Genomic DNA, 72,089 nt, shown 5'->3' with positions numbered 1-72,089 from the left:
GTTTGACAATTTTGTTTACTTAAAGGAATTATCATTAGATTCCTACATATATTTGTTGCTATATGTTTATGATATGCTCATCACAGCCAAAGACATGGCTGAAATAAATGACTTGAAGGCGACCTTGAAGAATGAGTTGGAGATGAAGGATTTGGGAGCAGAAAATAAGATATTGGGGATGGAGATTTAAAAGGACAAAAGATCAGGGTGGTTATGTATTTCGAAACAAAAGTACATTGAGAAAGTTCTGCAGTCCTTAAATTGTGATAAGTCTAAGCTAGTTGGAACTCCTTTGGCGGCTCACTTTAAACTTGGTCCAAGCACTATACCTACTACTAATGAAGAGAGGAAGTACATGAGTAGGGTTCCATACTCAAGTGTTGTTGGAAGTCTAATGTATGCTATTTTCTGTACTAGACCTGATTTGTCTCATGCAGTTAGTGTGGTTAGAGGGTTTATGAGTAATCCATGGAAGACTCATTGGGAAGCTCTAAAGTGGATCCTGAGATACTTGAAGGGAACGAAGGATGTTTTTTTGGTTTATGGAAAAAATAAGAAGATTAAATTGGTGGGAAATGTTGACTCAGATTATGGTGGTGACTTATTGTAGCATAGGTCACGGACATGCTACATATTCACTTTTTTCGGATGTGCCATCAGTTGGAAGTCAATGCTATAAGATATTGTTGCTTTGTCCACAATAGAATCTGAGTACATGTCCATGATGGAAGGAATATAGGAGGAGATATTGTTTCAAGATCATATTTAGAGTCTTGATCTAAAGGTGGATATTCTAGAGACAGTAAAAGTGCTTTGAGTCTTGCAAAGAACACTTTGTATCATGAGAAGATGAAGCAAGTTGATGTTACACTTTCATTCGGGTTATTTTGGATGGAGACAAGTTTTAAATATTGAAGACTAATACCAATGTCAACCCATCACATATGTTCACAAAGTCGTTTCCTACGGACGATTTCAAGCTTTACTTGGACTTGGTTGATGTTCATAGGAGAGTGAATTGGTGGGATATGTTTAGAAAATAAGAATATTCAATGGAAGGAAGGTACTTGGTTGATGTTTAGGAGCGAATGGCAGGAAAGGGAATGAAGTTCTTGTTTGAGGTGGAGTTTAGAGGTTGTTTGAGGTGAAGTTTAGAGGATGTTCAAGCCAAGGTGGAGATTGTGAAATATATGACTCGAGCATTTGGATCATTTTCATGGGGAATTTGGAGCACTTGAGGTTCATGGAGCATGTTACAAAGGAACAGATCTTCTGAAAGAGGAATAAATCATCAGACAAAGGAACTGATCAAGTGCAAAAGGAACAGATGGTGTATAAGTGGGTTTTGAGCACGTAGAAGAAGTTTGGAGCACTTAGAAGAGGTTTGGAGCACTTGGAAGTGATAAGGAGCAACAAGGGGTCCTTGTTGCGCCATTTGATAAATAGGTGGGCAAGAGGGATGCTCTTGTGCCATGGCACTCCCTTTGTCACCATCTTGTTCTCCTCTTGTGCCATGATACTTCTTGTTATGCCATGCATGGCCTTATTGCGCCATGCATGTGCATGTTGCTCCATGGTGATGTTGTTGCTCCAAGATTGATGTTTGTGCACCGTACTTGATGCTCTTGTGCCATTTATATCACTGTTACACCATCTAGGGTTGTTGTTGTGCCATGAAGTTTGTTGCGCCATCATGGACCATCTTGGTACATGATGTGCCATATTGATTCCTTTGTTGTGCCATGTTAATCCAAGTATGTCTAGAAGATGGTAATGCTCAAGAATGTTCTAGAAGATACTGCATGGCAGATTATGATTGGTTGACACCTTTCATGGGCCTATAAGACAATGGGCTTAGCCCATTATGGTTTTAGGATTTATCCCTCAAGTATAAATAGGGATGGATGATTGGTCATTTTGTATCTTGAATTCTAGAATGATAGTCAAATCTCTGTGTAATTGTACTTGTAACCTCTGTTTGAGAGCTTTGGAATAAAAGAATACTCCCCTCCTATCCGTGGACGTAGGTCACCTTGACTGAACCAAGTAAATATTGTGTCTTGTGTGCTTATAGTTTTGTTAGTTATTCGATTTACTTCCTAATAGCCACGTTGTGGGCACTCCAAGACAAAATAGTCATGTAACCTCAGCTGCCATGTCATGGAGGCCAGAATGCCATGTTGTGGGAACTAGGCTCCCACTGCTTAATAGATTCATCTCTCAATCTATTAATCCACCCCTTCCCACTTTCCATAGAGCTTCATAAGCCCTAATACATCACAAAGATGGATGCTTTTTAGGTATACATGTCCAATGGAAGTCAAAAGCACAATCTTAGGTCAAATGGATAAATAGCACCAAAAGCTATTACATGGAGTCTAATACACCACCAAACATCAAATCTGAGACTTATGTTCACCGAAGGACCTCCATGGTCCATAAAGTTGCTAACTTTTTGGATTACATGCATTCAACGCAAAACAATCATAAATAAGAGTGGATAAAACCTAGATCTAGCATGCTTAAATGAGAAATGTAAGAACTTAATGACTCAATAGGGTCTAGAAACAACACAAGATGATGATAAGGAGGCTTACTTAATGAAATAATGCACCAAAGGGATCTTCTTCTTCTACATGGAGCTAAAAACCACCACAAGAGCTCTCAAGATCAACAATGGAGGCTAGGGTTCATTTAGGATTGATAAGGATGTGATGGAGTTTGAGGGTATGCAAACCTAGCTATCACATCGCTTAAGTAGGGCCCAAGAACCCAAAAATTTAGGGTTTTGCAATTAGGCATCCCTATATTGTGGACAACATGATGCCATGTTGTGGGAACTTAAATGAACTCGCGATTTATCCAGCTACGAGTACGGCATGGTGTACCCTTCACCACATCATGAACTTTAAGAAATTACAATTCCAACCCTTTACTTTGCTAAAAATAAAGGAAGTGTACCTGAATTTTGGATATTACACCAACTATCGTGGCATGGTGATGTGTGGGTCTTTGATGATGTGTCACTAAAATGTGACGATGACATGAAATTTTTTTGGTGACCTTAGTTTCTAGTAGTTAAATTGAAAAACAAAATAAAATGTAGTGACTTAATTGAGAAAGAAACATAGTGTCAAAATCAGACTTTTTGGAAAACTTAGTGTCTTTTGTGCATGCCCGTATTTAAACATAATATTCGGGACATATTGGAAGGTTTAAAACCTTTTGTGAGCAAGCTTTTGGAGTAATACAACACAACAAAATTGGCGATTACACATGGAATACCATAATATCGTTGTTATTAGTTTGCATTTCAATCTCCATCTTTTGGATTTTCTCTTGGCCATGATCCATTGATCTTGCATGAAGCATGTAAATACTCATATACCTTATTCCATCCATGTTTTTATGTGCAAGTATCAAGACTCTTGTGAGATTTCTACAGTCACAGAGTCTGACTATGTCATTGCTCATAAGTACTTCGCCTATTTTTATATTTCCATGTCCTCTTTGTTGGGGCTCTATCTTCATGTTAAAGATGGGCCACGTTGGTGCTAATATGGCATTTATTTTTCCAAAATGGTTATGTTTTATTTTGATGGTATTTTATTTCGAATTTCCATCGTTGTGTAATCATGTTGGTGTGAATTTCTCCATGGACGCACTTATAACTATGAATGATTTGGGTATTGTATTTAGTTGCTTTCAACACCAAAGTGTGTTGTCTATCGGTTGTGAGGGTTTGGTAATTGCATTCTTTTTCAAAATAAAAATTTCCAGTTATAGCAACCAATGCCTAGATTTTGTAGCCTTAAATGGTGTTCACTTGAACTTCTTGTGTTAATGTCTAACATGTTACAAAATTCATAGCTTGAAACAACACTTCCTTCCATATAATATTTTGTTTTCTTTTACTAAGTTCAGGGTATCCATAATGCATTGAGTTCTTTAGAGTTTAAAGGATAGACACACTGAATGTAATGCATTGAATTCATTTCATCCACCAACTTTAGGGCATGCCACATTAATACCAAGGAAATGGGAGTTTGGAATGTAAACTAAGTGTGGCACTACATGTGTAGACGCTAAATTTTTTTATGTTTTTTAACTCCAAAAGCTTACCAAAAACAGGTCTTCGATCCTCTAACAAATCTTGATTATTATGTTATAATAAGGAAAAATTTCACAAAAGATACGAAGTTTTCAGAAAAGTTTGATTTTGACATTGTGTTTCTTTTTCAATTAAGTCACTATATTTTATTTAATTTTTCAATTTTGATACCTAGAAAGTGGATACACCAAAAAAATGTCACTTCATCATCAAATATCAGTGCCAATTCATCAAAAACCAACACATCACCATGTCACGTTAGTTGGCAACTTGGTTGATTGGTTAAATGGTCATCATTCAAACAAACTGGAAAATATAGTGTCAAAATTACTCTTTTTTGAAAACTTAATGTATTAATTGTTAAAAAACATAATATAGTGTCAAAATAGAAATTTCATGTAAACTTAATGTCTTTCATACAAATAATCCTTGTTTTTATTAAAGTTCTAACATCACAACACTTAAGGGAAGCTTGTATGGTAGCTCTTTCTTCCATTTCCTTATCATTTGAGATCCCACTAATGGTTCTTATAGCTTCATCAAATATGAATTTAAGATTTAATTTTTGTTATTCAATAAATTTTGAATTAAATTCTAACTTTCTAATGACAAGCTATTTATAGTGTTCAACTCCATGTCCAAAAATGGTCTTATGAAGTTTAATGGTGATTGTGAAACCCTATCTTCATATGTAACATCCTATTTCGGATGTTTCTAATTTCGGGATATCAGGTTGTAGTATGATCACTTAAATCTTTTAGGCTTTATAGAGTTAAAGTTTAGACCTTATTGGACGTAGATATTCTTATCTAAGTGAGTGAACCTCTTGAATTGTGTTTTAGAGCCAAAAGTAAGTAGATAGAAGTGTAGGGCTTATCAATACCTTAATGTTCATATAAAGATCACTTAAAACGGAGTTGAAAAGAAGAAGTTATGGTTATTTGAAGTTGAGGTGGATTTTGGGAAAAAAGGGTTCACCACAGTGTGATGAGAAGCTCTCCATAAAGTGAAGCGTTGTGCAACCCAAGCCCATTAAACTAGGGTTTGGCTCGTATTTAAGGGCTTAAATTCCTTGTTTTAGGTCATTTTCTAGCCTCCAATGCACCAAGAAACCCTTTTTTAGCAAATACTAACCTCTCTTCATGATTTGAGCACTTCTCCTATCATCTCTCCTCTTTTTGCTACTTTTGATGGTGTTTTGATGAAGCTTGAAGATCAGGAAAGTTCTTTTGGTTGCAAGGAATGTTGTTTCAAGTTTGTATCCATCAAAGTCACTCCTTTTATGGACTATTGTAAGTATAAAGTTCGTATCTTGTTCTTTAGTTCCTTAGATCTTGTCATTTGTGGTTTTTGGCACTTTTGGTCCATATTATGGGTGATATTTGAGCTGATCGGACTCAAAGACCGTTTGATTAGTTTATAATGCTTCTTGGATTTCATGGACTAGAAAAGATAGGATCTTTTGCCTTCCATTTAAGCCATGCAAGTTATATTGGTCCTTTAAGTCTTTTTGGTGTATTAAAGTTTGAATCTTGTATGTTTGTGGTATTATTATGGATAATGTTGGAAACTTTATCCATCTAAACATCATGTTGATTCAGATATGAAGGTTGGAGACTTGGACTTAATAGATTAAGTTGAAAATGATGCATTATTGGTCCCTTTGAGACTTAAAGTCTAGATCTTGGTTGTTTGGACCATCCTAATAGATAAAGTTGGAAGCTTTATCAATTATGAAGTTATTAGGTACTAGATTTAATGTTATGAGCATTGGTCTTTAAAAATTATACTCCTAATGAAGAAAAGGGCATTCTGCGAGACACCATGGCATGACCAAGGAACGCTCACGACGTGGTAGTGTTCTGTCTCTTGACTGTTTTATCTTGATTTGGTCACGTCATGGCCACAAGTTCACCAACGCATGGTGGTCCACTGAGTTGAATTTGGTTGTTGACTTTTGACCAGTTTGAATTTTAGTCAAACTAAGGTAGAATTGAATATTTGGATGAGGAATGATTTTAGTTTCGGATTAGGTAGCTTGCAATAGGTGTTATGTTTTTGAGGTAGCTGTTGAGCTGTTGTTGAGTAGCTTAGGTGAGTCTGCTCACTATACTATGTAGGATGCTAGATTATCTTTGTGACTCTTGCATGAAAGATTGTGGTTGGATCACAACACTTTTATAAAAGCATGTGGTTGGATCACATAACTTTTATGAAAGACTGAGATTGGATCACAACACTTTTATGAAAGAACATAGTCGGATCACAACACTTGTTCAAAAGACTGTGGTTGCATCACAACATAAAGACCATGGTTGGATCATAATGGGAAATACTACAACTAGGTTGAAGCAACGAAAGTGATTATAAGAATATTGTTGGATCATAGAATTCACACTGGTTGAAATATACCCTTAGGGTTGGGTCCATTGATATGTATGATATGTGTTATTTTAAGGAAATCACTAAGCTTCATGCTTACGGTTTATGTTTATTGTTTCAGGTGCTTTTGGTCCCAAAGAGAAGGGCTCGGTTTGAATGCATAACATCCCATGAAGTTTTATTCCGCATTATCTGTTTTATGAATTTACCATAATATTTGAGAATACTTTATACTTTGATTATCTTTTGAATAAATGAATGAATGGTTTTGGTTGTTAGAAAAATAAAATTTTTACTTAGTATTTTTGGGACGTTTGAAGTTGGTATCAGAGCCTTGGTTTGAGGGATTCGATCACATTTTCCAATGTGTCTGAACTCAAACTGGGGATTTATAAAATCATTTAAAAAATGATTTATGAAATGGTTTTATTAAGAAAAATGGGTGCGATACATGCAACCAACCGAACTCAAGTAAGTAATTTCCAAAGTACCCATACATGTTGATATATTATATGTGTTCCAATATGATATGCATCCTAGAAGTTAGAATAAGGATTTCCTCAGGCTTGCATGCTAGAAGGCCTGCTTAGGGGAGATGATTTTTTATGCCTGATATGTAAACTGGTAGAGATGTCAGATAACGAGTAGGCTAAGGATCTTCAGGAATTACGTGTGAGGATTTCCTTATCTAAATGATGCCTTATTTTCAGTTGACTTCGCCTCCTAAATGATACTTTCCGTGTACTATATGAGGCCTATATTGATGCTAATAAACTATTAGGCGAATGAGTTAGGTTGCATGACACAAAGATTAAATAATTTTAGATTGCTTAATTTGGCTCGACTGTGCAGCTATTATTTGAATCCAACTGTTGTAGGGCAAGATATTTTAGTCGAAAGATTTTTTAATGTTTTTTGTATGTAAATGTATTCATAAGATAATTAATTGATATCGGTAGAAGTTTCCGTTACAACTGAATGTGAGGTGAGGTGGCTCCCTAGTGGATTAGGAACAGTGTTAGAACACGCTCATATGGTAAGTGGGATCTTAGGAGATCCTAGGAAGTACCTTAGCACGTTGTTTAGTGTGAGGACCTATGAGGGTAGCCACAGGGAAGTGACTTAGAGAATCCATGGTGATTCTTGAGGAATGTACGGATAGGTGTGGAAGTTAGTATTAGGCCCACACTACTGGAAGAACAGGATATATGATCGAATCAAGGAAAATCATAAGGATTCTAAGGAATCGGTTGATGGTAGATAGCATGGTTTCCATCATGATTCATTGCAGTGTGCTCCCATCTTTGTCGGCCTTTCGGTTTTAGTTATTCACAACGAGAATGAGTTTGGTAATTCTTTGGGCCTTAGTGGCCATGGCAGATTTGGTATAAATGGTGTATATACACGTCTGAGTTGATTGATTCTAATGTCTCGAGGGCCTTTTTCAAAGTAGTGAAGGTTTGAGTTTTTGGACTCAAGTGGGAAGCAATTGTGACGATTGACTCAAGGATTGCAGCCTGAGGATGGGTGGTCTGCCGACGGCTTAGGATGTAGAGTCAACATGGGAATCGTGAGTGGGTGCTGGTTCAGACACTACCAAAGTGAGGGCTTAAGGCTTTGGATATTCGTTGGATGGATTAGATAGTTATGATTTCCGCAAAAGTATGGGAAGGTCATGTTCAAGGGTCCGATTTCTTTGAAAACAGTTAGGTCGTGTTCTAGTTAATTATTGCATGTAATCAAGAGAGGTGATTTGAGACCAGCAAATTTTGTTGTCTCTGGAGTGTCTCGACTATGTGAGTGATGCCTCTTGTATTTATGTTGGTTTTTTAAGGAATGGTATGATGAGAATTTTTAAGTGAGGTGTGTGGTTATTCCATGTGTTCTAACTAGATAATAGGTGCTATATTGGGACTATCAGATTTATTTCTTGTATACCTGCATGGGATTCTTAATGTTTGAGGCGATAGTGTTGAGGAAAGTTTTTGACGTCTCCATCTGAGATTCAGAGTTTCCTTGATTTTGTATGGTCTTCATCTGAAGGATCATCTTATGTTGTGTTATGCATTCCAAGAGTTAGCATTGGTATGTATCTGGTTGAGTCGGTTTGAGGCTAGTATGTTTGAAAATGACAGATGGTGGTAGTTCGAACCCGAAGTAGGGGAGAATTGAGTCTTCTAATAGAAAGATCAACAAAATATTTAATTTTATGTTTTCAGTATAATTGGTCAATGGAATCTGTGGTTCAGGAGTCGTTAAAGTCCTTCATGGTCACGGAGAATTCAAGGATTGATCAGATCGTGAGCGCAAAGCAAGTTACCTCCAGGTTTACGTCTTCATGAATGTGCATGTTGTCTCTTATCAAAAATTTGTTGAGCAAGGAACTTGTTGTGGTCAGTAGTTCCTTTCGAAACTTCAACATGTCTTATTAGAGGAGTGTTTTGATCTGCTCAGGTTGTGAATCGAATATAGAGAACGTGGTTAGCTCGCGGTACAGGTCAGTTATCTTTGATCAAGATTGGGCAATGGTTCACATATTGATCAACTTCTAGGTTTGGTATTTGTATTCATGTATGGGCTTTCAGCAGTATATGAGATCATTGGGTTTAGTTTTTCGATCCGTTCTAATCGTTGGTTATTCCATTCATCGTCAACAATTGAGATCGTTCGAAGTTTTCGAGTTATGTTAGTTGAAGGTACATGTGGTGCATTGACCTTTCGTTAGTTTTTGTAAGGTGAATATCTTAGTTTCTTGGTATGTGTAGACTTGATTGTTGGTTGTGGAATTATTGTTCATAGCGGGCTCGAGTTTGGCAGTTGTCCTCGGTTATTGGAAGTTCAGATATCGGAGTGGTGTTATTTAGTTTTTTAGTTGTGACCTTGGATTTACGTAGAGTCTAATTTTGACATGTCGCGTCGGTAGGGTTGTTATTTAGGTTGATCCGGTCAGGGTTCTGACATCATTTCCAGAAAATTTTGGAATCTTCCTCCGAATCTAGAAGTTTTATCAGGTTAGTTGCGTATTAGTGGAATGTGTTCAGTTCCAATTAAGGTGTGAGATCAGGTTTCGGTTGTTTATGTGGATGTTTTTGTTAGTATTTAGGTTCATCTAAAATGGTTATGAGGACTTCAGGTGGATTGAATAAGATAGCCTGAAAAGACATGGTTCAGCAGTATGACATTGTTCTCTTCTAAATTATTGCTTTCAGGTTTGAACGAGCGTTCAATTGTTTATCTTATTTTCTAGTCACGTGCAATCATGTTTTCATCTGGTGTTACGTCAGTAACAATCTAGGCTCTGGTGGGGTTTGCGTACTATTGAATTGTATGGATCATTTTTTGGTTGGCTAATGTTAGAGGAATGCTTACTAGGTTCCTACAAATTGGTGGGATGATGGTATTGTGTCTATAGGCCCACTGAGGAGTTGTTTGTTGGTCTTCATGCACATGTTTGGATGATGTCAAGATCAGTGTTGAGCTGTGAGCTTCTCATGTCAATGTTTGGATGGTGTCATGACATATCGTGAACCATAATAGATATGAATTGACTGGATGCGACCTTGGTTCTTAGTGTTGGATTTGGTGTCAAAGCCCAAAACTATAACTAGTATATACTTGACCCAATAGTAGCATGGTCCTTTTGGGTTGCCTTCATCAGTGAAATTTGATAGAATGGTTTTACGAGAATAAGGTTATTTACGATTTATTAATATATTATAAGTATAATATATTAATATGGTTATTTAATTAGTATTGTCCAAGAATTAATTTGTAATTAATTTTGTGGTCAAAAGAGACTAATTAAACATGGAGGGATTGATTATGCAAATCAATAATACTTATAGTTTGGGCTAAGGGATCCATGATTATGTAAGTCGGCTAAACAAATAATATAACCCATGGATAGTCCATGGAGGTTAAACCCATGGATCATAGGAATGTGGAAAGTCATGGATCATTAGGGTTTACAAAGTGTAACCCTAGCACTTACCACAACTATAAATAGTCCCCTCCATGCACCAAAATCGGTTGCACCTTCAAAAGAGACATGTAGCTTATTCTCTTAGAACCACCTCTTGCATATTGGTGTTTGTGAACCATTAGAGGCATCATACGTCAGGTGCTCAAGTTTCCAAAAGGTCAAGAACTCTACCCTACTTAAGTGGTATATATCCTAGTATGTTTTGATTATATATAGCTTCAGTTGTATGCTAGCTAGGGTGAATGCTTTGGAATAAGAAAATGCATGTATAATTAGAGAAAACATAGATCCAAAGCATTTAGGGTTGCATGTGCACTTTGGAAGTGTTATAGTGCTCAAAACACAATAGTGGTATCAAAGCCTAGGATTGTTTTCTATTATCTTTGATGCTTGCTTGTTTTCAAAGTTGAAAAAATCAAGTTTTCTGCATTCTGACTGATGAACTCGCCGAGTCCACTGGGGGACTCAACGAGTCCATGTAGGAATGAAGCTACTCGATGAGTCCAGTTCGTGGACTCGCCGAGTTGTCTGTACGGAGTGAAAAAATTCAAGTTTTTGGCCAATATTGGATATGATCATTACCCCCAAACTGTTTTGAATCATAAATATATATTTTTTGAGATATGGTAGTAATCATGCACATCTAATTGAAAGGTTATTATCAAACTTGTAAAATAGTAGTTATTTTATATGATAAACTGATTTTTTTAGAATTGTTGATATAGAATTGCCTTGTATATGAGTTTAGTTAGATCAAGAATTATATGATAATTTAGTAGTTAGAAATATGATCTAAGTGATGTTTAATGACCTCCATAACTTGTCCTCAAGTTATGCAAAATAAAAGGTCTCATCATTAAAATCAAATTAAACTCATAGGTTATGAATATGAAGGGGTTTAACAAGTTTCAAAACTTGCCCTCAATTTTTGGAATTTCCAAAGTCTCATTAATTGAAACTTTAATTCCAAACCCTTGAGTTTTAAAAGTTCAAATTCAACCCTTATACATTATAATAATATAGTTTAGTAATATATATATATATATATATATATATATATATATATATATATATATATATATATATATATATATATATATGTGTGTGTGTGTGTGTGTGTGTGTATAAGAACAAGTCGCTCTTACCGTTAGTAGGCCTCATTCACGAAGTCGGTCTATAAGGGGGTATAAGGTTACTTCCTATAAAATGGTGGTTTAATGGGTTTCGACTCTCACCCACTGCTTCCTTGACTGGTGTAGGGTCGTTAGCCGAACGGGTAGGATAGGACACTAATTCTCCCTCATTAAAAGACTAATGATAAATATAAAGTAACTAAACCTTTTATTTAAATCCCAATCTTAGTTACTTTAGAAAAAATGTGAAAATGGTGCTAATCCATGAAATTACACTTTGCACATCGTTAAGTCGTTAGTGGAGTGTGTGTGGTTAACCGGCACACTAATTTGGGACTAACAATGTGTGGAAAAGGGTAGCTTGATGTTAATCATAGATCAATGGAGCGTGTGTGGTTAAACGGCACATTGATTAGGTGATTTATAACATTGGGTGTATCATGTTAATTTGCATGGTTATTCACACCTTGTTTGTGATCCTCGGCATCCCAGTCACGAACTTAAAGGGCACAATCAAGATTTAAACATGCCTTTGAAAATTTAAATGAATCTCAAAGATCTAGGAATTTCAAACCAATTAAAACCTAATAATCTATTTCGTTTTTCATGGTGGAAATTGATGAATCGTCATTTACCTACCTTCAAATATTCTACAACTGGATTACGACATCCCTATTCGAAATTGTAGAGTATTGTGTTGGATCCTAGCCTTCATATTTCATATTGGGTGTAATATTAAGGATTCTCATCTAATCTAAACTTTATTCTTCTTCTTTTCAGATGCTTACCCCAAACAATGCTTCCACACCAATTCCTTCAGGCTCTTTCTCCCTAAAGAACCTTTTTGGGAGGGTCATTTTTGATGGCTCGAATTTCAATGATTGGATTCGAAACATTAGAATGGTTATTCGTTATGTGGACAAAGAATATGTCCTTGATAAATAGATAAAGGAGATTGATGTCACCACTGGTACTCCTAAACAAATCGTTGAACACATAACTCATGAGAGGGATGCAACAAAGGTGTCATGTCTTATGATTGCAACCATGACTGTTGAGCTGCAGAAGTCCTATGAGGACTACTATCCCTATGAAATGTATCATGATTTGATGGAAAGATACCATCAAAGTGCTCGGCAAGAAATGCATGAGATCGTTGCCTCCATGATCACAAAGAAAATGAAGGATGGTGAACCCATCACAGCCCACCTGCAGAAGATGCAAAGATATGTGGACTACTTGCTAAAATTGAATGTCAATTTTGATGAAGAGTTAGCCATAGATATAATTCTACACTTTTTACCTTCTTGTTATGATCAGTTTCATATGACTTATCATATGAACAAGGAGGAGGTCACTCTTAGCAAGCTTCAAGGCCTTTTAAGGACTGCAGAAAGCATCCTTAAAGGCAAATCGGTTGTGTCTACTCCTACTACTACTTCTTCCCCTGTTCTGGTAATAGGACATGGAAAGGGAAAGAAGAGGAAGGCTCCCTCCAAGAGCCGCAAGGGAAAGTCTCTTGATGGATCCTCTTCTAGTGGGACCAAAGCTGGTTTTGTTAATCCCTCTTCCAATCTGAAGGATGCTGACTGCCTCCATTGTCATGAAAAAGGGCACTGGAAACGAAGTTGCCCCAATTACTTATAGGACATAAAGGATGGGAAGATCAAACCCTCCTTTGCAGTTATTTACATTATTCAATCTAATAGCTCATCACATGCTAATTATTGGGTCCTTGATACAGGTTGTGGATTTCACATTTATTCTGATTTGTAGGGACTAAAAAGAAGTAGGGATGTGGAGCACGGGAAGACAAACTTAATCATGGGAAATAGGATGTAACGCCTCGATTCTCAGGTATTGATTTACTATTATTAATGTTCATTATTCAAGTTCTAATCGACGAGTTGGATGCCCAGACTCGTCGAGTAGCAGGGAGTAAATCTACATGTTTAAGTCACCTACCCGCCAAGTCCAAGATAGGACTCGACGAGTAGGAGCTGGAGGATGAAACCCTAATTTTCGGGTATTTGCACCCTATTTAAGGGATCACTAGCATCCTTTGGCCTCCCTACAGTCCCTTGAGTGCTCAGCAAAACCCTAATACGTGTGTGTGTGTGCTCCATTTGTGGGTTTTAAGCTTTGGAAGAGGATTCTTAGTGAGAAGAGTTTGGAGATCAAGATATTAGAAGCAAAGATCAAGTGGGGATCAGAGATCTGCCTCAGTGAGCTTCTATTGAAGGTACCAAGTCCTTATTTTGGCCTCATTTCCTTCTAGATCTCTTTTGGGTGAAGTTTAGGGCATTTTTAGCATAATAGGAAGCCATTCTTGTGCATGAGCTAAGATCTGAAGTTGCAACTTTAGATCTAAACTCTCTTAGGCCTCTAAGTCCATAAAGCTTTCAGCTTTTGCAAGTATGACCCTCCCCTTAGATGTAAAACTCCATTTCAAGCTTGGATTTGTACTTATAAGCCTTTAGAGCATTGCATACATGTAAATTTTGCAACTTTACATGATAAACATGCCTTGGGAAGCTAGATCTGCAACATGGAACCTTAAAACGGATTAAAAAGCTTCTGTATAGATTAAGGACTGAAGGGACCCGGCGAGTTGCATGGTCAACTCAGCGAGTCCGATGAAGATTGTCGTGCAAGGACTTCTGCTTGGACTCAGCGAGTCCGTGGGGTTACTCAGTGAGCCAACTAGGGTTTTCCCGACTTTGGACATGCATGAACTCGGCGAGTTGTTGGGAAACACGACGATTAAGTGGGGGGATTTCACGATTACTCGAGTTCTAGAAGGACTCGACGAGTAGATGACTGCACTCGACGAGTCGGATAAACATGGACTGTTGACCTTGATAGTTGACTTTGACATTGACCAAGGGTTGACTATTTGACTTCTGGGGTATTTTGGGAATTCATGAATATGGTTCCATGGCAAATATAGGTGGTGAATTTTGTGGCGCTGATCCGAGAGTTCGAGCTTATCTTTTGAGTCGACAGTTGCGAGGTGAGTTATCCTCACTATACTCAAGGGTCTAAGGCATCAAGGTCGGCCCTTTAGATTGCTATCGGGTTATGTTATGCTAGTATGATATGTTAGATCGGTATCCTAGAGGGTAGGATAATATTATGTGCTATGCGGTATGATCTATTAGATCGCTATCCTAGAGGGTAGGATAATATTGTATGCTATGTGGTATGATTCGTTAGATCAGTTGTTGTCTTTATACTATTATGTGATTATCTGTTATATGTGCACATGTTTATTTAGCGGTTGAGGCTTATCTGCTTTGTGTGAAAGTCAATAGACCCGGGCATTCCAGCCTGTTGGTTGTGGGCCATGAGTATTCCATCCCGAGGGTGATTGGACCCATAGTATGTTGGCATTCCAACCGGAAGGTTGAGGGCCTGGGGTATTCCAACCCGATGGTTGACTAGACCCATAGTATGTTGATTATACGTGTATTGTTGTGGGTATAGGTATTTTGGGGGGGTGACTCACTAAGCTTTCGGACTTACAGTTTTAGTTTGTTGTTTCAGGTACATCAGGGGATCGCGGCAAGGCAAAGGCGTGATCGTACAACTCCCCCATGTTTTGTTATTGTTTCTGGGAGAACTCTGATATAGACTATTTGGAAAACAATTTTGTAATAAGTATTGTTTTCAAATGTGTTTGAAAACTTTAAAATTGGCTTGAATTTTATGGGTGTTACAAGTTGCTATCAGAGCCTTGGTTTGAGTGAATTGGAGGAACAATCGTGTGAATCCAGTCTCAAATCAAGGAAAGATTTTCAAAATGATTTCTATGTGGTTTTCAAAATAATTAAAGGAGGATGCAGGGTGTACGATCAGCCGAAGCCAGTAAGTCGACCCCAAAATACCCTACAGTTATTTGATTATGTGATATGTTAGAACAACATGCTATTGCTAGGCTAGGGATCTTTATGAATTGCATGATAGAATTGCCTAATTACATGATGCCTACTAGCCTAGGGTTTCCTTTTTATGAAATTGACATCATTACTGTACTTGCTTAGTGCATGCATCACGGTTATAAATAATTAAGATCTTTTAGCCTAAGAATATTTGATTTGGCCTTATGTTATGTTCTTGTTTGATTGGGAGCTTAGGGAAGGATTGGATATTCAAAAGTCTATAGGGTCCAGTGTTATGTATGGCTAGCATACATTAGTGCTGCTGGGTTGATGAAAGTTTCATGGATGGGTGGTTTGTGTGAGACCGGTAGGTCAGTTGAGAGACAGTTAGCCTTCCTCTGGGGGTGAGGATTAGCGGCCACCATGAGTATGTATAGTGTTAAGGTGTTGTGGTTATACTTGAGACAAATATGAGTAAGTGTGGAAGGTAGTATGGGCCCATACTACTAAAAACATAGGACCCATACATGTAGCAAGTAAGTCACAGCCCTTAGGGTTTAGTAGGGAGTTGGTTCCCAATTATTTATGCGGATTGTCTGATATCTTCCTGTTGTATTTTCAGTATGGTGGTTACGAGGCGCTTCGTGACGGGATGCGGATCGGGATCTGGACAGGGTGATCAGGAGGCCCTAGCAACACCTGAGGTTATCGGTCAGGAGGGACCGGTGTTGATAGAAGATCGAGTAAGGGAGATCATCCGTGAAGAGGTGGTGGAGATTGTTTGGGGTTAGATTCCAGAATTATTTGGGACTATTAGGTCTGCCATTATGGAGTACTTTAATGAAAGATACGCAGCCCTTGCTGAGATGCTTGCAGCTATAGCCATTGCGGCTGTAACAGCGGCAGGAGGGGGAGGAGCTAGTCGGGGCTTCCAGCATCAGGACTTCGATAACATAAAGCCCCCGACTTTTGACGGTACTCAGGATCCTATTGTAGCCATGAGGTGGCTGTCAGACATGGAGGGATGTTTCTTCATGTGTTCATGTCCTACTAACCAGAAAATCAGGTGTACCCTGTACTTGTTGCAGACCAGTGCAAAGGACTGGTGGAGGTTGGTTACTGGGTCATATACGGATGACCAGATAGCTGCTGTTACTTGGGAGCAGTTCAGGGATATGTTATGCGCTCGCTACATTCCTCGGGTCGAGGGCGAGCGGTTGTTTCAGGAGTTTTTGGACCTGAAGTAGGGTACGGAGTCGGTAACGGAGATCAGCCGTATGTTTACTGAGAGGGAGATGTTTTCCCGGAGTTTGCGTCGGAGCAGGCTCAGATGACATGTTATCTGAGCATGCTCAAGACTAATATCCGTCAGTTTGTTGCCACTCAGAGATGTGATACACTGTTGGATCTACAGGCGGCCGCTAGGTGGCATGAGTTGGAGATTGAACTGTAGTTGAGGGAGCAGCGGCAGGCACCGACACAGTCACCGCCGGCGCCAAAGCGGTCTAAGACTGTTGATACCAGGACTGGGGGACAGTCATGCCATACTTGTGGGAAGTGCGGGAAGGCTCATTCAGGGACCTGTCGCGCAGGGAATGGATGCCATCGATGTGGCAAACAGGGCCATCTAGCCATGGATTGCAGGCATCATACTCCGACTCCTAGAGTCATATTATGTTATCATTGTGAGTAGGTGGGCTATATGAAGGCCCAATGTCGTCTTCTAGCCGCCAAACCGGTGCAGGCTCCAGCGCTGGCTACATTGAGGATTACGGATAGGAGGCCAGTTACGGCAGAGCCTCAGAAGGCTCAGGGGGCGTGCTTTCTAGCTTATAGCTGAGGAAGCCAAGGCAGCACCGGATGAGGTTGTTGGTATGTTTCTATCCTTTATCTCATTTATTATATCTGTTATATGCTTATATGTTGTACCTATGATTAGGTACATTTTTTGTGAAATCCTTGCCTGCATTGGTTTTGTTTGACTCGGGGGCAACTCAGTCTTTCGTATCTTAGACATTTAGTAGTGAGTTCAATGTGCCGGTATGCGAGCTGGAGTGTCCGTTGCGAGTCTCTATCGCCAACGAACACGGGGATTCTGCTTCTTCGGTCTACTAAGGATGCGAGTTGGAGATCTTTGGGGTGTCTTTTCTGATAGACTTGATTCCTATTCCCGTGGGGGAAGTGTGCATGATTGTGGGGATGGATTCGCTTAGTATATTTGGTTCCATGATAGATTGTGAGGGCCAGCGGGTGGTAGTTCGAACCCCAAGTGGGGGAGAACTCATTGTATATGGCGAGGGCACCAGAGTGGTAGCAGGGTTTTGTTCAGCTGACAGGGCTCGACAGTATATTCATCACGGATGTGCGGGTTATCTAGCGTATGTGATAGATACACGGGTCAGGGATCATACTCTAGTTTCAGAGGTTCCAGTGGTTAGGGAGTTTATTGATGTGTTTCCCGAGGAGTTACCGGGGATACCTCCAGAGAGGCAGGTCGAGCTTCAGATCGACCTGGTGTCGCGTGCGGCTCTTATTGCCCAGGCACCGTACCGATCGACGCCGCCTGAGATGCAAGACCTTTCATCACAATTGCAGGAACTATTAGGCAAGCAGTTCATTTGACCTAGCAGTTCTCCATGGGGAGCACTAATCCTCTTCGTCAGGATGAATGACGGTTCGCACCGGATGTGCATTTATTATAGGGAGTTGAAAAAGTTAACGGTGAAGAATCGTTATCCACTCCCGAGGATAGATTATCTCCTTGATCAGTTCCAAGGTTCATCTTGGTTTTCCAAGATAGATTTGAGGTCGGGATATCATCAGGTCTGGGTCTGAGAGGAGGATGTGGAGAAGACCGTGTTCCGGACTCGTTATGGACATTACGAGTTCCTGGTGATGCCGTTTGGGCTTACCAACGCACCAGCAATATTAATGGATCTAATGAATCGGGTCTACAGACCGATGCTTGATCGCTCACTCCTAGTGTTTATTGATGATATCTTGGTGTATTCCAAGACCCGAGAGCAGCACGAGGAGCACCTCATGGAGTTATTGGGAGTTCTGAGACGAGAATGCTTGTATGCCAAGTTCTCAAAGTGTTAGTTTTGGTTACAAGAGGTCCATTTCCTAGGACACCTTGTTAACTAGGAGGGGATTTTGGTCGACCCGGCCAAAATCGAGGCAGTCATGCAGTGGGAAGTGTCGAGGACTCCTTCAGACATCAGGAGTTTTCTGGCTCTATCAGGGTACTAGCAGAGATTCATACGAGATTTCTCCGATATTACAGTACCCCTCACTCATCTAACGAGGAAGGGGTGGATTTCCGGTTGGGCCCTGAGCAGCAGGAGGCGTTTGAGACCCTCCGACAGTGTTGGTGTGAGGCTCCAGTCTTGACTCTCCCAAAGGGAGTTGAGGATTTTGTGGCGTTCTATGATGCATCTTGTTGGGTTTTGAGCATTCTAACACTCCTAAGTGTACATGCAACCCTAAATACCTTGGATCTATGTTTTCTCTATTATACATGCAATTATGAACATCCAAGGTATTATCCTAATCTAGCATACAAAATAATGAATATAACAAGATAGAATACATACCTCTTTGATGTAGAATGTCTTCATGAAGCTTGAGTGCCTAGTGCCTTAAGTGTGACACCTCAAATGGTTCACACAACACCAAATACACATGGAATGACTTGAGAGAAATCTACACTTCATGAAATCGGCTAGCCCATCTATTACACACACTAGTGCCGATTTTGGTCAAGAATAAGATGCATATATAGTTAGGGTTACACCATGTAAACCCTAATTAACATGGCCTTTCATTTCCATGATCCATGGGTACAAAAACACCATGGAGCATCTATCGAGCATCATATGGGTTTTAGCCTAACTAGATAATCCATGGAGCATTAGCCCACTATATAAGTATGGATGATTTACACAATCAACTCATATATTTAATTAGTCTTCTTTTGATGACTTAATTAATCCTAGATTAATTCTTGATCAATACTAATTAAATAATTTTATTAATATATTATAACTCATAATATATTAACCAACCTTAAGTGTTATTTCTCTCATTAAAGTCTATCTAAATGCATGATGCCATGCAACCCAAATGGACCATGCTGGGTCGGGTCAAGTCTTACCAATTATAGTTATGGACTTAGACATTAATCCAACAGTCTCCCACTTGGATAAGTCTAAAACTATTATTGTGTATGACTTCAAGAACCGATTGGCAATCGTAGCTCTCAAAAGCTTTTGTCGAACTCTGACCTTTGTCAATGACTTGTCCATTAGATAAGGGATCATATATTCCTCCATTCTAGATATCATATAGACTGAGACATGGGTTATAATCATTCTCTCTGTCCATTTGTTGTTTCTCGATTTCCGATTTATGACGACTGACTAATTGAACAAATCAAATCATTCCTGGCCCGGCCGAGCACTTCCATTTGTCATCATCAAATCATCGAGGGTCCCACAAATATCGCTTTTATCCCGAAGGTAAAAGGAATGGATAAACTTCGACTAATATGGCTTGTTCTACTACTTGTTGAATCAAACACAAAGGCACATTTATAACATCGAGTTACCAATGCGTTTTCGTGCAATCAATGTACTATCAACTCATAGTAACAACTCATATCTCTAGGTTTGAAGAATATAAGATATTATCGTCTCATGATCACTCGTGATAAAATCCATGAAGTGATTCCAATGAGCACGGGTTGAATCCAATACTCAGAACTTATGAGTACTCATGAGTGTTGTAGCCCTTTGTCCAACATCTTAGACCTCTACAAGCCAACCCATGACAGTCTTAATTCATATCTACTTCCAACATATGACCGACTGTGGATGGTTTGAATAACTTAGTCAATCAGGAAGAACGACCTAGTTATTCTGGAAGTCAAAACATGCAAAGTGAAACACAATAATAATCGAATCCAATATGGTCTCAGAACTTATGAATATAAATAAAACACCTTTTATTTATCACCATATGATTACACATTATTCATTGTATACTGTTTCAGCTATCAACTTTATTCTTGAATTTAAAACAATAGTTGTCACATGCTCCAAGCATGTACTCTATGTTTTCTAAACACTACTCATGCCATACACCAAGTATGCATACTATGTTTGTCTATGATCTTTATTTTGTTAATTAGATCAATCGAACACAACTCCAATTATCCTCTTTTCACAGTCCCAAATCCTTACTGCAAATGCAAGAATTCCAAATTCATGTCGTTTACTGAAATCTGTTAGATTCTAAACTTATATGCATTGATCCTCTTGTAATGATTATGCACAAAGTCGGAAAGACTTAACAATAATCATTACAGAGCATTCCAAAGGAGATAGCTCCTGGAAACATCCTTCTTGCATTAAGCTTCCTAATCTTACACAAATTGAATAATTTCTAACTTTGAAACATTTCCGGATTCCATTTTGACTATCGCTTTTGAATAAGAGTTGCCTCCGTATAGATTATATCAATATGGTCCTTCTAGAACTATCACTATACTTCTAACTGTCCTTGAGCAACCAATCTTTGGTAAGCCTTAGATTGTCCTCGACAATTGTTTAATCCTTTTACTCATATCCAATTCTAGACCTTTTCCCTTCTTACTGCCCCAGGCATTTGGAAAATTTTAGAAATGATGAATATAGCACATGTAATCGATCCTATATTCGAAGCATATGGGACACGATTCATGATGTCTCACATAAAGACTAAACCAGTCTTTTGCTATAACAATTCCATTTCTATTTGCCAAGTTCTCATAATTCAGATTATGAAAAGGGATGCCGTAACCATAATCGAATTTTAGAACGCAAATAATGGACCCATATACAGAATTTCCTTATGTTGAGCCATTCCAACATGAAATTCATATATATATATATATATATATATATATATATATATATATATATATATATATATATATATGTATATCCTTTATCCTTGACTAAATGATTAAAACCTCACGATCTAAGCTTATAGATTTGAGATGAAGTATAATTTCCTCTCCCTTAATTATATCAAAACAACTTTTTCAACCCCTGCAGCCTTACGAATTGAAACTTTTGTTTTTCTATAATTAACATTGCTAACTTGCAACCTGTATCATAATTATCATGCTCCCACTAACATGATGATTATTAGCATAACACTTATGCTCCCACTAGCTTTGACATGTACTCAGGAATCAGCTGACTTTCTTACCAAAGTTCAGATTTCTGATACTAGATTGCTTTGATAAAACTTTATTAAAAAATCATACACCTTATCTTAGATAGCTCACAGGTGTGTCTAAACAGTTTCAAAACTATGAAAAGGGATGTCGTAATCATAGTCTCAATTGTTTAGACCTTTGCTATTTCTCATAAGTCCATGTTAGTGTATTCTACTAACAACTTTGAGAATGCAAAGATTGCTATCTACTTAAAATCTACTTGGTGGAAGTGTTTCCTCACCATCATTTTCATGAATCGGAGAGAAACCTTATGACCCTTAGATTTAATGGTGAATGTGTTCTTATCCATGTGAATTGTCAAAACCATAGTCACAAGACAAGGATAATGACAAATCCAAACTCATATGGACTGAACTCAATCTTAATTTCTTGCCACCTGACAGCCCAAGGGCCTGCCATTGCTTCCAAGTTGTTGTGCACCCATTTGAGAACTCTAAGAACTCATATGCAAACCATCTTTAATTGGAATGGGCACAGAATATGTCAACACGTTAGGTTATAAACCTCAAGTCGTGTGTTAGTGAAGAACTTCAGGTTTTATTCTTGATTAGTTCTTGAGACTTTCAAGACCTTTAAGACTCCCACTGTCCTCTTGACATATAAGACTCCCTTGTCAAATATTCAAGAGATAGTGTGGATTCTAATCAAGACAAACACTTCACACAATTGGCCTTAGTTGGTCTTTGTTTTATCACAAACATCACAACTTACCAATTTCAAATGTACAAGAGTAGAAAACTTTTACTCTTACATTTGACAAGTGTTTTTTTAAACCTTCTTTAAGACATGTCACTCAAATTACAATCTTGGAGTATGACTCTAAGACGAAGTATGACTCATCTTCTTGATTTAACCATTTCAACAATTCAAGTTCCTCTCCTTAGTCATAGGAATGCACTAAGATTTCCTTAGAGAACTAATTTTGATATGGTTTCTTAATCATTAAGATGATCACAAAAACTGATACTAAAGTACTCTCCCATCTTTTCAGATTTGAGAAACTTTTATCCTTCTTCCTAAGTTGATTCTTCTGATTCGCTCTGTCATACATTGGAACCTTTTCCAATATCTCAGAATTACACTTAAGCTTGTAAGTATAACCATATTTACTGAACTTAAGTAAATTATGACGAATAATCTTATAGATATTTTGTGGTGGACTTAATCAGTGCACAAGAATGTGTACTCAATCCCTTAGTCCTTCACTTGACTCACACATCCACGTAAACAAGTAATTAGTCTTAATTTTCCAATACTAGAAGGTTCTCATTCATCATGCTATACAACTTGCATGATTCCAAGTTCCAGTCCAATTGAAACTTGGGTGGTGAGAATCTTTCCTTATTTGGTAAATTTAGACATTACCACAAATGAAAGAATCAAATTCATATTTCCACTCTTGCTCTTAATGGAATCTTATAAGCAACAAAAATTTTCCACAACTGCTTTTGTAAGGATATTTTTAAAATAAATAAAATCAAAATTTTCCTTTTATTTTAAAACTTTGCGAAAAAACTATCCTTACAATGAAAAAGCACATGAAAACTTTGTTGTTATCTATTCCTAAGCAATATATCATAACTCCTAAGAAGTAGCTCAAGAATCCGTTTTTCAAACTATGCGATAGAAATCCATCTACGCGATCCGATTCAGCATATTCTATCTTTAAGTTTCTTCATTTTCTTTGATTCTTAAAACATCAACATGTGACCCAGTCACATCATGTATCAAGAATCTTAGAATAGAAACTTAGCAGAGTTAGATAGTGGACTTTACCTGAAGTAGAGTCAAACTTATTGACTTTAACACCCTTAGGTAAATTGGCAGCTTCATAACCAATGCCCCTTCCTTTGGCAATATAAACATATGGACCCTTTGGTAATGGTACACGGGAATATCACAGACTTAGCTTTTCTCTTTACCATTTGGTCAACCGAGTTGACTATGGCTGATCCCTTTCCATTGGGAAGAGAGAGCTTTATTGGATATTCAATGTCATCATTGTCAATGTCCATAAAGTTTTAGGAAGTTGATCTTAGCAAATAGATAAGATCATAGGAGTCCCAAAGGAGCTCACTATGTGACTTAGAAAGTGATTGAACCACCAACTTTCTCAAGACTTTGACACCCAACTCTCCCGGCTTGTCAATATGTGACTCCATCTCCAAGATATGATCACACATAGACCTTTGCTTGCCAATAGGGCTTGAGTGATTTTGAACTTGTGGGTTAGGGAGAATAATTGGAGGAGGTAAAAGAAGTATGATTTCCATGGGACATCACCTTCATTTAAGAAAGCTTGTTTCAAGAGATTTGGGAAGATCATAAATGTCTAAACCAGACATCTTTTGGGAGATATTCAAGATAGTTGATTTAAAGTCCTTAATATGACACCCAATATGAAATATTAAGGCTAGGACCCAACAAACTATTTTATAACTTAGAAGAGGGATTCTGTAATCCAATCTATAAAATGTTTGAAGGTAGGTGAATGACAATTCACCAATTTCCACCAAGATAAACGAAATGTATTATTAGGTTTTAATTGGATTTGAAACTCCTAGATCTTTTGAGATTCATTGAACTGTTCAACGGCATGTTTCAATCTCGAGTGTGCCCTTCAGGTTTTGTGACTGGGATGCTGAGGATCATAAAACAAGGTGTGAAGTAATCATGCAAATTACTTGGTACCCTTAAGTGTTTACCCCTCAATCGATGTGCCAGTTAACCACACACGCTCCATCGATACTATGATAAACAATAAGTTACCCTTTGCCTACCTAGTTAAATACGAGTTAGTGTGTCGGTTAACCACACACGCTCCACTAACCGACTTAAACAAAGTGCAAAGTGTAAGTTCATGGATTAGCACCTTATTCACATTTTCCTAAGTAACTAAGATTAGGTATTATTAAGAGTTTAGTTACTTAGTATTTATCATTAATACTTTTAATGAAGGGAGAATTATAGTCTTGTCAAACCCGTTCGGCTAACGACCCTCCACCGGTCAAGGAAGCGGTGGGTGAGAGTGGACACCCATTAAACTGCCATTTTATAGGCAGTAACCTTATACCCCCCTTATAGACCGGCTTCGTGAATGAGGCCTACTAACGGTAAGACTGACTTTACTCTTATACATATATATAAATATTATTAACTTATAATATTATAAAGTATAAGGGTTGAATTTTAACTTTTAAAATTCTAAGGGCTAACTTGGAATTAAAGTATTCATAAAAGAAAACTTTACAAATTCAAAAACTTGAGGGCAAGTTTTGAAACTAATCAAAATTAATTAATTCCATAACTTATGTGTTTAAAGTAGTTATAATCCAAAAACTCTTCAAGTTCCATAACTCAAGGACAAGTTATGGAAGACTTTAAACTAATAAAAGAATGTAACTTATCTTTATTTTATAACTTATGGAATTAATTAAGGTTACACTTTTTTTTATTTATTATTTAATGAAGAGACTCTTGAACCTCCATAACTTGAGGACAAATTATGGAGTCATAAAAGCATTTAATTAGAACTAGACTCTTCATTTTTGTAACCTTTGCCAACATTTATGAGTTTTATGATTCTTAAATGTGACTTTTCATATAACTTGAGGACAAGTTACAAAAACACATTTTAGAATCAACGATTAGATTAATTTGGATTGAAAACAACAATTTCACATAACTTTCTATTAATCTAAGCAACTCATGAGAACAAGATAACTCAAATCAAACTTTTTCATGTAATTAGTCTAAACTTTAAACTAATACAAAACATGAATCTATTGACAATTATCTTTGAAATTGGATTAGTATGAACATTACCACATCAACAACAAGTTTATAAGTCCAAAAACATCTTACAGTAATGTTTCTAGTCCAATTCTAGCCAAAAAAAAAAGTCGAATATATGTTGTCTGGGGGTCCAACTCGTCGAGTGCACGAACAAACTTGGCGAGTTGGATGCATTTTGCCTTGGACTCGGCGAGTCCATTCATGGACTCGGCAAGTCTGCTAAACAGACAGCATCAAAACTCGATTTTTCAGCTACTTTTGCAAGTATAACAAGAAAACAAACCTGGCTCTGATACCACTGTTGGGTTTTGAGCATTCTAACACTCCTAAGTGTACATGCAACCCTAAATACCTTAGATCTATGTTTTCTCTATTATACATGAAATTATGAACATCCAAGGTATTATCCTAATCTAGCATACAAAATAATGAATATAACAAGATAGAATACATACCTATTTGATGTAGAAAGTCTTCATGAAGCTTGAGTGCCTATTGCCTCAAGTGTGACACCTCAAATGGTTCACACAACACCAAATACACATGGAATGACTTGAGAGAAATCTACATTTCATGAAATCAACTAGCCCATCTATTACACACACTAGTGCCGATTTTGGTCAAGAATAAGATGCATATATAGTTAGGGTTACACCATGTAAACCCTAATTAACATGGCCTTTCATTTCCATAATCCATGGGTACAAAACACCATGGAGCATCCATGGAGCATCATATGGGTTTTAGCCCAACTAGATAATCCATTGAGCATTAGCCCACTATATAAGTATGGATGATTTACACAATCAACCCATATATTTAATTAGTCTTCTTTTGATCACTTAATTAATCCTAGATTAATTCTTGATCAATACTAATTAAATAATCTTATTAATATATTAGAACTTATAATATATTAACCAACCTTAAGTGTTATTTCTCTCATTAAAGTCTATCCAAATGCATGATGCCATGCAACCCAAATGGACCATGTCGGGTCGGGTCAAGTCTTACCAATTATAGTTATGGACTTAGACATTAATCCAACACATCCATCATAGGTATGGGGGCGGTCCTCATGCAGAGAGGACGGGTGATAGCCTACACATCACGGCAGCTGAAGCCGCATGAGACTAGATACCCTACTCATGACTTGGAGCTGGGAGAGGTAGTATTCACTCTCAAGATTTGGAGACATTACCTCTATAGGGTCTGTTGTACCATATACACGGATCACAAGAGCCTGAGACACATCATGGATCAGCTGAACCTGAACATGAGACAGCGCAAGTGGCTAGATGTAGTCAAGGACTACGACTACAAGATCCTTATCCACCCCGGTAAAGCGAATGTGGTGGCAGATGCTTTAAACTGCAAGTCAGCTGGGTCTTCCACCCCAGCGATATGTATGAGGATAGCGGTGGATTCTCCAATGGTGAGCTCGATCAGAGATGCTCAGGTTGAGGGCATGCGACCAGAGAACAAGAAGTTCGAGAGGATCAGGGGCGAGAATACCTGGTTTGTGCAGGATAGTCGGGGATTGTTGACCCTATGTGGTCGGGTATGGGTCCCGATGTCTGGTGGGGTCAGACAGAAAGTTATGGAGGAGGCCCACAAGTCTCACTTCTCTATTCACCCGGGGCCACCAAGATGTATCGGGATTTGAGTTTGAGTTACTGGTGACCATGCAAGAAGCGAGATCGCTTGGTATGATGAGAGGTGCTTGACCTGTAGGATGGTCAAGGTTGAGCCTCAGAGGTCGCATGGCACGCTGCAGCCCCTGAAGATTCCCATGTGGAAGTGGGAGCATATCACGATGGATTTCATTACCAAGTTGCCGAGGACAGCAAAGGAGTAGATCGATTGACCAATAGTGCCCATTTCTTGGCCATACGAGAGAGTTCATTGGCCGAGAAGTTGGCCGACGTGTATGTCCGCAAGACCATCGCACGCCATGGGGTTCCGGTCTCCATTATTTCTGACCGAGATGTTAGGTTTACCTCCTGCTTTTGGTAGAAGTTTCACGAGGAACTAGGCATGCAGCTTCATTTTAGCACCGCATATCATCCGCAGACCGATGGTCAGAGCGAACGGACCATATAGACCCTTGAAGATATGTTGAGGGTGTGTGTTATTGACTTCGGCGGGAGCTAGGATTCCCACATACCCCTTGTAGAGTTCTCTTGTAACAACAACTATCATTCCATCATTGGCGCCCCACCTTTCGATTTGTTGTACGGGCATAGATGTCGCACCCCGGTTTGTTAGGGTGAGGCTGGTCATAGGGTGATAGGGCGGACGGAGGTAGTCTTGCAGACTAGCGAGAGGACTCAGCAGATTAGACAACGACTGCAGGCCACTCAAAGTCGGCAAAGGAGTTATGTCGACAGACGCCAATCTGAGTTAGATTTCCAGGTTGGGAACATGATACTCCTGAAGTTCTCACCCTGGAAGGGTGTGATCCGCTTCAGGAAGAGGGGGAAATTGGGTCCCCGGTATATTGGGACATTCATGATTATTGCCAGGGTTGGCAAAGTAGCTTACATGCTAGATCTACTGGAGGAGCTCAGTCAGATCAACAACACTTTCCACGTTTCACATTTGTGACAGTGCATTATGGATCAGGAGGTGGTTGTATCATTAGATGACATTCAGGTTGATGAGCGCCTGAATTATATGGATAGGCTCGTGGCCATTTTGGAAAGGAAGGTGAAGGTTCTACAGAACAAGGAGATACCTTTGGTAAAGGTACAGTAGGAGCACCGGAGAGGATTTGAGTGGACGCAAGAGTCAGAGGCTGAGATACGGGAACATTATCCAGAGTTCTTCACCGCAGCAGACTTCAAGGACGAAGTCTAGTTCAAGTGGAGAAGAATTGTAATGCCCTGATTCATAGGTATTGATTTATCGTTATAAATGTTCATGATTCAAGGTCTACTCGATGAGTTAGATGCCCAGACTCGTCGAGTAGCAATGGCTTAATCTACATGTTTAAGTCACCTACCCGCCAAGTCGAAGATAGGACTCGACGAGTAGGAACTCGAGGATGAAACCCTAATTTCCGAGTATTTGCACCCTATTTAAGGGATCATTCGCCTCCTTTGGCCTCCCTACAGTCCCTTGAGTGCTCAGCAATACCCTAATACGTGTGTGTGTGTGTGCTCCATTTGTGGGTTTTAAGCTTTGGAAGAGGATTCTTGGTGATAAGAGTTTGGAGATCAAGATATTAGAAGCAAAGATCAAGTGGCGATCAGAGATCTGCCTCAGTGAGCTTCTATTGAAGGTACCAAGTCATTATTTTGGCCTCATTTCCTTATAGATCTCTTTTGGGTGAAGTTTAGGGCATTTCTAGCATAATAGGAAGCCTTTCTTGTGCATGGGCTAAGATCTGAAGTTGCAACTTTAGATCTAAACTCTCTTAGGCCTCTAAGTCGATAAAGCTTTCAGCTTTTGCAAGTATGACCCTCCCCTTAGATGTAAAACTCCATTTCAAGCTTGGATATGTAATTATAAGCCTTTAGAGCATTGCATACACGTAAATTTTGCAACTTTACGTGATAAACATGCCTTGGGAAGCTAGATCTACAATATGGAACCTTAAAACGGATTAAAAAGCATCTGCATGGATTAAGGACTGAAGGGACCCGGCGAGTTGCATGGTCAACTCGGCGAGTCCGATCAAGATTGTCGTGCAAGGACTTCTGCTTGGACTCGGCGAGTCGGTAGGGTGACTCTGTGAGTCAACTAGGGTTTTGCCGACTTTGGACACACATGAACTCGGCGAGTTGTTGGGAAACTCGACGATTCAGTGTGGGGATTTCACAATTACTCGAGTTCTGGAAGGACTCGACGAGTAGGTGACCACACTCGATGAGTCGGATCAACATGGACTGTTGACCTTGATAATTCACTTTGACTTTGACCAAGGGTTGACTATTTGACTTCTGGGGTATTTTGGGAATTCATGAATATGGTTCCATGACAAATATAGGTGGTTAAGTTTGTGGTGGTGATCTGAGAGTTCGAGCTTATCTTTCGAGTCGACAGTTGCGAGGTGAGTTATCCTCACTATACTCAAGGGTCTAAGGCACAAAGGCTGGCCCTTTAGATTGTTATCAAGTTAATTTATGCTAGTATGATTTGCTAGATCGCTATCCTAGAGGGTAGGATAATATTATGTGGTATGTAATATGATCTATTAGATCGGTATCCTAGAGGGTAGAATAATATTGTGTACTATGTGGTATGGTTCGTTAGATTAGTTATTGTCTATAAACTATTATGTGATTATCTGTTATATGTGCACATGTTTGTTTGGATGTTGAGGCTTATCTGCTTTGTGCAAAAGCCAATAGACCTGGGCATTTCAACCTGTTGGTTGTGGGCCATGAGTATTCAATCCTGTGGATGATTGGACCTATAGTATGTTGGCATTCCAACCGGAAGGTTGAGGGCTTGGGGTATTCCAACCAGATGGTTGACTGGACCTATAGTATGTTGTTTATGATTATACATGTGTTGTTGTGGGTATGGGTATCTTGGGGGGGGGGGGGGAACTCACTACGCTTTTGGGATTATAGTTTCAATTTGTTGTTTCAGGTATATTAGGGGATCGCGGAAAGGCAAAGGTGTGATCGTACAGCTCCTCATGTTTTGTTATTTTTTTGGGAGAACTCTGATATAGACTATTTTGAAAACAAATTTGTAATAACTATTGGTTTTAAATGTTTTTGAAAAGTTCAAAATTGGCTTGAATTTTATAGGTGTTACATAGGAAAGTGCCGCATGTGACCAAGATTGGAGTTTATTATTTATTTCTTAGAAATGGTTTAAATTTAGATTTGAATTATTTTTGTTACTCGGCCAATATGGCGAGAAATATTATTTATTTTCACAGTTTGTACAAACAAGTTTTACCTTTTTGTTTAATAATGAAGTTGGTGCAATTTGTGCTTATTATAATGGTGTATTTTATTTTGAAGCATTACCTTGCAATGGTGTATATGAAACTGTAAATGTTGTAGATAACTTAGGAAATAATGTGTTGAATATTGATTCGTCCAATGCTTTAGACAAGGCATGCTTGTGGCATTGTCATCTTGGACATGTCAACAAGAAGCGCATAGCCCAACTCCAAATTGACCTTGAAGAGTTTCAAGAGTTAAGTGATGAAGGAACCTCAAACACTAGCACTCAACCCGAGGAGGAAACTCCGGTTGAACCAATTGACAAGTTCGTAGCTCCGAGGCATTCCAATAAAGTTGGTGTTCCGCCTGTGTTATATGGTTTTCATATAACAGCTGGAAATTCGGGTGCAAATGGATCTTCAAGAAGAAGACCGACATGGATGGGAATGTACACACATATAAGGCACGACTGGTTGCAAAAAGCTTTACTCAATCTCCAGGAGTTGACTATGATGAGACCTTCTCACCAGTAGAGAATATTAAATCTATTAGGGTTATGCTAGCCATAGTTGCATTTCATGACTATGAAATATGGCAAATGGATGTCAAAACTGCTTTCCTTAATGGAAAGTTGGTTGAAGATGTTTACATGAGTCAGCCAGAGGGTTTTGTCAGTGCAGAGTGCCCTAATAGAGTGTGTAAGCTTCAGAAATCCATATATGGATTGAAAAAAGCATCTCGCAGATGAAGTCTTTGTTTTGATGAGAAAGTCAAAGAGTTCGTATTTTCAAGAAGACAGGATGAGTCATGTGTATATGTCAACGCTAGTGGGAGTATAGTTACCTTTCTGGTGCTATATGTTGATGACATACTACTCATAGGAAATGACATCCCAACCTTGCAGGAGGTCAAGTCTTGGCTTGGGAAGTGTTTCGCTGTGAAGGACCTCGGAGAAGCTGCCTATATCCTAGGAATAAGGATATTGAGAAACAGAAGTAAAAGACTAATAAGACTTAGTCAAAATACCTTCTTGGACAAGGTGCTGAAATGTTTCAGCATGGAGAGCTCCAAGAAATGTGACTTACCTATCCAAGGCAATACCAAACTGAGTAAGACTCAGAGTCCGAGTACAGAGGCTGAGATAGCAAAAATGAGTCATATACCATATGATTCTGCAGTTGGTTCGATCATGAATGCTATGACTTGTACTCGCCCTGATGTGGCCCTTGATTTGAGCATGGTCAGCAGATATCAAGGGAACCCTGGTAAAGCCCATTGGACTGCGATTAATAATATTCTTAAGTACCTGTGGAGCACTAAGGACTGGGTCCTTACCCTTGGTGGGAGTGATGACTTAAGAGTGATAGGGTATAGAGATGCAAGCTTTCAGACCGACATAGATAATTTCCGCTCTTAGTCGGGCTAGGTGTTTACCCTGAATGGAGGAGCAGTGACATGGAAAAGTTCCAAGCAGGAGACTGTAGCTAATTCAGCGTGCGAGTCAAAGTACATATGAGCAAGCGAAGCAGCGAAGGAGGTGATATGGTTGAAAAACTCCATCAGAGACCTTGGAATTATTCCATCCATAAAGGAGCCTATGGAAATTTCCTACAATAATTAAGGGGCGGTTACCTTAACCAAGGAACCGAGAGATCATCGAAGATCCAGACATATCGACAAAAATTACCACTTCATAAGACATCAAGTAGAAGAAGGTTACCTCATGGTGAAGAGGATATCGTCAGAGGACAACCCAACAGATCCCCTTACAAAGGGACTGACTAGGGTTAATCACTTGCAGCATGCTAGGGGCATTGGGCTAAAGGACGATATTTGTTTTAGTGATTAGATAAACCAAAACATGTAATAGCTAAATTGTAATTTACATTTGATGATAAATAAAAAGAGTTTTATTTATAAGTAAAGTTACTGTCTTCTGTCAATTATTTACTATTGTTTCACTTTGCATGTTTTGACTTCCAGAATAAATAACATTTATTCAAACTATCCACAGTCGTTCATACTTTGGAAGTAGGTATACAAGAAGATTATCATGAGTTGGCTTGTAGGATCGTCTAAGGAGTTAGGCATTGCAACAGTTTTGCTGCACCATTCATGAGTGCTTCTGAAATAAGATTTGAGTATTGGATCAACCCGCGCTCACTTGTATCACTTCATGGAATTTATCACGAGTGATCGTGAGACGATAATATCATATATATATATATATATATATATATATATATATATATATATATATATATATAGAGAGAGAGAGAGAGAGAGAAAGAGCTAGGTTCAAATGTTTAAAGTAATTATTGTGTTATTGTATGCATAAATGTGGGCCAATCAAAATTAAATAAATAAATAAGGGTAATTTAGTAATTTGTTTAGTAACTTTCAAAAATTATCCCTATAATCATGGGATAATCGCTGGTCTTCCTCACCTTAAAACCTAAATAAATAAGCTGGTCTTCCTCACCTTCTCATTGTCGCCTCGACCGCCAACGTCGTATCTGCCTCATCGACCTTCCCTAAAAATAAGCAACTTCGCCAAGACCTTTGCTTGATCCAAGCCCAATCCGATTCATGGATAATCGCTGCCCTAATGGGACCATCACTCCTCGCTCTCTTCAACATCCCCACCAGACGATGCATCGCCGGCGATCCCGAACCGAATCCCGATGAGTTCTGCGACGAGGATGAAGAGGAATCAAGCGGACCACTGCCAGCACCGAAACCCTCCTCCATATCTAAATGGTAAGAACCACTTCTATGTCTCTTCATTTCTCTCACAGATCGATTCTTCCTTTGCTGCCATGGCGCCTGAGAAGGTACTCATTTGATATTTCAATTCCCTCTCAGATTATCAATTAAGTTTCATCTGAATTCTGAAGCCATTGTCGTTTTATCTTTTCAATCTATTTTCTCATGACAAAATCTTCCTATTAATTAAGCATTTTAAGAATTGAAATGACCTAATATACTCAAGAACTAATGTCGATTAAATCTGTTTGATATAACGAAATAGGTGACAGAAATGGTGTTGAATGTCGATCTCAAATGCTCCGACTGCTACAAGAAAGTGAAGAAGGTTATCTGTAAAATCCCCCATGAGTTTTTCTTCATAATTACTTGATAAATGATGTTTTATTTATTTATTTAATTTTTTGTATTTTCTTACATCTGAAAATCTTTGATATATATTCCAAAATTGGGCAGGAATATATTACATAGAATATACACTTCAGAATCAGGGGTTTGTTTGAATGTTAGATAGAAATCATTGGGGTGTTTAGGTTTGTTGCATTTGATAGAAAACAAAGGATGTTTGGATTGGGTGTTTGACGGGGAAGGGAAGGAAATGAAAAGCAATTTTTTGGCTAATATACATATCAGAATGACCAATTTTTTGGCTAATATCTATTGGAATGGAATCAAGAATTCCAATTTTGTTGGAAGGGAATGATGAATTCCAATTCTGTTGGAATCACAGAAGTTGATGCTTGTAGAACGGACCACAAAATTGAAACGCACCTCATTCTTCTTTTAGAATGTATTAGTCGTTAGATTTTGATGTAATTATTAACAATTGTTACCTGTATTCTATAAGAAATAATGTATTTGTTATTTTTATTCATCAATTGATTGTTCAAGAATTTGTTATTCTACAGGAAGTTTTTAAATTCATGATAAAGAAATAGGTTCAAGAATATATTTATTATTTATGGTTCAAGAATATTTTTATTTTTGAATATACTCATAAACATATTCTGTCAGAATGTCTGAATTAAAAGAATTATAATTCGTAAAATCGGATTTTTAAAATTAATAGAATCTATGATCCCTTAAAAAATGCAATTTTCCTTTATTAAAAATCTATATTTATTGACTAAATTACCCTTGTAATTAATTAAGATGATTTTTTCAATTATATTTAATTCAATAATATATATTAATCACTTTCTTAAAATAAGTAAATTTGATTGTCCCACATTTATGAATACAATAACACAATAATTACTTTAAACAAAATAAACTAAGCCTATATATATATATATATATATATATATATATATATATATATATATATATATATGTGTGTGTGTGTGTGTGTGTGTGTGTCTTCAAACCTAGATATATGAGTTGTTGACTATGAGTTAGTCATGCATTGATGACACGAAAACACATCAGTAACTTGATGTTATAAAACATGTCGTTGTGCATGATTTAATGAATAGTTAGTACAAGCATATAATGTCGAAGTTTATCTGTTCATTTTATCCTAAGAGGATCAAAAGCGATGTCTTGGGCCCTTCGATGATTTTCTTTTGACCTATGTATCGGGCCCAATCAGAACTAAATTGATGAGTTCAATTAAGTTCTATGTCAAACAAATCGGAAATCGGGAAATAAACTGCTGGACAATAAGTATGACATTGTTCCATGCATTTGTCCAACTGATATCTTGAGAACTAAGGAGTATATGATCCCTTATCTAAAGGATGTGTCACTGACTGGGTCAAAATTGACAGTGGATTTTGGAAGCTTATGATTGCTAAGTTGGATCCTAAAGTCACATAGGCAGCTATAGTTATTAGACTTATCCAAGTGGGAGACTGTTGGATTTGGTGTCTAAGCCCATAACTATAACTGGTATGTACTTGACCTGATAGTAGCATGGTCCTTTTGGGTTGCCTTCACCAGTGCAATTTGATAGGATTGTTTTATGAGAATAAGGTTATTTACAATTTATTAATATATTATAAGTATAATATATTAAAATGGTTATTTAATTAGTATTGTCCAAGAATTAATTTTGAATTAATTTTGTGGTGAAAAGAGACTAATTAAATATGGAGGGGTTGATTATGCAAATCAATAATACTTATAGTTTGGGCTAAGGGATCCATGATTATGTAATTGGGCTAAACCAATAATATAACCCATTGATCATAGGAATGTGGAAAGTCATGGATCATTAGGGTTTACAAAGTGTAACCCTAGCAGTTTCCACAGCTATAAATAGCCCCCTCCATGCACCAAAATTGGTTGCACCTTCAAAAGAGACAAGTAGTTTATTCTCTTAGAACCACCTCTTGCATATTGGTGTTTGTGAACCATTAGAGGCATCATACTTGAGGTGCTCAAGTTTCCAAAGGTCAAGAACTCTACCTTACTCAAGAGTTATGTATCCTAACTATGTTTTGATTATATATAGCTTCAGTTGTATGCTAGCTAGGGTGAATGCTTTAGAAAATGAAAATGCATGTATAATTACAGAAAACATAGATCCAAATCATTTAGGGATGCATGCGCACTTAGGAAGTGTTATAGTGCTCAAAACCCAACACTTAGTTTGTTAGTCTTATTGGCATAGATGGGAGCTAGAGCAGCATGTTGTTGGTATTTGTAGCATTTTGAATTGTTGGAAAAGTCACGGCTGTTTATCAGCGGTTCCTTGATAAGCTTCTTCTTTTTGGATTTTTGTTTGTTTTTGTGGTTTCATGTGAGTTAAGTTACTAGTAATGGAACTGTTGTAAGTATCTTAGATGAATTGTCATATGGTTGTGTGCCTGAGATGTTATGAGAGTTTGGATGCCACACATGATTTTGAAATGGCCATATTTATGCTCGTAGGAGCGGTTGGTTAGTGATGACTTTTCAGGAAGTTAAGTGTATACTTGAGGTCTATTGGGCATAATTTCTGAATATTGATTGGTTGAAATTCATGATTGTAATGTTTTGAGTGTTTGTTCTACATGTTTGGTGGTGTTCCTAATCAGTGACTAAGGGTAGATATAACGGATGGATGATCATTAATATTTATATATGGTTTTTGAAAGTCATATTGAATGGTTCTCGGTCTTGTGTAGTATATTTATGGAGTTGGTTTGTAGTTTTAGCTTTCCTTTTTTAAGTGGTTTTTACTGTGTGTTGGGTCTTATAGTTGGGGAGAGAGAGGGAATTGTTGCAGATGAGTACTTTCAAGTGATTGGGTTGTTTGTTGGAATCAGTTGGGTTCTGACTAGTCTCTCGAGTTTTATTTATGGATGCCTTCATTTTATGAAGTGAGGAAACATAAGGATTGTGTTTTAATCGAGACAAATTTTGAGGACAAAATACAGTTTAAGTGGGGTAGAGTTGTAACATCTAATTTCAAGATGTTTCTAATTTTGGGAGACCGGGCTGTGGTATGTTCATGATAATCTTTTGGGCTTCAGAGGGTTATATTTTAGACCTTATTGGATGTAGATAGTATTTGTTAAGTGAGTTAAACTCTTGAGTTGTGTTATAGAGCCAAATGGTAGAATAGGAAAGCAATATTTTGACTTCCTGATTAAATTCTATATGCACTAAGTCAAATTAAGTAGATAGAAGTGTAGGGCTTATCAATACCTTCACGTTCATATAATGATCACTGAAAACGGAGTTGAAACGAAGAACTTCTGGTTGTTTGAAGCTAATGTGGATTTTAGGGGAAACGGGTTCACCATAGCATGGTGAGGAGTTCTCCACGGCTTGAAGCACTATGCAGCTCAAGCCTATTAAATTAGGGTTTGGCTGGTATTTAAGGTCTTTAACCCCTTGTTTTAGGTTATTTTCTAGCCTTCATTCCACCAAGAAACCCTCCTTTTAGAAAACCCTAATCTTTTTTCATGATTTTAATTCGTCCCCCATTCTCTCTTCTCTTTTGGCTACTTTTGGTGGCATTTTGATGAATCTTGAAGATTAATAAAGTTCTTTTGGTTGCAATTAATGTTGCTTCAAGTTTGGATCCATCAAAGTCACTCCATTTCTGGACTATTGTGACTATAAAGTTCATATCTTGCTCAGTTCCTTAAATTTTTTCATTTGTGGTTTTTGGCACTTCTAGTGCATTTTATGGATGAACTTAGAGTTAAGTGGACTCTAACATCTTTTGATCAGTTTGGAATGCTTCTTGGACCTCATGGACAAGGAAAGTTAGGATTTTTTTTGCCTTCCTTTTAAGCCATGCAAGTTATCTTGGTGCATCAGGTTATTTTGGTGTATTAAAGTTTAAGATCATGCATGTTTGTTGCATTATTATGGATAAAGTTGGAAACTTTATCTATCTAAACATCATGTTGATTTAGATCTACAAGTTGGAGATTTAGACTTAATGGATTAAGTTGAGAAAGATGCATTCTTGGTCCCTTTGAGACTTAAAGTCTAGATCATGGTTTCTTGGACCATCCTAATGGATAAAGTTGGAAACTTTATCTATATGAAGCTATTAAGTAGCAATCTGATGTTATGAGCATTCGTCTTTAAGGATTAAGCTCTTAATGAAGTATATGGAATTCTGCCAGAGACCACGATGTGGCCAAGGAAGGCCTACGACGTGGTGGTTCTTTGTCTCTCGATTGTTTCATCCTAACTTGGTCATAGCGTGGCCAAGAGTTCACCACGGCGTGGTGGTCCACTGAGTTGAGTTTGAACGTTAACTTTTGACCAATTTTACTTTTGGTCAAACTTGGGTATAATTGAATATTTGGCTAAGGAATGATTTTGGTTTGGCATTAGTTAGCTTGCAATAATTGTTATATTGTTGAGGTAGTTGTTGAGCTTATGTTGAGTAGATCATATGAGTCTTCTCACTATAGTATGTAGGGTGCTAGATTATTTTTGTGACTCTTACATGAAAGATGGTGGTTTGATCACAACACTTGTATGAAAGACTGTGGTTGGATCACAACACTTGTATGAAAGAATATGGTTGGATCACAGCACTTATATGAAAGATTGTAGTTGGATCACAACATAAAGATCATGGTTGGATCATGGCAGAAAAGACTGCAGTTGGGTTGTAGCAACGGAAGTGATAGTAAGAGTATGGTTTGATCATAGCATTCACATGGGTTGAAATATACCCCCAGGGCTAGGCCCATGATATGTATTGTATGTGGTATTTTTGGGAACTCACTAAACTTCACGCTACGGTTTATGTTTATCGTTTCAGGTACTTTTGGTTCCAAATGGAAGGACCCGATTTGATCACACCACATCCCCTGGAGTTTTATTCTGCACTATCCGTTTTATGATTTTACTCTGATGTTTGAGAATACTTTACGATCTGATTATCTTTATCTTTTGAACAAATGAATAAATGGTTTTGGTTGTTTAAAAAATGAAATTTTTACTTAGTATTTTTTGGACGTTACATCACGAATCATCCATTTGACTCTTGAATTATGATTTTGCTCATGGAATAATCTTAATTGTATGATTTATACCTAGGTGTTACGATTCAAAGTCCGAACATAATGTTGAATTTTTCAGTTGGGTTTAAAGTGAGTTTATAGAGTTTTAATGAAGTTCTTAACTTAATTATCCAGAAAATCCATGGACTCATTAGGTTTCGGATTTATGCTATTGATGTTTAACTATGTTTTGGAGTAAGGTTCTAAGATCATAAATTCAAATCATAGATAAAAACCAAATCCAATGGTCAATTTTAAAATTTTAATGCTTAAAATTTGGAATTATTAGATGATATCCGTGATACATAATGATGTTGATTGGGATGTAACTTGATGTTTGAACAAAGTATCTGGATACGCATATGAGTATTTGTTCGTACCTTGCTTTATATTGTAATTTAGGTCAGTATGGGTCATTTGGCACAAAATATTTGGATAGGTGACATTACTACAAAGTCGTAATAGTACAAGGAGTTTAATGATAACAGGTAGAGAAAAGTATATTATTATTCAAAGATATAGAAGCCGAAATCGAGCAGGTTTGGATAGCGTGGCTATAGGATAATATTTCCAAAATTTTGTAATACTATTAATATTGAATATTAATTATCAAATAGCGTCACTCTGTTGTCACGCCACCATCAGCAATGATGTCATGGCTGGCGTCTTATTTCTTTTTTTTTCTTTTCTTTTATAATTATATATTAATTGTTGACTCGTATCATTGAATAAGACTTTACATAATAAATACTACTATCATTCCTTTGAAAATAGTTGAAAATCTAAAAGATACTTGACAACATTATAGACTATATATAGTCTTGTTACAAAAATTAAACATTTTAGAAAAAGATAAACCCTAATTTCTTAACAAAATTATAAATTATATAATCTTGTTACCAAAACCTTAATAAGTAATTTTCATTTACTTACTACTAAAGTAAGTATGCAATAAACATTATATGATCATGTCAAATTATGCTTACAAATTTGTCTTAAGAGGATTAATAGGAATAACACATAACATCAAAGTAACCACAATACCCTATTCGTCATCAAAGCTTATTAATAAAATTAATATTACAAATTAATATACAAAAGTAGAGGTTTACTTGATCTCTTACTAATAATGAAATTGTAACAACCCATCATACATCGATAAAAGAGCAAGTATATGTTTAAATGGAAACTTTTATACCAATTTATTTCACACAAATAAAAACTGAGAATGTTGATATTTCTATAAGTGTTATGTTGTTACTCATCGATAACTTTAATCATTGTCTTAGATTTATTCCAAACTCTAAAACGTTTAATTCTAGTATCATAATGGTTCATATCGAAAAATCTCAAGCTCATTCTATCTGACAGGTTAGCAAAGAACTTATATCATAATACGGAAAATCTATAATCTATAAAATATAATGTTTATTTGATACATATTTAATTAAAACTATGTAACTACTTAGAGATCATCTAAAATAACTTCAAGCCATTCAAAGTTAACAAATTTATGTGATATAATCAATCTCGTCGATCTCTTCTAATAATTGTTAATTACAAAATAAATACATTCGCAAATCTATATCTAAAAAAATGTTTGACAAGCCTGAGTAATAAGTATTTTTTTTTCTTTGCGAAGATAAGGAGTTGATGATCCAAATTAACATATGATCTATGTACATCTGTAAGTAAGATAATCAACAAATAGTTACATTACAATTAAACATTTTTTATGTTACATATACTAAGTGATTTTTACCAAATGAATTGAGGTTGACCCATTAAAATGAGCCCGAACATTTCAAATTGGTATATCAAGAAACCCAATTAAACGGGGGCCCAACGCAAAAATGATAAGTCTGTTTCTAAATTTCTCATAGACACACAGATCGCATGTTTTAATACATACACCGACATACAAATTCATATTTATGAGGATTAGGTTTAGACGATACGAAAAAGAAGATTTGAGAACGTAAAACGAAATTTCAGTTTTTTTTTTTAAATATTGGAAATATCAAATGTAATCTATGTTTTTCTAGTTTTTGAATTTTCAAAATGTTATGTTTATAAAAAAATTCTGAATATAGTAAAATTTATAAATTTTATTTTTTGAAAACTGACATCAATATAAAATATATATTACAATTTTTGCAATTTTTTTTTTATATTGACTCTCATCGTGTGTAAAAAGTTGTTATATGATTTTTTTATTATAACTCAATAATTATTTACATAATACTTATATATTACATTTGATCATTCACATGCCAATAACCAATGTCATTCGTGTTGGCGAATTTCACTTAGCCACATAATGCATGTAGGTGTGTTCTGATCTCTAGTCAATTACTTGGAGTGTTGTCCAAGTTGCTTGGTAAATTGTCCAAGAATCCTTGACTAATAAGGAATACATATATGGAGTGTTTTATATGTTTCTTTTAGCAATCCTAGTTTTATTCTAATTAGTTTGTTTAGTATAAAACCAATTTTTAGGATCCTGTAACATCAAAGATTGAAGTTTTCGAGTCATGTTTCTTCAATAAAGTCAGAAGTGAGTTTTGACATTCTTGTTTACGATTTATTTTCACTTTAATTGGTATCAAAGAACTGTGATAAAAGAGAACTTGCGACAACGGGAAGCCAAATCTTAGAAAAAAACTTCTCCTGTGCAGAAGGAGCTCTGTGACAGGAGTTGTGTGATAGAAGTTGCACTTGTTTCTGAAGAAGTTGTTCTCCTGTTCAAATTTCTGGTTTTTCACAGCAACAACTTTTTCTACTTTCCTGTTTTATGCCTGTGTTTAAAGCAGAACCATTTACTATCATTTGTTTATTGTCCCTGCGAAGACCAAAGACTTGCCATATCTTATTTCTTATGCAGCAATCCATATCGAATAGTGGGAAAAATATGAGTCTTATTGCTTTCCAGATTGTGATAAGAACTTGTGTGAAGGTCCTAATCAGAATAAACCAAATCAGAACTCGTAATTTGGATCAATCTACAACAGAAGAGCGAGTTAAGGCTCTGGGATTTTTTTTCTGATCAACAAGCTTGACATATAAGTTAACACAAAAAATCGATTAAAGATAACAGGAGAAGGAGGTTCATCACAACCACATGCTATTAAGCATACCTCGTTAACATTCTAATATCCAGCCTTAACATCAACAAATTACACTATTTGGAGGATGCGAATGGAGGTATTGCTTGTAATCCACGGGGTTTGGGATGTCGTTGATTCAGGCTCAACGACTCCAAGAAGAACCATATCATGAACGAACTATTGTTCCAGTCAAGACCGAAAGACTTGATACTTCAAATTGAAAATCTAAAAACAGCTAAGGAGATGTGGGATACCATTATAACTCACCACCTTGGAGCCGATTGAGTTAAGGAAACGAGACTCCAAACCCTAATCATATATTTTGAAATCTAAAGATTGAATGACACAAGCATCATGGACGACTTTGAAGAAAAATTATCTGGAATTACTTCGAAATCCACTTCACTAGGAGTGGTCATGACTAAACAGAAGCTTGTGAAGAATTTTCTTACGAGCCTCCCTATGCAATTTGTTCACATTGTAGCAGCTCTTGAACAAGTCTTGGATCTTAAGATGATAGGCTTTGAAGACGTGGTTGGTCACTTAAAAGCTTATGAAGAAATAACAAAGGAGAAGACAAAGTAACCGAGACTCAAAACAAATTACACTATTCCAAAGTAGAATAACCGAGAATCAAAACAAATTACACTATTCCAAAGTAGAATTTTTGAATAGAAACAACGAATCATCAAGAGGTAGAGGTCGGAGTTCAAATTATCGAGGAACAGGACGTGGTAGTGGACGTGGTCGAGGTAACACCCAAAATCATAGTTACTCGGAATACACTAAAACTCGTGATGATAAAAAAACAAAAGGGAAAACAACGTGAACAAAGGTATCTCTCAAATATTCAGTGTTACTGGTGTGCCAAATGTGGACACTTCGCTTCAAGATACCCAGATCGAACCAAAATCATGAGGCAAACCTTAATGAGACACACGAAGGAGATACGAATCATGAAGAAGTAACGTTCTTTACGATGAATAAAATTCAAGAAACGATGTTCTTGAATGAAGACAAATATATCCCTCCAAAAGTTGGAGCAAATGCCGATGAAAATGGAATTTGGTACTTAGACGTTGATGCGAGCAACCACATGACCGGCAACTACTCTTAATTTTCTGAATTAAATAAAAACATAACATGAAAGGTGATATTGGGATATGGACCGTGTGTTAGCATTAAAGAAAAATGATCAATTTTGTTCGAAGGTAAAAGCGGTGAATAGAATCTAACGAAGGATATTTATTATATCCCGTCACTTCCTAGCAATGTTATTAGCCTCGGACAATCTATAATAACCGGTTGTGACATTCGGATGAGAGGTGATTTCTTAACCATTCGAGATGGAGACGAAAGATTGCTTATGAAAGTCCCAAGAAGTGCAAAACAACTTTACAAAATAAAGTTAAAAACTGGTAAAACACATTGCTTGCAAGTCAATTTCAATGAAGAAGCTTGGGTATGGTACGCACGACTTAGACACATTAATTTTGGCGTGATAAACTTGATGCACAAGCTAGATAAAGGGGTACCGACAATCCAACATCAAGACCAACTTTGTGAATCTTGCATGGTTAATAAACAAACAAAGCAATCATTTGCAAAGAAAGCTAAATATAGAGCTACAAATATTCTCGAGATGGTGCATGGAGATATTTGTGGACCGGTTGATCCCCCCACCCCGAGTGGGTAATATTTATATTTTAGTTCTTATTGATGATTATTCTAGATACATGTGGTCTTTTCTTTTGAAGCACAAAAGTGATGCATCCAGAATTATTAAGAGCTTCAAGACTTCAAATGAAAAAAGAATCGGTAAAGAGATTAAGACATTTCATACGAATAGAGGTGGAGAATTCACATCACATGAGTTGAATCGATTTTTCAATGAAAAAGGTATAACACGTATGTTAACGACTCCTTATGAACCTAAAAAAACGAAAGTGTTGAACGGAGAAATCGGACTCTACTCGAGATGACACAGTATCTAATGAAAGCAAAAGTGTACCAAACCAAATTTGGGATGAAGCGATTCGTCATGCAACTTACATCATAAATCGAACACCAACTCGAGCATTGATATGTGTTACACCATTCGAGAAATTTATGATGAAAAATCAAACCTTGAAGATTTGAAAGTATTTGGTTGTGTTGCATATGAAAGAATAGTTTCAAAACATTTCAAGAAGCTTGATGATAGGTCTTGTCTGTTGATGTATTTAGGAAAGGAACCCAATTTGGGAGGATTTCGGTTATATAATCCACTGGAAATTAAATCATTATAAGTGCATATGCATCATTTGAAGAAGACCCCTTACTTTTGGCTTTGTCCATATCCATCAGGTGGGCAATTTCTTCTAATTTGTGCTTGTCATTGTCATTCAAGTCTAACTCGACACAAGCATCAGAAGAAGTTGTATAACTACTCGATCATGTTTTTGTTATTTTTTTCAATAGCTTCAACCTCTTTCCTTTGTATATATTTCCATTTCAGAGTAAGTGTTGAAAGTTTCCAAGGCTAAATATAATTGAATGGCTTTCCATTGTTGCACTCACGAAATAATTCATACGCTTCCTTGAGAATGTTAGTATCACTTTGTCTGCTTTTCCTTTGGCTTTTTAGGTTGTTCTACAACCCATTCATCTTTATAATAGTCTTGTTGATTCCTTAAAACTTTATATTTTATTATGGTAGTCACCAATCCCAATTTATTCGAGAAATCGTTCGATAATGTGTAGCAAATAATGATCACCCAATTGTGAGTTTTCATGCTTTGCATCATCATATATGTTGACCCATGCTTTTGTCAACACAAATTCTTTCCTCAAAGTCCATTCTTGAAGGTTTCTTTTTCCTTTGTCGGCGGGAGGGGTTCGGTTCTCAACGATGCCTTTGGGTGAGGTGGGTTAAGTTTCCGGTACGAAGTTGTCATCCGGCTCGTCAGGGGTTTGGGTATATGGCTCGCGCGGGGGGTGGGGGGTGTAGTGCAAGATTAGGTTGGTCTTGTGAACATGATCGGGAAAAGCCACGAAGATGTTGAACATGTTTGATATAATGTTTGGCATAAGCATGAGATAATATTGTTAAACGCTTTGATATTGAAATTGGAGGAGGGAATGAATATGAGCGTCTAATTATGGACAATAAGATGGTATCGACGAATCAAAAGGAAAAATATTTCTAGTTGCGTTCTTCAACGAATAGCAAAATATTTTATTTAATCAAATTTTGGATAAGGTTGTTGGAATCCATTTTGTTGTAAATATGAATGTACGATAGAAAAATAAAAGATGGTGTGAGATTCAAGGTTAAAAATGTTTGATATTTATAGAGTAGTGTGTTTGTGTGTGTGTGTGTATATATATACACACACACACTCACGCACACATTACTCAAATGGTTTAAAAAAATATTTTATTTATGTTACCATTGAGAGAGAGAGAGAGAAGAATGAATGTGGCACGATGACACTCTCCACTCTCACTACACCTGACATTGTGGTGTTTCTGATATAGTGAAAGTGTCACATCTCCTTACTTCACTATGCGGTGGAGGTACTCCTCAAGCATTAGAGTTAAATGAAGTATCACATCATGTGTCTACTCTTCAGACAATAATATAAAAAATTTTCTATAATTCACTGAACTCTATAAAATTCAATAAATTATATTTAAAAAAAGAAATTATTTATTAGGAAACTTTCATTTTCAATTGAAAAGTATAATCTACCTTAATAAATAAGAATAATTTTACCACATGTCATTCTCTCATCAATTAACTACATGTCATTTTGTTATAATTTTGAGAAATATTTATCTTTCATTTGTCATTTACTTCATTTTTCATTTTCAATATATCATTAATTTAGTTTCTAAAAATTAAACATATCATAATGACTATTAAGTTCAAATTTTAAATTTTAAATTTTAATTTCAATTTCAAATAAATTTACAGTTTAAACATTTTTATTTTTTGCATGTTTTTTCTCATAATTTTCACTTATTTCAAATTTCAAATTCAAATAAACTTCCCATTTAATCATTCCTATTTAAAATTTTGATTTAGTCAACCTGTATAGTATATTGGTCATACAATTGGTGTCCATTAAACTCTATATCCATTAAAACCAATAATGTTAGAATTTAATCAATTACTATATTATTCAAATCTACCATTAGGGTGCGTTTGGCACGGAGAAATTATGACAACCCGAAAATTTTTTATTTTTATAAGCTCAGTCAGTCAACTCAACTGAGTGACACACTCATTAGTACGGATTTCTAGCCCAGTTAAAGGTCATTCTAAGGAGTTTTTATCCTAATACACTTAAGGAATAAGTGTTAGAAAGTACCTGCTAGGACCACAGTGTAGCAAAACGAACCCTAACCTCATCTAAGTGACTTCACGGCCACAAGACCTTGAGTTTACGGCTGTAAACTCATGTGGCCATAAACTCAAGTGCATATATAAGGCAAAGGGTCATTTTCTAGTCATTTCTTCCTTCCTTGGCTGATTTTCCCCCCAAATCCTCTAAGTATCATCCATACTTTCACCTTAGATCTTCAAAAGATGTAAGTATTCTTCCTAGATTAGTTGATACATCTTATTAACTAGCTTCTTACATTGATTTCATCCATGGAAATCATGATTGTATAGATATTCAAGTTACACCAAGAACACACACTAGTGTTCTTGGCCAATATCAACCATTTCAAGCTTCTAGATCGTAAGTGCTCTTCCCTATACTACATATTTAGTTAGGACTCATGTTTAGACACTTACAAACATTAGGAAACAAAGGTTGGAAGAGAGTTCACAGCCAAGGCATGTTCTTGGGCCGTAAACTCCCTTTTATGGTGCAAAGATACCCTAAACTTCTTCCTTATGCCTAGAAACTAGCCTAGACCCTTACCTTGATGAGCTTAGTACTTGAAAACATTAAAAGAACATGAACCATAGGAGTTTACGGTCGTAAACCCATAGGGAAATGGTCCATGGGCCGTAAAATCCCTAAAGGGGTGATTTGATGCCACAAACACTTCCAAAGGCTTAGATTTGAAGTTAGGATGCTTCATTATGACCTATAAGACCTCAAAACACCCAATGGCACTTAGTACCATGAGTTTACAGCATTAAACTCATGGGGGAATTGACATTAGGCCGTAAACTCCATAAGGAGTGGTTCTTAGGCCATAAACTCCAATGCCATGCCATACAACCTTTCGGTGCAACCCTTCGGTACCAATAACACTCGAATCAAAGTGTTTCCTAGTCCCGGAAAGTGTTTCCTAGTCCCGGAAAGTGTTTCCTTTAATATAGTTGTTTATAAACACTATATTCATGCCAATATGTGTCATTATATATCATTTAGGACTTGTTGTGTCTCGGGACTTCATTCTTGGAACTTCTCATCCTTACACGCATACCTGTTTGAATCACCCACATCAGGTGAGTTCATACCCCGTAATGAATCTTTTAACTATTTTAAATGTTTAAGGGGGGGGGGGGGGGGAATACAAGTTGAACACAATGATAATTGTGTAACTGTTTATTACAAACATCTTTCAAAATTTTACTTATGTTATTTATAAGTTGTCAAAACATTTCAAAATTCTTTTAAAGTTATGTTACTTTATAGTTATACAAAACTCTGTTTTTAAAGTACAAGCATAACTTAGTAGATAAATGAGTCTTTTCAGTAACAGTCCAAGTAGAACATTAGTAAACTATAATAGGTATAGTTTAGGAGAATGCTATTCATTACTTCTAGTACAATGAAGCATACAAAGAGTCAGTTCAATTCATGAGTCTATACTAATACAATACGCTTAAATGAATACGTTTACATAAATACACTTACAAGAATACATTTACATAAATACGATTATAATAAACGATAATAGAACAGAACATAATAAGGTGCTATAGCATGGAAGATTTCAAGATCTAACTATACCAATGAATCACTAACGCATGGTGATAGTTATACTGGGTATACATGATCATAGTAATGTGGATGTTCGCGGCTTGCAATCATGTAGGGGTCGCGTGTGGGTCCCAAAATCTCTTGACAGGGGAGCGTTTAGCCTGTGATCTAGCCATCACATTATGCCTTAACCCTCAATTAAGGCAAAATAGTACAAAAGTAGTCACTTACTACAAATACTACAGTACTTACGACAATTACAAAAGGATATAAAATTCTAGTTAATATATTATTAATACCTTTACTATGTGTCATATTCACATAATCGATGAGGTAGATTAGATTTAAATAATAATAGTCGTACAGTCGGGTCTTGGTAGAAGGCTACTTTCAAAACAGTTGGGTCTTGGTAGAAGGCTATTTTTAAAAGTTGGGACCATAATGCTAGTCTTATGATTCCTTAATGTATACACCACAGGATACATATATACCAATAGGTCCCGACAGCTAATAGGATGTGTGCTCTCTGCTTCATTTCTTGTTCCTCGTTGGGTTATGGGCTTGGAACGGGTTCACCCAATCTATTATCTACTCGATTCTATATATATGTATGCTTAGTACACATTAAGTCATCATAAGGGTACCAGATATGGGTCAGGTTAGGACACAGAGTCGAAGCATAGTTTTTCTAGTACAAAACATACTTTTCAAAGTCAGTACTTTTGGTATACAAAACTAGAAATTTCCCAGATAAGGGTTTAATCCATTTTATTAAGCCAGTACAATTTTAAAGACTTTAGGTGAGTAACTCTATAATACCTTAGTTTATACACCATGTTTATATATAAAACTAATACCCAATAGGCAGTTAAATGTGTGTTTTCCGCCTTACTTCCTGTTCCTCGTTGGGTTGTGGACTTAGGGTAGATTCACCTAATTAACTTTCTATCCGATATCAGATTATATATAGCAGTATAAACTAAGCTATTATAAAAGTAGTCACTGTGGTCCCTATTTTTACTATAAGAAATATAGGTTTTCTTAAAGAACTTTTCATTAGATATAAAGGAACCATTACAAATAACTCCATGAGTAACAAGTGAATACACCAGGGTTATATATGACAACGATCTAACAACCAATGAGATGTGTGTTATCCGTCTTACTTTCTGTTCCTCGTTGGGTTGTGAGCTTAGGGCAGATGCACACAATCGATTGTTTGTTTACTCTGAGTTTTATATAACTTTTAACCACTTAGTACCCATAGAAATGCTTGTAGTGTCATTTTACTTAAACTTTCATTCAAATAGGAAATATATGATTTTCTAAAGGAACAGACGAACTTTCCAAAATAGAACTTACAATTTACACCACTTTTACGTATACATTTTCAATAACATTTTACAACTTACTCACATCACTAAAATCTTATGAACTCACCAGCTTAATTGCTGATCAACTCTTTCAAATAACTTGTATTCTCAAGAGGCTATTAGACAGGTGCTCGTGCTGGGGATTTAGAAGATGAAGCATTACAGCTTCAAGTCTTGTTTTGTTATTTATGTATGAATTCTATGTTTTGTGAACGCACGCATTGTAAATACTTTCTTTTGAAATGAAATGGTTGTTTATTACTTGCTTACCATATACATATCTCGTGATACTTAACATGACGTCCTCTACCCCCGAACGTTTTCGCCGTTCCGGTTTTGGGGTGTGACAGAAATGGAATTACAACAGAGAATAAAAATACAGAGAAAGAGAATTAAAGTGGAGAAAAAGAAATGATTTCGGTGTTTGGTACAACAAAAAATTCACTAGAGAAATATACATGAGAATCATTTCCTTTGTTTGGTTATAGTAAACAAGGAAATGGAAATGATTTTTTTAGCAAAGTTTATCATTTTCAAACAATATTCATTTACAATGATGACATTATAATTTACATATTAATTTATCACATAATATAATTTTTATATTTGTATTTTTTTTCTCAATTATTTTTTTACCAATAATTTTTTATATTGCCTTTAACACTTCTACCAATCCTATCAAAAGCTAATATAATAACACAACTCCAAACTTTGACGGTAAGCTTTCGTTAGAACTTGAACAATTTTATCCAGGCATTTCAACAAACATCTAATGAACATGTTAAAGAATCATCTTTTGATAGTCAAATTGATACACAAACTCCATTGTAATATAATCTCCAAAGTATAAGAAACAATATCTAAAATAAGTTAATATATGGAGATACAGAGCAACAATGGGTGCTTACTTCATCATGTCCGTCAAAATAGCAACGAGTTTCTTCAAGTCGCAAGTGTCATCTCGTTTACACTTCACACATACCTTCCTCTCGAAACGATCAATGGACATCACCTTAATCATCATCATCATTGACCATCGATTCGCTCTTGCAAAATTAATTGGGTGTATCAAATCGTATCTACGGATTTGAAATTACCTATGATTAAGATTTAGGTTTGTGAAATCAACCCACAAAATCGGGATAAAGAAATTGACATAGAGTATTGTCGATCCCTATTGAAGTGTGAAATCCAGAAGCATTAATGTGAAGAAATCGATTTCTTAGGAGATTGAAGATAACAATGAATCAAAAATAAGGAGCACGCTCACACCTAGTGAGGTTCGAAGTCATGATCTGTACAACTCTCCGTTTTTTTTTTTTCTCGGTGGCCTTTTCTCCTCATTTCTTTATAAAAAAAAAGGAGAAATGATTTGGTGGAAAAGAAATTAAATTATTTCCATTTTTTTTTAACGCTAACATTTTTTTTGAACCGGCAAATAATAGGCATATATATATATATATATATATATATATATATATATATATATATATATATATATATATATTAAAAAAAAACATGGTAAACCCAACAAGAAACTAAAAGATACAACAAGTAAAATAAACAAAGAGAAAAATAAAAAGATTTTCGCCTAACCAAACAAGATAAATGGAATACATTCCATTTCCCTACTTTTAATTTTCCGTACAGCACATCCTTAAATCAATAATACTTTTAATTTTCCGTACAACTCACATCCTTAAATCATTAATTATAATGTTGTTAACAAAAGTATTGCTACAGTGCTGCTTGCAATCTTTAATATGCCGTTCCATCTATGAGAATCATAACATCGATTTAAAAAGCTATTTAAATATTTTCTTGAAGATATAAAACATTATCCAATAGAATAATTACAATCTCACATTTTTAGTAACAAAACAATAAAAAGAATATTTAGTTCTTTACAATTTTATATAAAGAAACCGTTCATGTAATTTATGTGAGCATATGTGGTAAATCAATTGACTTATCCAGCTGAAATGGTAAATATAAACTCAATTAACATGAAAAAAGTAAATCGTAATATCTTAGATATATCAAAGATAACATCTAGACTGGAATATAATATATTATTTATGAATTATCATATTTTTACCATTAAAACAAATATATAAGAACATGATACTACATATTATTATATAAAAAGAACTATAAATTTGTGGCAGGTTTAGATGAAAAAGATCGACGAGTCAATTGTAAAATTGATGTAACATAGTATATCCTAAAAAAAATTAAAAAAATGAACTTTGGAACATAAAAGCATACTTTATTCCCATTAAAAAACAAAAGTAACAGATTGTATTAAAATGGCATGAATGAGAGAATGTGGGGATAAGGATTAAGGCGTGTAGATTGGGTCTTTTTTAATTGGTGACGCTTTCAAGGCTTACCAAAACATGTTACTAAAATAAGGGATAAGGCTTGCTGACGTTGAAGCAAAGAAAATATAAAAATAGAAGGTTTCACTGTGAAACAAACACCAGGATCCTGTTTCATTCCCACATTTATCCTTTTAAGCAATACCTTTAGCATGTGTTATTGTTATAGAATAATTTGCAATACTTTTATCATGTGTTTTGGTTTTAGAATATTTTTGAAGAAATAGAAATTTACTAAAGTAATTAAAGGATATTTTGTTTGTAAAGTATTTTTATTTTTCTATTTTTGTATTATGAAGAAATTAATCATGAAAGAGTTATAATAAATTATGGATTTGGTCATCAAAGAATAAAATAAGTATAATAATAAATTTTTAAGTTTTATTTATATTCAACTCTTCAAGTTAACCGAAATTAATTCTTCGAGTTGATGTGTGTAACTCTAGATTTTTTTTTACTTAAGAAATTTTACTTCAAGTGTTATCGTTATAATACTTATGTCATACATCTAAATCGTCAAGAACCACAACCTCCATTACTCGACCCACAAATTCCCTCTTTGTCCCACAAATCCATGCCCCAACATACAAAAAAATACAAAATAGACAACATCCCCATCTGATATGTTGTAAATGTTAGTTTTTAATGAAATTTAGGAAAATCTAATGAAGAATCTTTATGTCTAGACCCCATTAACGATTTAGTTATTATCTTTTTTTTTCGTTAATTAAGTCTTAATTATCGGTTAAATTAATCAAAACGTGGTCTTTAGTGAGTAAAACGATAAGCAGACATTAATGTGCTTACATGGTATATGACATGGCTTACGAGTGTACATAAATGGAATCCCTAAAATAATCGAGGGTTTTTACAGAGCTTATTGTTCGTCAACGAGGTAAAAATAATAGAAGCAAAGAAATTAGGGTTTTTATGAAGAAGTTGTCACGTCTGCATTGAAGGTAAGTTTTTTCCCGTTCTTGTTCATGGATTCTCGTAATGTAGATAAAAATACGAATTTTGAATTATATATTTTATTGCAGAGTTATATATTAAGCAAACAAACTGCGAGTCAGATGATTATGAGGAGAGAGTGTTCGACACTGAACTCATAAATATTACATTGGAAGAAGATTTCAAACCAAAAGGTATGTATAGATGCAAGGATGCATTCTTGAATATTTTGTCTGATATTGAAGATAATGAAGTCGAACATGATGAAGAGAATGACAAAACTCATGAAGATGAAGAGGGATTTAGGTTAGAGGAGGAATCGATGACACAACAGGAGCCAGTGACCTAGATTTAGGAGACGAGCGTGGTGTAGAATACCCCATTCACAATCCACCAGTCAAGTGAATAAGATGAACCCCCTTCATGGTGAATGGTATGAATCATCACACCAATTGAAACAACGACTTACTAATTATGTTATTCACACTAGGTTTAGTATAATATTTTCAGAGTGTGACACCGTTAAATTAGTCTCTATACGTGGTTTAAGAAATGACACTGTATATTGTCCTTTTAGAGTGTATCCTTCCTGGATGACAATATAAAGATCTTTCTTAGATCAAAACCTTGCTTGATGATCACAAATGTGTTAGAAACTTCAAGATTATTAATTTGATGCATCCTAATTGGCTTGCAAGACACTTTGCGAAGGATTTGATGAGGAAACCCAACTTAAAATGTAAGGAGACGCAATCACTTATTAGAAATAAGTTTCACTGTGAAGTTTATTGGTCTAAGGCTTATTGAGCAAGGTGTAGGGCAATGAGCCTCATAGATGGTAAACTCACAAAACACTATGTAAAGGTTTGAGATTATTCCTAGGAATTACTATGTCCAAAACCAGGTAGCATAATAAAAGTTTCTGTCATTTTCAACCAAGGCATATGTTTGTTTTAAAGAAATCAAAGAAGGTTGTAAAATAGGGTGTTGTACGGTAACTAGTCTAGATGGATGTTTCTTAAAAGGACCATGTCAAGGAGAGTTATTTACAACAATTAGGAGGGATGCAAACAACCAAGCGCATCCCATTGCTTAGGTAGTTGTTGACATAGAGAATAAGGACAATTAGAGTTGGTTTTTGAGACTGGTTAGTGATGATCTTGACCTGCATAGGGGATCAGGGTTGACTATTATTTCTGATCAACATAAGGTATGGATTGATTAACACATTTATGGTTTTTTCCCTTATTAACTCACACATTTCTTTATTTCACTTGTTTCTTTAACGTAATTTAGGGATTTCTTGAAGCTACAAAGGAAATACTACCATCTGTAGAGCATAGACAATGTGCAAGACACATATATGCTGTGACAACTTGAAATTTCCATCCGTACAAACCCTAAAGTCAAACACTTCAATTAAAAGTCAATTACATTTTTGATAATTGTTAGCCAGTTTAAAGTCCGTTTGAGTGTTTTTAGTGTTTATTCTTCAAACGAACGAAGGAAAGGAAGTACCGTCTCGGGTCTTGGAGTAGCAAACCCACCATTAACACCCTAATAAGGAGTTCATGGCCAAACTTTTATGGTTTGGGCCGTAAACTCCCATGTGGCCGTGAACTCATGCCTTAGGCATGAGTTTACTCCCCAAACTCCTCATTTCTCACTTCCACCCTCAAGTTTACTCCCCATTCACTCTCAACTAGCATCCCGTTCTTCACCCGATCTCCCAAAAACGTAAGTGTTTCTCGACTTGATTTGTTGTTATAACCTAACATCTAGTAGTTATACATCATTTCATCCCTTCATTCTTGCTTTTCAACTAGATCTTCAAGTGTTCTTCAAAACACCAAGAACACACACTAGTGTTCTTGGACCTTAAACACCAAATCAAGCTTCTATCTTGTAAGTACACTTACCCTAGCTTCTTGTGTGCTTAATATGAACTTGACAACACTTGAAAATCATCAAGAATCATAAGAACAAAGGAGTTTACGGCCAAGGATGTTCTTGGGCCGTAAACCCCTCTTAAGGTAGTTAAATGGACCCTAGTCCCTTCTTAAGCCTTGGATGCCAACCTTGATCCTTCCTAGAAGTATTTAAGACCTTAAACAACAATCAAACAAGTCCCCATAAGAGTTTATGGCCGTAAACACATAAGGATATGGTCCTTAGGCCGTAAACTCTACTAAGTAGTCTTATTGTGCCCCTAATGCTTTCCTAAGGCTTGGACTTGATCATCAGATGCTCAATCATAACTTATAAGACCTCAAAACACCAAATGGCACTTAGTACCATGAGTTTACGGCCATAAACTCATGGGGAAATGACCATGGGCCATAAACTCCATAAGGAGTGGTCCTTGGGCCATAAACTCCAATGTTATGCTATACAACCCTTAGATGCACCCCTTCGGTACCTATATCACTTGAATCAAAGTGTTTCCATGTCCTAGGATGTCTTTAAATTGGTTAATTAGTTGTAAAATGACAAATTAGATACATATGTGTTTCATTATATGTTAACTAGGACCATTGTGTGTGTTCAAGTCTCCACTTGACACCTAGCACCTTGTCCAACACTTCCGTTCAATCCACTCACAATAGGTGAGTTCATACCCCTTAATTAACCTTTTAAATGTTTTAAATGTTTATAAATGCTTTTATGCGGGGGGGGGGGGGGGGGGGGATACAAGTTGAATCATGATAGCTATTATATCAATCACATGTGATTAAAAACTAGCATACAAATGGATTAACTATACTTTTAACTGTTTTACCAAACAGGTTACTTCAAATGACTTTCTTAAATGTTCTTACATGTTAAAACTCTTTATCAAACTGTCTTACATACTCTATGTTTCCTTTCAAACTTTGTTATAATTGTGTTTCAAACAAAGGTTTTTCTTATACTTAAAATTGTCTTATCAAACCAACTAGTTTCAAATCGTTTTATAAACTGACATCAAGTCATGAAATCTTATTTATTAAACTTTTCAAAGGTTTTACCAAAACTTCTTTTATACTTTTATATTGTCAAATGCAAGCCCATATATGTATAGTTATATAAGTAATGTTGTAAGTCCCCAATCTGCTTGTGTATCAATCAGATCCGTTTGATGGTGCTGAATCTCAATCAAACATATGATGTCAGATCAAATAGAAGAGAAGGAGAAGAAGATGATGATGAATCTTGTATGTATTGATACAAATGAAGATCCGGATACAAAGACTCACACACACTAATACACACTTGTTCTCTCTCTCTAGAACACCTTAGAATACACACACTTAAGCTCCTTGGTGTTCATCAATCAGTTCCTCACACCCTAACACCTATATTTATACAATGGGAACATGGGCTTAGTGGACATGGGCCGTAAATGGGTTTACGACCGTAAACCTGTTTACGACCGTAAACACCCATTGGGCCGTAAGCCTGACCGTAAACTCATAAACATTACAGAAAAATACAATTTCCTAGAAAAGCAAAGTATAAACCATATTTTTGACCCAACAATATCCCCCTTGGTTTATAGCTTTCTTTTTTTTAAATGACCCAACAAGCTCCCCCTAAAAAGTAGCTGACTCTTCTTATCAATCTTCAATGAGAGCTTGGCTTCAGCTTTAACCTTCGATTTCTTCACAGCATCAGGATGAACATATGAATCTTCAATGAATGACTTCATATTGAGCACTTGAGCTTTTCTTCAAGATTTGACTCTGAACGCACATTGGGTGAGGAGGATTCTTGTACTGATTCTTGAAATATGGCGCTTTCAGCTTGAGAATCTTCAGAGAGAACATCAGAGAGAAATAATCTTCTAGATCACTTCAGTAGGTATAAAGATAGCAACAGACTGATTGAGGAGGCTTCAATGCAATCCGTCACATAATCTTTAATTGCAACTTCACCTTGCTTCTGGGGTTGAAGGATTGAATGTTGAAAGAATAATCTTCATTTCTTGCTCCTTCGAATGCGAATTCTTCGATGCTCACGGACGAGCCTTTGGCTCAGAAATCTTCAACACAAACTCCATTAGTCTTATCTATACCTGAAATCACTTTTCAAGACAAAACAAAACTAAAAGAAAACTTAACACAGAAACAAAAATATTTTTGGATTTTTTTTCTTGAACAAGAAATAAAACATAAATAACACTATTTTTGGTTTTTTTTTTATTTTCTGATTTTTGTTTGGTTTTAAAAAATTTTAATTCTCCCCTAATATTTAAATTAGAAGAAACTATGAATAAATCTAACAAAAATAAAATGATATCTAACTTTAAGAAAGATTTGGGATCAAAGTTTTTAGACAGCCTTTATCCGCTTGTCGGTACCTTCTCTTCACGTCTTTGTCTGGTCGATTGTCGGTATTGTTGTCCACTTAAACACGAAAAATTGTGACAAATTTAGGACATACTATTTGTTACAAGACAAGGTGAACTTAAGTTCCTAAAAATTATATCTGATCCTAATTTCTTAGATACTACATCTTAAGGACCATTCATCTGACGACGACCAGGTATATTGTTGTCCACCTAAATTGAGTAGCGAGATCTATAGACAATTTGTATGTGTTCGATTTTAAGTGTACTAGAACGTGATTCCTGCTTCCTGATATGCCCCAACCATCAAGAACTTCCAGAGTACTCCTTACACCGGGTGAGCAGACAACCATTCAGAGAGAGGATAGATTCAAAATTCTATTACTTATTACTTCAGAGGGGTTGAGAAGTAGAAGGTTGCATATGCTATATATCAGGTCGGATTAGAAGTCACGCAAAGGAGACATCATATGGTTAACAGATAAGAGGTATTTCACATATATAACATGTAGAGAAATAGAGTTGCATATGTTGTGTACCAGGTCGGATTGGAAGTCACGCAAAGGAGACAACATATGACTAACAGACGGAAAGAAAGAAAATGATATTCTACAGACCTAATTTATCGTAATTTACCAGTCGCCCCATCCAACTGGAATTAAGGACAGAATCCGCACATCGAGGAAAAGTTAAACCACGGTTCCAAGTACGGGTTCATTTAATGTGAAGAGTAGATTCCCATATATATCTCCCTGCTCAACCTATCCAAGCGTCGTATTGTCAGGCTGAATGGATCTAACTAGGTCAAGATTTGTCAAGTCTATAAATTTCCTAAGTTCAACTCTGCCTAGTCATGTCCATTTTAAAAATTTTCGTGCCTACCGACGCATCAAACCAGAGCATAGACCCTTCAACTTTGGGTACGTTACGCAGACTCAGGTTGCCTGTTATCACTTGATAATATCACTTCCCAGAAAAATCTCCATCAAGCACACTTCATACCAACATATTTTTTTGATTTTTTTTTATTTTCTAATGTTTTTATTTCTCCCCCTAAATTTGTGCATAGGAGAGAAACGAAAGTAAATGCGCAAATTTAAACTATCCTAAAACAAAAATTTGTCTTTAAAGCGAATCAGCTTAAGAAAAACTCAGGAGTATAGAGAAGAAAACTCAAACCGTAAGTCACTGATTGAATTTGCATCTAGAAGGTCTGAGAACAGCACGCGTAATCTAAGAACATATCCGAAAATTCTTCATGTCATTAAGCACTAACCCCATGAGTGATCTCTTCTTTTCTTCCTTTCCCGCAAAAGGACACATTGTCCCAAACAAAGTTCTGAGTGTTGTACAGTTGAGAGATGCCTCCTATCATGTGCCTGGAACAGCTACTACCAACAAACCGAAGTCTGATGATATGCCTCCATAGCTGCTTCGACACAGAGCGGGATCAGTTGGTCTTTGGAGCCCAGTCCTTTTTAAAACTGGGTCGACCTTTGTCATCCTTGCACAGTACTCTCTCCCATGACATATCCTGTTTATCACAAACAGAAGATGAAGAAATATTAGAGTCATTAGTTGATTTAGGAGAGTGAGCCTTTGGAACCCATTTGTAGTTGGGTTTAACCCATTTCTTTTTCGATCCGATGGGTGGCTTAGTACTTGCTTTTGAACTTGATGTCGGCCGTTGAGATGACTTTGATTTTGGCTTCCCGGGAGCATCTCTTGGATTGGACTTCTTGGCCGACATTCCCTTCTTGCCCTTGGGATTTTGATTCTTGGCCTTGTGGGTTTGATTCTTAGCCTTCTGCGCGTTCCAATCATCATGGTCTGAACGTGACCTTGAGTGGTTTCTTTTGAAGTATCTCCCTCTTGGCGCGTTCTGCCAACCTTGTGCATAGTAGGGAACGTATGCGCGATTTGGACAATTTATGGCAATGTGTCCAGGTGTTCCACAGTGAAAACATGTCTTTTTCTTCACTGTGAAGTTGTTTCTTCCTGCCCCTGGTGGCGTATCTTTGCCTTGTTTCTTATTGTTCCCAGAAGCAGAATTGCAGGAGCCACTCTGTTTCGCTGGAATTGGTGGCCTGTATTTCTCAACAGCAGGTTGATCAGAAACAGCTGAGTTCGAAGCAATAGATTTAGAGTTCAAGGAGATGTTGGTTTGTTCAATGGTTTTCTCCTTGTTCTCATCTTCTGCTACTTTACCTACACATGAAGCAGAAACATTAGTATTTTCAACCTGAATAAATTCTCCTGACACAAATCCAGCTGGTTTGCCATATCGAAGATGTGCCTCTCTGTCAATTTCATCCTGTGTCATAGGAATGGATGTGTAGTTATGATTGAAAGGTGGAGGAACACTATCATACCCTAGACCCTTGTTTTGATTTTCTTTGAATTTTAATTGCGTTTCATATAAGGACTCGACTGTATGACTTGACGCAGTATAATTTTTAAAACTAACGTCTGTTTTTCCACACTTAATTTTTATAGCGTCAAGTTCTTCAGTTACAGCAGCAAGTTGTCTCTTAATATAGTTATAATTTTCACACTTGTTGCTATACTCTTCCTGAAGCTTCCTAAAGTCCTTGGTTTTTGCTTCTAGTTCAGCCTTCAGGGGTTTCCGTCCTTTCTTGAGTTGATATCCTTTATATCTCAGGTCCTCAACTTCCCTTTTTAATAAATCAATTTGTTCCCGAAGACATTTAATCGTATCTTCACTAGATATCATACATGAAACTTCACATGATTGAGAACATGAAACTTCATTGACCGGGAGGTTTGTGGAACTCATTGTTTTTCGACAATTCAAAGCGTTAAGTTCTTCAATTATATCAGCCATACTAAGACGATTGAGATCTTTTGTCTTTTTGATGTCAGCCACGTCCATATCCCACGATTTCGGAAGTGCATTCAGCAGCTTTTTGTTTATCTCAGACTTGGTCAAGAAGATCCCAACTATATTCATCTCAGTAGAGAGTGTGGTAAATCGCTGCAACTGAGTTTCGAGAGTTTCTCCAGGGATATAATCGAACATGTTGAAGTTTTGTCTTAACATCTCCTGATGACTCTCTTTCATGTTTTTCAATTCCCTCGTAAAGCACAACTAGACGTCAAACTTTACATTTAAAAATGCCCCTTGACTATAAACCTCAAAAGTCAAATTTAAAAAATCAAACTCAAAAGTCAAACCGAAAAGCTAAATTTGAAAATTTAAAAGTCAAACGAGAAAGTCAAAGTTTAAAGTCAAAGGTCAAACTTCAAAAGTCAAATTCAAAATTTTAAGTAAAAAATCAAAAATAAAATTCAAAAATTAAAAATTAAAATTTTTGGTTGAAAATGGAGCTTAAAAATAAAAGAAATTGATTTTTGGGCTGAATTTGACAAAATTGCAAAAGTTTGGATGCGACTAGGAGTGTTTAAGAATTAAATTTCAGAGTGAATGCACAAGGGATTGGCTAGCCGAGATTGTTAGGCGCTTGGGTTGTTGATCCGGAGGTCGCAGGTTCGATCCTTGCAAGACGCAAAGTCGTTCCTATTTTTTTAAAGCGCTGCTGTAGTCCACTGCCAAGCCGTTCTTCAAGCCGCGATCCAAGCCGAGCCAAGGCCGCAAACTCCGGTGACTTGTTTCCGGCCGTAAACTCGTTTCCGGCCCGTAAACCCTTCAAAGACTGTAAACTCTCCAGAAATCGCTGTTCTTGACGAAAAACAACGTTTTTTTTCACATTTTTTGCTCCAAAACTCGATCAAAAACTCATTTTTACGAAAAACGCGAAGAAGAAACCTCCCTTATTTTTGCGAGATCTATCCAAAAACGCAAAAATCTCCTCAAAATAAGATCAAATAAGCTCCAGATCTGAAAAAATTGATTGATACAACCAAGCTCTGATACCAATTGTAAGTCCCCAATTTGCTTGTGTATCAATCAGATCCGTTTGATGGTGCGGAATCCCAATCAAACAGATGATTTCAGATCAAATAGAAGAGAAGGAGAAGAAGATGATGATGAATCTTGTATGTATTGATACGAATGAAGATCCGGATACAAAGACTCACACACACTAACACACACTTGTTCTCTCTCTCTCTCTAGAACACCTTAGAATACACACACTTAAGCTTCTTGGTGTTCATCAATCAGTTCATCACACCCTAACACCTATATTTATACAAGGGGAACATGGGCTTAGTGGACATGGGCCGTAAATGAGTTTACGGCCGTAAACCTGTTTACGGCCGTAAACACCCATTGGGCCGTAAACCTGACCGTAAACTCATAAACATTATAGAAAAATACAATTTCCTAGAAAAGAAAAGTATAAACCATATTTTTGACCCAAAAAATGTTTAAAGGACTTAGGACAGCTAGCTCGTTTTGTTTCCTTTTCCTCGTTAGGATGTGGCCTTAGGGCATCGGTTATTCGTCTGAATGTTGTCTAAATATTAGTTATATTTCATGTATACATATATAGACATAAAAGTTCTATAAGTCAATTCAGTACCTTTGGGTAGCAAAGGCATACTTGCGGTTATTCACATACATTACTAGTAACTATAATAAGTATAGTTAGGAGATACTATTTACTATTCCTAGTACAATTGTTAAAAGCATGTCTATATATGTATAGTTATATAAATAATGTTTGAAGGACTTAGAACTGCTAACTCGCCTTGTTTCCTTTTCCTCGTTGGGATGTGGACTTAAGGTATCGGTTAGTTGTCTGAAGGTCGTCTAAATCTTACTTATATATTATGTATACATATGTAGATATAAAGGTTCTAATCAGTCAGTTTAGTACCTTTGGGTAGCAAAGGTATACGTTCATATATTTCTAGTAAACTATTATAGGTATAGTTTTGGGTATATATATATATGATTACGTAACATAAATATGGATTTCGATCTAGAGATTTGTTGTAGAAGTCACCTTTAGTTTCCTAGAATCTCTTCTAAGGAGAACTTTTAGTATGGGGACTATCAATCACATTATTACTTACTTTTAGCGGGTCTCGTGAGAAGACTACTTACTTACTTACTTACTTACAGCGGGTCTCGTGAGAGGACTACTTACTTACTTTCAGCGAGTCTCGTTAGAAGACTATTTACTTACTTTCATTTGGGTCTTGGTAGAAGACTACTTTTTATACTAGTAGGAAATATGGGATTTTCTAGGGTTTTCATACTTATACAAAATTTTCCTCAAAACAATTACAAGTCTTTTATTACAAGTTTTACTTACAAATAATGACATTAAATACTTATGAATTCACCAACCTTATGCTGATACTCGCTTTCAAAATAACTTGTATTCTCAGGTCACCAATAGACAGGTACGATGACCGGGTTTTGTGAAGATGGAGCAGTCAAGATTCGTCTTTTATTTTGAATATTCATTATATTGTTATTATATGAAAGAACACACTTGTATTTAAAATTATACTATTAATGCAATGGATAATGTTGTTGCTTGTTTAATACTTTGCATTGTTGTGATACTTTACATGACGTCCTCCGCCCCAGAACGTTTCCGCCGTTCTTGGTTTTGGGGTGTGACATATGCTAACTTTAGGAAGACCTTCGGTGGGTTTGAGTTCAAGAATATGTTTTTGGGCAACAACTTTATCTAATGTGGATGCTAACTTTCAGAACAAAATTGAGGATTTCAAGCAGGTGAATCCCAATGCTTATGATCACCTCTTATCAAGACATCCTCAAACATGGTGCAGGGCATTCTTTAAGCGTGGGGTAGTATGTGAGGCAATAAAAATGTCATTGCAGAGTGCTTTAATACAATCATCTTAGATGTTAGAAAGAAACCCCTGATTGTGATGCTTGAAAAATGTAGGATGTACATGATTGATAGGTTCTATCACATGTTACAAAAGGGTTAAAAAAATGGGATTCACAAATTTGTCTAGCTGCAATCAAGAAAATAAACAAGTTTGGAGAGGACTTAAGGTTAGTATTGTCTCTTTTTAAAACTTTATTTTAATTGGATAAGTTCTAATGTCATTTAATAACTTCAATTTAGGAATTGGCATGTAAACCCAAGTGGACCATCAATTTTTTGAAATTAGAAATGGATTTGAAGCATATGTCATTAATTTAGAAACCTACGTATGTAGCTGTAAACAAGGGGGTCTCAAGTATTCTAAGTGTTCAAGCACAATCAACTATCTTGTATAATGGACAAGACCGTGCTTTATACATTAGTGAGTGGTTTAGTTTATAAAGGTTTAAGGCCATATATATACAACAAACATATTACCTGTTAGTGGTGGTAATTTCTGGCTTAGAACTGCAAACACTCAACCTTTTCCCATATAGCTTAAAGAAGGCTAGAAAGACCTAGTGTTAAAGGGAAAAGGAATGTCACTAAATCCTAAGACAAAACTCCAAAAGTAAGACTCAAGTTTCTAGTAGAGGAGGAACTATGGGGAGGATAGTCCAATGCAAAAACTATCTATACATGGGACACAACAAACTCTCTTGTAAGAATCCCATGGTTACACCAAAACCTAAGCCAAAGAAAAATATGGGCAGACTAAGGGTGCAACATGATGTTAGTCAATGGACTAGAGGAGGTATCAGAGGAGGTATTAAAAGAGGTGTTAGAGGAGTTTGTGCCACTTATGGTGTAATAGGTGGTAAAATAGGTAAGTATTTTGACAATCAAGTATAAGATAATGGGATGGGAGTTAGCGTTTAAGCTATTCCTGAAGCATATTTGATCAATCTTTGGAGGAAACTAGAAGTCTTAAGAGAGTCAAAGTATTCAGATGTTGACATTAAGGCTGCTCTTGAACAGACAAATGAGGAAATGAAACCAGTCCTTGATTACAAAGAAAGTTTTGAAACAGTCATTCCTGTGTTTATGGTATGCTCTTATTCATTCGGTGTTTACATTTATGAAGTTTCAATTTTTATGCTAATTCCTTATTTTTTTTTTATCAGGAGGTTGAGGATCTACCCATATCTGATGTTCAATATGAAAGCTGAGAACTAATTCATGAGACACAAGAACCAATAAAAGAAGAAACTCATAAGGTGAGTATAAATGATACCCAAGTTGCAAAAATATAAGAAGAAACTCAAGAGGATAGTATGTTACCCAAGTTTTTGTGGCAAAGGCTAAGAAGAAGCCCTCGGAGAGGATTGTTAAAAGGAACCTCAAACACAAAAAGGGTGGTGTTGGTTCCATTACGGATGCTTCATTGCAGTTGGAATAGAGCCGGTGTTAGGGAGTTCTTTTAGGAAATGGTAATTAGGGTGATATATGCCAATTTTGTTTAGCATTTTGTAAATGCCCTTAAAACTTTTTGGCATCTTTTGTAAACAATATGTCAAAGTTGTGCATTTGGCAGTAAATGCCTTTAAACACTTTGTGAATGTTGGTCATTTGGAAGTAATATATGGTAATTTGGTTGTATAATTTGGTATTTCACAGCTACAAGTCTTTTTTTAAGTATGGTCATTTAGGTTATATCAATGATGTTGGTTTCATTTTCCTTTATTTTGGTCAATCCATATTACGTTCCCATTTCATTAACCAAATGAGTACAAGATGCATGAGAACATTCCCATTTCATTAACAAAAATATTACATGATTACATTCCTATTAGAACATACACGTAAACCAAAATACTACAAAACACTACATTATATGGTCTACTTTTAAATATAATACCAACAAGCATACATACAAGACAAACCATCATCCACTTCCACATTCAAATTCAATAGCAGGCACATGCACATGTATTGCAGCTTCAACTACATGTTTAGGAGAATTCATACATTTGTTGGATTAGGTGTCTAAGCCCATAACTATAATTGGTATGTACTTGACCCGATAGTAGCATGGTCCTTTTGGGTTTCCTTCACCGGAGCAATTTGATAGGATGGACTTTTGAGAAAAAGGCTATTTGGCATTTATTAATATATTATAAGTATAATATATTAATTTAGAAATCATATTATTTAATTAGTATTGATCAAGAATTAATTTAGAATTAATTTAGTGATCAAAAGAGACTAATTAAATATACGGGGACTGATTAAGTAAATCAGTGATACTTATAGTTTGGGCTAATGATCCATGGTTGATTAGGATGGGCTAAACCTATATGATAGTCCATGAAGGTTTAACCCATAGGGCCTAAGAAATATGAAGGGTCATGGTGAATTAGGGTTTGCATGGAAGAAACCCTAGTCTTTTCCACACTATAAAAGCAACATCTTAACCCCTAAAATCGACCCCATGCATTCTAAAGAAGAACCATAGCGGATTTTGGTGTTACCTAGCCTCTCTCTCATAAGCCTCCTCTTGAATTTGGTGTTTGTGACACATTATAGGCATCACATTTGAGGCGCTAAAGCTTTTAAAGGCCAAGAACCACAAGCTACATCAATAGGTATTCATTTAACTTGGTTTTATGTTGTATATCTCCAATTGCATGCTAGTTAGGGTGTATGCTTTGCAAAAATGAAATTGCATGTATAATTAGAGAAAACTTAGACCCAAAGCATCTAGGGTTGTATGTGCACCATAGGAGTGTTATAGTGCTCAAAACCCAACAACATTAGGACCATTAAGAAGAAGTATAGGTTCAACAGCAGGTTTAGGAGCATTCATAGGCACATTCAAAGGTTGAGGGACATTAGGGATATTAAGAACATGTCCCAACTTAAACATATTGTATTTATAGCATTTATTTGGCAGAGATGAGTCAATCCAGTGGAAATACCCACATTCCCTTTTCATCATGCTACACATGACCTATTTCCTAGATTCTTTGGTGTCCGTGATGTCCACATTCCAGGTACATCTCTACAACCACACCTTCTCACATTGCTACTCGAGGAAGAGGAAGACATTGTTTGCCCCCAAAGCATGCCACAAAGCATGCCACAAAGCATGCCACATTGTATGTTGATGCTACAAAGCATGCCACATAAGGATTTAACCGGTTGTATACTGGGTAACCTTCTATTTTCCCAAAATTAAATAATTTAACTGAGAATTAGGACTTAATTGACTAAATAAATAAGGACTAAATCATTAATGAGGTTTAAATATAAGGAATTTTCAGTAGATATTCCATACTTATGTCATACATATAAATGATGAAGAACCATAACTTCCATTATTTGACACATAAGTTCCCTCCTTAATTTTCCTATAAATCTACGTTTTAACATATAAAACAGTTACAAAACATACAACATCCTTGTCTGCTATGTTATAAATGATAGTTCTTGATGAAACTTAGAACATAAAACAATATGTAATTCCCTGTTCCGAACCGCTTTCCTAATTCGGGACATGTGGCCTGAGGTTAGGGTATCCTAAGGCTTAGGGTCTTTGGAAAGAAAGATCAAGACCCATTTAGGTACGGATAATGTAATTGAGGTGATCCGGGAGTTGGGTTGTGTCTTGAAGCCAAAGGGTATATCGGTAAAATAACAATTCAAGCTCTTTATGAATTTTAGGTTTTATTCAGAAGGCTTTAAGGCTTGGGCATGCTGTTTGTAGCGTAGGGCTTCCCTCCACATTTTCGTGGATATAAGGTTCGTCGGGAATGGACCTTGGACTCGGAAGATATGACACTTCGAAGTTATAGGCAATATTGGTCCCTAATGGAGAAAAGTGACAAGAAGATACCATGCATGCAAGGTGGTCAACGCGGAAGTATGCCCAGCATAGAAGAATAAATGGACACAGTTGGGGGAGGCGTACACCCAACATACAAGAAGTACGCCCATCATACGTTCAGAGTCCCTAAACCCTAATTTTTAGGGTTAAGCACTATATAAGGAACATTATGACTTAAAACCTAGCCTCCTTATCAGCCTCTCAACCTCAAAAACACTAGATAGCCTCTCATCCTTCACCCTTGTGTGTTTTTGGCTTTGTGATGTTCTTGGTGGTGTTTAGAAGATTGAAAGAAGAAAGGAGAAGTTGGAGAAGAAGAACTTGAGTGTCTGGAGCTCAAGGATCCGAGATTACATCACCATTTGGCACTCATTGGAGGTATAAAGTTTTCAACTTGCCTCACGAATGATTAGATCTATGTTAATGGAGTTTTAGACCTCCTTAGGTCACAAGAATGGGTTTTTATTGTTCAACGTCTTTTCTAGGCTTAGGGTTGCCACCCTTAGTGCTAAATGTGTCCCTATGTCAGTAAAGTTTCGATCTTTAAGGTCCTTTTGTGAGCATGCATGAGTTCTAGTCATTTCCATGGAAGTTAGTTGCTATATTTCAAGTTTGGGTTCATTTGGTGGGTTGTAAGCCACCAAGTAATCAACTTTATGGATTAAGACGTGGAATAGGACTTGGATCTGTGATTATAGCCTCTGGAAAGTGGCTTAACAGATCAATACGTTGGGCATACATGCATGTACACGCAGCGTACAAGCCATACAGTTGTACGCTTAGCGTACAAAGGAGTACGCCCCGCGTACTCAACAAATGTGGGCTTTGCGTGTTTTGCGCATCGGTTTGGGCCATACATTGGACTTTGTTTCTTTGGGTCATTAGAGGTCAGATATTTTGGGCTAAGAACATGTTTGAGCTTTAGGGTAAGGCCTTTAGAAGGGTTGGGCCCAATTTAGCAAATTACGCCATTAGTGGGCCACTAGTGGGATTGGGAAGTCTACCTAGTATTGGGCCTTGTGGAAGTGTTTATCTTTTGGGCCAAGGTTTGGGTATAGTTCAATTTGGGACAAGAGTATCAGAGGGGTAGAATGGTCTTTTTACCCTAGTGAGGACTTATGGTTAAGTTATGAGAATCTCAGACTTATCTAATTTGTATGATGATCAGTAACTCGGGGAGTCGAGAGATCAGCAATTCGGAGATCTGCCAGCTAGCAACCAGAGGTTTATCCGTGGGATTCTGCAATCAGCTTGTTAGTGAGTTTTCTCTTGTAGGAACGGGTTGAAGGCAACAACGTCGCCCCGTATATGTATGTTAGTATGTTCTAGACCAATGTCCGATGTCGGTGGGGCCTGAGGAATGTTTATATTTCCGAACTACGGTTCGATGTCGGGTGGTAACCGAGGAATGTATGCATGCTTAGTTATACTTGTTGCATGTGTGATACTTGTATGTGCCTGTTTAGAGAAGTGAGTATGGGCAGGGGCCCATATGTAATCACTAGCTAAGTATGGACAGGGTTCCATATCTCATCGTTAGCAGAGTTGGGGCGGGGCCCATGATAGGCAATGCCTTAGGACTAGAACATGTAGTACTATGTATGATTTTTTATGTACTAGTATGATTATATGTTATTGTTTGTACATGTATAGCGGGAGGGGCCCAGACATAGGCAGGCCTTGGTAGAAATTGATATGTATACCGAGCGGGGCTCGATGCCAGGCGGGGCCTCATGTTGGACACTGTCCGATGTAGGGCGGGGGCCAAGTTTATGTGATTATGTGTTTATGTATATGGTATGTGGTAGTTTGGGGAGACTCACTAAGCTTCGTTCTTACGGTTTTCAGTTTTGGTTTCAGGTGCTTCTGGTAGCAGAGGGAAGAGCTTGGGATGAATGCATAGCACACACCACGTTGCTTTAGCATGGGATGTTACTCTTATATACATTTGACATATGATTTGATAACTATATAATGATTTTAATCTTTAGAGATGTTATGGTTCCTGTTTTGGTAAATGATTTTTAGTAACTATGTTTTATTCAATAATTAAAAATGAAATTTTTGGTCATAATTTTTGGGATGTTTCAAGCTGGTATTAGAGCCTTGGTTTGAGGGATTCGGGCATACTCTCGAGTGCGTCTGAACTCAAATTGAGCACTTGGTATAAATTTTTTAAAAGAAAAAACCATTTTTTACAAAAAGGATTTTGAAAAGAGAAAAAGGGTGTGGTGCATGTAATCAGCCGAGCTCAAGTAAGTACTCCTAAACTACCCATACAAGTATATGTTATGATATGATTATGAGAACTTCATGCTAGATTAGGACTAAGGATTTAGGAACGATGCCTTGTATGCATGTTATATGTGTATGAGACCTGCATGCTAGTTTAGGGCTAAGGATCTAGGAAGGATGCCTTATATGCCTGCTGTATGAGCTTGTTGAACTGTATGCTAGTATTGATTAGTCAGTAATATGGTGGCCTGATTAGGATATGCTTGGTTTTGTTTACTCCATGCCTGAATGCTGCTTGCTTTGTGCTTTTAGGGGTCCTAGGTATCTTTAAGTAACTAGTAAACGAATATGTTAATTTACATATTATGAGGACTGAATAATTTCAGAAGGTTAGGTTTAGCTCTATTTCGCAGCTCTCGTTTGAGTCTAACCATTGTAGTGTAGGACCTCTTATTCGAAGAATTATTTGGTCTTAGTGATATGTAATGGTATTCGCGAGCTAGTTAGGGGAGATAGTAGGGACTTCTTATGCAGCTGATGGCGGAGAGTGGGTCAGAGATTACCCTAGGAAAAGCCTAGGATGAGATTAGTGTTGGGAGCAGCAATAGTGAAAAGGGACTTGGTGGAGTAGAGGCAATCCTTGAGGAAAGTAAAAATAGATGTGGAAGGTAGTATAGGACTGTACTAATAAAAGCAGATAATCCGTACTCGAGTCAAAGAAGGCTAAGATAAAACCAGGAAACTTGTACTGCGTGTGTGAACCCTCGATAGTGATGAGTATTCTGATACTTGTTATGTTATGTTGCAGCATGGTGACGCTACGTACTAGACCAATTGTTAGTTCTGGCATAGGCGAGGGATCAGGCTCAAGCTCTGGAGCTGGGTAGCTTGAGGATCAGATGAGAGAGTTCATTTCAGCTGAGTTTACGCCCAGTATCGTTGACCACACTCCTGTGGTCTTCGTTACGGTGAAGGAGGGTATATTAGAGATTCTTGACGAGAGGTTGGGTGCATTCCGCACCGAGATGTCGGACATGATAGGGGCGTGCACGTTGACATTCAAGGAGTTCAGAGCTTGTAGAGCTCCACACTAACATGGGGATTGGGACCCCACTGCTAGCATGTGACAACCCGAAACTTTTATCATGTACAATCGATCCGTATATCAATGTTTCACTCGAATTTATCATCTTATAGCGAAATTGTGGGTCCATATGAGTGCTTTAGACTCAGTATATTTTAGATATGAGTCTTAAGAAGGTATGGAAGGAGTGTAACATCACAAAATTGGGCCAAACACACCAAGGAAGGTGTGTGCGGCCGCACACCCAGCCGCACACCCATCCCCAGCCACACACTCCCCTCTATATAGAGGAGGACCCCTTCATTCATTCTTTTCTCTCTTTGGTTGCACTCTACTTTCTCACTCTAAAAAATTCATCCAAGAACACTCTAAGGGCTTCAAAAACGTGAATTACTCCATCAATCAGCTTGTTATACTGGTAAAACACTTGAAACTAAGCCAAAAACTCATAGTGTTCTTCGTGCTCTTCGTCCTTTGAAGGTGTACGACTGCACACCTTCATAAGGTGGCCGCACACATTCAAAACTCTCCAAAGTGAGGAGAAAACACCTCAAAATCGACATTTTGGACTCAAATGAGGAGTGTACGGCTGCACACTCCTGAGTACGGCCGCACACACCCTCTATATGGCCGCACACTCATGTGAGTAACCGCACACATAGCCTGGCCGCACTCCCTGGCCGCACCCTCATTTTTATGGCCATACACCCACTCTAATGCTCATATTTGGCCTTGAACTTGTAAAGATCCCTAAGTATGAAACATAGAACACTTAGTTCTAGTGATTCCAAGCCTTTAGGGTGGTTTTCCATCATGATGTATCATGGGATACTCAATCTAATACATATATATGTGTAATATATGTTCATAGGGTCAACACGCGAACAAAACATCGGTTGACACTCGACACTCGTAACCAATTGTGCTTTCGGATCCTACGTTAAACTGTGAGTTCATACCCCTAGACTTTTCTGAGTTTTTCATGTTTTCAGGGGGGGAATACAAGCTAAACATAAAGGTTTTCATAACTTAAAAAGTGATGCAATTACAATGATTTTCTATCAAACGTTTAGATATAATTATCCCTCTTGTATTATGCGGAGCATAAGGGATGTTTTCAATTCATAATTGCATAGTTTTCAAAACCATACCTGAACGTAACAACCATTCAAACTATAATAGGTATAGTTTGGGATTTCATTACCAGTCTTACAGGTTCAAACTTCATGCAAAGTCAAACATATAAACTATGTCAGATTTAGTTTATCCATTACTACGAATACAAAACTAGAGTACCATGCTAAATAATTATTTATACTCTACACCGTTACAAACGATTTTGAACTCGAGAACAACCGATCAAACACGTAAACTAGTTAATACAGGATTGTGAGACTATCTTCGTTTTTCCCCTCGGGGTACTAATAAATCCTCACCGGTAGTATAACCAGAGTCTCCTGGAGGGAGAGCGTGAAATTTGTGCATAGATCTATTCGGGACCGACAATCCCACACCTGAACTGTTAGCTACAGTCAGGCGGGCACGCCTGGGGTGACAAATTTTGAAATCGTACGATGCCTGAAGAACGTCAAGGAGGTCATCAGTCATATTATTATGGTTATACGACTCACAATAAGTATAAACTAATCATTGTTTACATGATTTCTTTCTTCTATAGTTTTATTTTAACTAATAAAACTACTTGTCTACTTACTGGAGGGTATTCCAGGAACAAAATCTATAGTTTTATTCTAAGTAATAAAACTACTATAAATACTGGTGGTAACCAGGGTTTTCCAAACGATCATACATTACATACTGGTGGTAGCCATGGGTTTCAGACAGAACGTACCTTTCATTCAAAAACCAACAAAAATGTTAGAAAATATTGGATTTTCTTGGTAGACGTGCATACATATTTCAGAACTTGGTAACAACGATTTTTGATACAAACGATATTTACTTATAATGGAAATAAACTATTTATACAAACCCAGTGACTAGTTTTCAATACAAAAACATGCTTATGAACTCACCAGCTTTATGCTGATACGTTTTCAAAAACCGCTTGTATTCTTAGGGCAACGATAGACAGGTGCCGTACCAACTTTTGGAGAAGACGGAGCATTTCTGGAGTCTCGTCTTTATATTTTGCTATATAATGATATGTACAAACTATGTTTTCAACATATGTAAATATTCATATTGTAATGTAATGGTTGTGTTTACTTTGATTGCTATGATATGATTGTTGTGATACTACGTATGACATCGCCGCCCCCGGACGTTTCCGCCATTGTTTTTATGACGGTTCGGGGGTGTGAAAGATTGTTATCAGA

Source organism: Lactuca sativa, chromosome 8, assembly GCF_002870075.4.
Source record: "Lactuca sativa cultivar Salinas chromosome 8, Lsat_Salinas_v11, whole genome shotgun sequence".
Taxonomy (NCBI): Eukaryota; Viridiplantae; Streptophyta; class Magnoliopsida; order Asterales; family Asteraceae; genus Lactuca; species Lactuca sativa.
Note: the sequence above shows the minus strand (reverse complement) of the source record.